The sequence below is a fragment of the Castanea sativa genome, chromosome 6, assembly GCF_040712315.1.
Source record: "Castanea sativa cultivar Marrone di Chiusa Pesio chromosome 6, ASM4071231v1".
In the NCBI taxonomy this organism is placed as follows: domain Eukaryota; kingdom Viridiplantae; phylum Streptophyta; class Magnoliopsida; order Fagales; family Fagaceae; genus Castanea; species Castanea sativa.
In genome coordinates this window covers 37604590-37675187 of record NC_134018.1, presented here as the reverse complement: position 1 = coordinate 37675187, position 70598 = coordinate 37604590, and the positions used below count along the sequence as shown (strand labels likewise).

The following is a 70598-nucleotide window of genomic DNA, read 5'->3' as shown; positions in this document are numbered from 1 at the left end:
CTTAGAATGTTATTCTACATTCCCACACCCAATGTCCGCTTCCGCACAGGGTGTGATGGGCCTGTTGGTTTTGGATTTGATGACAAAGCCAATGACTATAAGGTGGTGAGGTTTGTCACCCATAAGAATGCAGCCTAACATGGAGAGTCTAGACATGAGGTGGAGATTTACTCCCTTGCCACTGGTGAATGGAGAATGCTTACTACTGCTACTATGGCTCCCATTGGTGTTGTGCATGGTTGTGACCTGCTGGCAACTTTTGTCAATGGCGCTCTGCATTGGGTTGCTTTTAGGAAAACTAATAACAATAAATTTCTTTGTTTTGTTATGGTGTTTGATTTGAGGGAAGATGTGTTTCGCGAGATAGGACGGCCTAAAGTTTCAGATAATAATATAGATGGGAATCGGGTTTTTGTGTTTATTCCGGCATATCAGAATTCCCTTGCCCTGTTTTATGAGCCACTTTCAATATATGGGTGATGCAGACTCGTCTTCCTGGAACAAATTCGTAATTTCGGCTGATCAAGGTCCCATAGACTACAATCCAAGGATTAGAGGTTTTAGGAAGAATGGTGAGGTTACATTGGAAATGAATGTAGGACAATTCGTCCCACAAGACCTCAACACCAAAGAGAGTAAAGATCTTGGGATTAATGGAGATGGGTATACTTTTGTTGGTTCTTATGTTGAGAGTCTAGTTTTGCTTGACAAACCCATCTGTGCAATTTCTTACTAAGAAAAATGAAAGTGGAACACCAACAGGCAAGATGCATGGTATTTTCATGCTTATTCTTATGGTTTTTCATTTTCTTCTTCATTTATACTTGACATTAGTTATGAGTTAGATATGAATATAAATTCTTATTCTGATTGATTTCCTTAATTGAGTGGCTTTATATTTAGAATAGATAGCTTATCAATGTTATGGTTATTGTCGGTTATAGATGTACTCATATTCTAGATTAGTCAGCAAAAAAAAAAAGATTTTTATTTTTATTTTTTTAGTGTATTAGTATTGGCATTAGTTTATTATGTCAAATTTGATTGAAGTTGTCATAACGTTAAATGTATGCTCAATGAACTATTGTATAGTCCCTTTGTGGTTACACCATATTATTTTTGGATGATTTGCAGTTTGGTTTTAGTGTGTTTATAGAACCCCACCTTCCGTCTTCCCCCCATTACCTATTTGAAATAAAATTAAGCACTTAATTGTGTTCGCCATGCTTCACGCTTGCATGAGGATGAAGATGTTTGCCAATGCTGTGTGCGTGTGTGCGCGTGTCTTGTCTTTATAACATTTGGTTACTAATATCTATATAAATTTGTGTAAGCACTGAATGTGAGTGATAATTCTTCCTCTATGCAATCATACAAGATGTTTTCCACCCATTGTAGCTCACTGATGAATATATTCCCTTATTTGGAAGGGAAAATTCTGGAAATTCATTGGTAGTTAGCATCTTTCTAGTCTTTTATTTTTTATAATTGAAAGCATGTTGATGGAAAAATCAATCCTTGGTTCGTAAGAGTGATTTGTGACTGTAGCAATGAGATCTATGATAATTATCAGAAGGAAGCAAAGAGAGCTATAATAATTTGTGATTGTTTCTTAGCAAGAGATAGTGGTTCAGTTTGTGGTTTTTGGATATATTTTCTTGTTATGGAAGATTCTAACTTTTGTTTCTAGTTTCTTTCACAGTTTTCCCATTTGGGAGGTTGCTTCTCTACTATATACTTTCTTAGTTTGGAGGCAGCCATAGGTTGTAGGCATGAGAAGCCTTTCCTTATAGACATCCTTCTCATCCCACTCCAACTTGGTGAGGGTGGGGCTCAATCCAAAATCCTAATACAACTACCAAAAAAATCTAACAAGAAGCTAAGCTGACAACTTTTTCTATGCAAGTTATATTGTTGTAAATTATTTCTTTTTATAATGTAATAATTTTCTTAGTTTTTTTTTTTTTTTTGGAGAAGATTTCTTAGTTTGTTCTTTACGTCAAAGTTATCTTTTTTTAGGGAAGGGTTAAATATTTCACTTGAGCAATTTAAGAAAGAGGACATTTGAGTTATGAATGAAAAGAGTGCACCAATGGCCAATTATTGTTGAGCACGGATGGTAGGCCTGCACATAAGACACATTAAACACTAGGGATGTACTTTTTGATAAATGTTGGTTGATTGTATATTTCATTATAGTTTCATGATTCAGGGTGTCATTTCCTATTTGATTCCTTTGAATTGACTAACTGCTAGGGACGTATTTATGAGAGCATGTTGAGAGATGCAAGTCATGCAACAAACCTTGAAACTTTGTGTTCATCATTGTGAACATAAAGTATATTTGATTTTTAATAAATTTCATTACTACTTAAAAAAACAAACCTCCCTAGATTCATAATTGTATTTCGTATATGTCTGGTTGGCTTTATCTTTACTTTGAGTTGTTTTGTTTTGGTTGTAAAGAACCGTAGATGTCATATTGGGAGTGTCCTTTGTTGTATTCTAAATTGTGCAATATTTCTGTTCTCTTATTTTCTTTTGGAGCTGGGTGTCTTCTCTTTTCAATTGCCCTTGGTTAAGTAGCTAGATATCTTCTTATTATATGATTGCTGGCATGAGAACCTACTTAGATCATTTACCCTAGCCCTCATTTCCTTTGGTGCACGTGTTCATGTGGTAAATGCTTAGAGTATGTCTTAATTTGTATATTTCGAAAAACCAGAAATCTCTGTGTAGGGATTTTATTATATTTTTTAATAGTTATTAAATTGATTAATATTACTTTATCTTCTTATGGTATTAGATCATAAACACGAATGTACTTAAAGTTTTTAAATTCTTGCAGGAACTTGTGTGATTATGGTTTCTAATTAAGGATGGCAATGGGGCGGGGCGAGGCCGAAGGATGGGATCTTCGCCCCCGCCCCGTATAGATTTTTCTTGCCCCATCCCCGCCCCGCCCTGCATGACGGGGAAAATTTTTTGCCCCATCCCCGCCCCTTAAGGCCCTGCGAAGACCCGCCATACACTGTAAAACTTTATTTCTTGTTAATTTTCCCTATAACTATTACCATTTTTTAAAATAAAATGACATGTTTCAATATTAAAAATATATTTGAAATTATAAATAAATTTATCCTATCAAATCAAACTAATTTTTAGTAAAAACTAAATAATATTATCTAAATGTTTAACAAGACAATGTCACAACAAAAATCTCATAGTATGACACAAAAATCTCATATTATGTTAATGATGAAAAGTAAGTTGAGAAAGACATATGAATCATGAATGAAAAGACAAAAAAAGAGAGTTAAAATTGGTACCTTATTTCCAACTTTGCTTGAGAGAAAAGAGAGGTAGAACCACGTTAGGTAGAATAAAATAAGCTGGTGATATTTTTATTTAAATAGTAGGATTTTTAAGTATGAAAAAATTACAACTTAATCTTTATTAACGCGGAGTGGGGCGGAGATGGGGCGGGGTGGGTCTAAAAAGTGTAAACCCATCCCTGCCTTGCCCTGTGGTGCAGGTCTAACATCTCGCCTCATCCCCACCCTATCACCTTTGCGAGACGAGAAAAACACGCACGGGGCGAAGCAGGGAGGGGCGGGTTAAGCGGGGTGGGGAAAAATTGCCATCCCTATTTCTAATGAGTTGTACATATGTAAGAGACTTTAACTCCGTGAAAGAAAGATTCTACAAAGTTCTTTTTTTGACGATGTTTAGTTTCTTAGTATTTTCATTAGTTTGCTATGTCAATATGGATTGTAGTTGTTATAATGTTAAGGATTTTATTTTGTTACATTTGGGATACACCACTCTTATGTTATTGTTTATGGATGATTTGCAGTTAAGTTTCAATATGTTTACAAAAATGATTGTGTAAACTAGATAACAATTATATGTATCTAATATGATGTAAGGGTATCTATGGAATATTCCAAAACTTGCTATTAAGTGGGAATGAATCAATTTGGTAGGAGGGAGCATTCCTTCTTCCCTATTCACTCAAAACATCAAAGTTTCATTCCCCCAAAATTATTGGGAGGAATCGGAAGGAATAAAATTAAGTTTAATGAAATTTTTACTAAAACTCTCCAAAAAACTGTATAAATTTAGACATTTATTTTAAAATAAGGATATAATAGTAATGTTGTTAAAAAATAATTTCGCTTTCATTTTCATTTGTGGAATAAAGTAATCTTGTTTGGATGATTTTGCAAAATACAAGTAAATTATGCCCATTAGTATACATTCAAGTTCTTAAGACTCGAAGTTAAGGTAGCTGAAATGGTTAAGGAGGCGTGTGTGTGTGAGAGGAACTATCTGTGCGTGTAATCCTATATTTTTTAAGACTGTACAGGTATAATCCTATATTTTTTAAGACTGTACAGGTATAATCCTATATTTTTTAAGGTGGACAATGGGAGACTAGAAAGCTGCATAAATACTGGGCCTGGGCAAGAGTGCTGTGCTGCACAAGTAAGGAGCCTGAACCTTTTCGGCCCTACAACTATTTAATTTATGTTCTAACACTTACGATGCTCCAATTAAAAAGAAAAAAAAGAAAAAAAGAAAAAAAAGAGGAGGTTAGGATGCAGGTTCTGAATAATTTCACTTTCAAATTTGTTCAAAAAGTCCCTTATTCTGATGAAGCAATATCTAGAATCGTATAGAGGATAGAAAGACTAGAATGCAGCACTCAGAAAAAGTGATACAGAAAACCTTCATAAATTGGTTATTTCAATATATGTTCCATCACGATATTTTTCAGGCAGTGGCAGCTGTGACTTTCAAATATGAATATTTGAAGCTAATGCCATGTAACTTGATGATCACCTCAAGACATTTAACACAATACTTGTCTATCAGTCAATCCCTTCAATCTTAAGAGAACCTTCCTGTCTATGGGCTGCTGAACCTGTCTTTCTCTAGCTCCACTTCAAACAACTAAGAAAACTACATGGAAGGAGGTAGGTCTTTATCATGCGCATCGTCCTCCCTCCCCTTCAAGCTTCTTCGCCAATCTCCACAAAAGCATTTGTCTGCAACTAATTTCTAGAGTAATCTTAATCTTAGCAAACAACGTTGAATAGTCCCATAGATTATTGGTACTACTTCTTATTCATTTGTTTATTATTATTCCTATGACCCAGCAACACAGCCAAGCCATTCCTTCAAACACCAATGTAAACTACAAGAATGGCTTATGAGGCAGATAAGATTATGTTTGGGGCCTTCTGTATCGGTTAACTGTCGCTGTAACGGGTCATTATAACAATTTCTTTGTGTCTTCTTCGACAAAAGAATGAAAGCGTTTCAGTTAGAAATGGACTTGTCCATGATTATACAGAAGACTTGGCATTTCAATTGAAAGGGAAAGAGCTCCTACTTAAACAAACAAGCTCATTACCATAAACTCACAATGCAAAATGGCTTCATCTCTGGTTTCTTCCTTGACCACCCGAGCCTTAGTCCTCTTACTTGTGAACATATCTTTCTCATTCAACAATCTGGCAGCAAAACATAGCAACCATGCCACTCATCACCACCGTTTTCATAGCCACTCCCCTACATCAAACCCAAGACTCCACCAAGCCTATATTGCCCTCCAGGAATGGAAAAAAACAATCTACTCTGACCCAAAGAACTTCACTACCAACTGGGTTGGTCCTTCTGTGTGTAACTACACAGGCGTGTTCTGTGCACCAGCTCTTGATGACCCCAAAATAAGAGTTGTTGCTGGCATTGACCTCAATAATGCTGACATAGCTGGGTTCCTCCCTCATGAAATAGGCCTACTCTCTGACCTTGCACTTATCCATCTAAACAGCAACCGCTTTTGTGGCATCATTCCAGAAACTTTAGCCAACCTTACACTTCTCTATGAGCTTGATCTTAGTAACAACAGATTTGTAGGTCCTTTCCCTTCTGTTGTGCTCCCTCTTCCCACTCTACACTATCTTGATATCCGCTTCAATGATTTTGAAGGGCCACTGCCTCCTGAGCTTTTCAACAAAAAACTTGATGCAATATTTGTTAACAACAACCGTTTCACCAAAATGATTCCACCAAATTTTGGTTCAAGCTCAGCCTCAGTGGTGGTGTTTGCTAACAACCGGTTTGGGGGCTGCATTCCATCGACTATATCCAACTTTGCCAGTACTCTAGAGGAGCTTGTTTTAATCAATACCAGTTTGACAGGGTGTTTGCCACAAGAGCTGGGATATCTTTACAAATTGAGGGTGTTGGATGTGAGCTCTAACAATATAGTTGGTCCTATACCATACAGCCTGGCAGGTTTAGCTCACTTGGAGATACTAAATCTTAGGCATAATATGCTAAGTGGGATTGTATCAGAGGGAGTGTGTCTTCTGCCCAGCTTGAAAAACTTCACATTCTCATATAACTTCTTTTGTGAGGAGCAGGGAATATGCCAGAATTTGACATCAAGAAGAGGCTTAAAGTATGATGATCGTCAAAATTGTTTTCCAGAGAAACCGTTGCAGAGAAGCGCGAAGGAATGCAACGCCACTCTTGAGCACCCTGTTGACTGCTTCGAGCATCCCTGTACTGGTGCTGGAGGAGGTGGTGCTACAACTGCTTTTGGAACTGCTTTTATTCCTGCTGCGGCACCAGCTATAGTGCCAGTGTCCTCACCTTTTATCCCTCCAAGTTACACATAAAGCAACCATATAAGGTGGTAACTTTCAGAAGCAAAATAAGATCCAAATTTGGGTGAGACAATTACCTTGTAAATTACTCGTGTGCAGCTTGTAAATGGATATACCTATGATTAGAAGAAATCACATCTCCCTCAACTTGAAAAACCATGTAAATGTAAACTCTCAAAGATTTGGAAATGGCTACCAGATTTGAGTCCAATACAAATAAAAAATTTGACAGAAACCATTACTGCTTGATCACAGCTATCTTCCTCAGGCAGATGGCGTGTTTATTCATTAGCTTGGATAAGTTGGGCTCGATTACATGGTCCATTACATAACAAAAATAATCAAGGACGTCGCTTATATGATGCATGACTTGTAGCAAGTTGCTTTTGTATGATCAAAGTCCTATTTTACCCAGCTATAAGTAACTGATCAGAAATCTCATGCTAGCACGCCTGTGATCCCTTGAAATACAAATCCATTTAGCTTTATAGTTTATATCCTACAAAGGGATTTTGGAGAGATGTAGATAAAGTTTTTAGCGGGTTCTAACCATCTTCTGAGTTACTTCCTTTTAATCACTGACCTCATTCTTATATTACTTTTTGCAGTAATTATGGAACCTTCAACACATTGAACATACACCCATATGAAGTTTCAAGCAAAAAAAACATTTACTTTAATTGACAGCATCAAATTGAAAGGCCAATTTGGTTTTCATCAGAACAGCCGTCAGCTCTCTCACCCCACTCAGAAAACAAATAAACACAGTGGGAGCCCAAGATTGAATAGAAAAGGATTTACACCTGTTATAAAATTGCTAAATGTACTAAAGTATTACAATTTATATTACAAAGACAAGAATTATCAGCTACGCACTGTTACAGAATCTGTGACAGTTTTGATTATGTTGTATCTCACCTTTTCTTCTGAAGGTGAACTCAAGTGAAAAGCAATTCTATTCCCAACCTGAATAAACAAATAAATAGAAGACATGATTACAACCAAAAGATGGGACAATAACAATTAACACTAACAGTTCATGTCAAAAAAGACAAATTCTACAATTATGAGCAAATATATTGAAAAGCCAGAAAAAGAATGTGCATGGACGAAGAAGATGAATTCAACATGAAGCAATGCAAGTTTAAATAACAAAATTTTGATTAAAATAATTTGGTTTCGATTTTGTACCAATTAGTAAATAATTTCCAAAATTCATGATGTTAATTTTCACAAAAGCACATGAGAAAAATTGAATAAGAAATGCTATGTGAAAAAAAAAAAAAAAGAAGTCCGCAAAAATTCACAAAATAGCTGAGCAGTAACCTAAAAGTTCAAAAATACCAAATGTTTGCATGACAATGGACATCATCATATTACCAGAATTAGCGAGTTGGGTAAAGTCAGTTGGTCCTATATGATATAGAAACAAAGTGAGAAGATGCTCTTATGCTGGTGGTAGTGGACGCCGGCAAGTTGGGCACTCCATCTTTATATCCATCCACCTTTGTAAACAACCAGAGTGGAAAAAATGATCACACGGTGTCACCTGTAACATATTTGAACTCAGTCCACTGTTCAAAGAAAGATCACCTAACTATGCCAACAAATTACAAGAAAGAGTCCCATCTGAATACCATGCAGTCATTAGATCGATGTGTAAAATCGATGGCAGTCATGCAAATGACACAATCTGTTGCATGATTTGTATCTTGATCAAACCTTCTATAGTAGCTATATTTCTCAGGCAGAATCTGCAAACCATAATACCCAAAGTGAGATTTCCATAAAGAATGCAGTCAAGGAAATTTTAGAGTATAATGCACTGTGGGGATACAAGTACACCTCTCCTAACGTCTAGCTGCAATAATGCACACCGCAAAAAAAAAGAAAAAAAAAGAAAGAAAAAGAGTAATTATTATTTGCATAGATATTAAAAGTCTCATTGATCTGTAATCCTTCTCTGCATGAATTGAAGCCCATTAAATGAAGAGAGGATTAAGTAATTCAATGTTCTTGTTGAGTTGAACTACTTAGAATCAGGCAAGTGAAGCCCAAAAACATGGGAAGTCAGGACAACTCTTAATGCTTCAGAAGTACTGAATGGTAAGCACCATTTTATATGTTCACATTTTATATATTCTAATATCAAGATTCAAAGGGCAAGCAAATCAATTAACAGGTAGTCAAGCTCAGGACTAGAGGTACAATAAACACAACTCCTTGCTCAACTAAATTCCTCAAAATTCTTTTACCTAGAGCAATCATCATATCTTTATGATACAACAAATGGATGGTGTGTGGTTTAGAGGATATGGGTGTGCTATGCATGAATGTGCCATCAATTGTCAAAAGAACAAGGAAGAGAGTTGAATCCAACCTGGCGAGGAATGAACCAACGAGAACCAAGGTAGTGCTGGAGAAGAAGAATAGATGCTTGGAGTACAATAAATACACTCAAACAAATACACCAACTCTTGTCAGGTTCAATGCGCATGAAGTTGTGAGGGCAGCCAAACATATATAATGGGATTGCTAGCCGAGTAACAGTCATGCCTAAGATGTAATGAGGATGCAAAGGTTTTCTTGAGTCACGAACAACATTGGTGATTATTTGAGGTATCCAAAAAGAGTACAAAAGGAGAAGAATAGGTCTCAGAAAATTATGGAACTCATACATGACCAGAATGCCTCCCAAAAGGATCCCATCTGCAGATATATGCAACAGTTAGATCAAACTAGCCCAACAATTTCATACAAAAAATTCGATAATAAAAAGATAATGGTCAAATACATAGTTAAAGTAGAATGAGCACTGGTGTATTTGAACAATGTAGCAGAGTGGAAATCATTAAGATTTGAAAGTTAATAAGTATTTATTACATCATCAATGGGACTAAATTACTAAAAGAGAAAAAAAAATTATTATCTTAACATGGCATAAGTAGCACGAGAACTTGACAGGTGCATGGAAACTACATGTCTTAAAGACTGGCTTATTTAGCCCACAATTATTTATTTATTTTCATAAGTTTGTGGTTGGGCCCAAGGGGAGGGGGGAGGGGGGCGGGGGGAGGGGAGATTCACCACCAATTATTAATATTAACATATTGCTATTCTAATAGGCTGTCATAGCAAATATACTAAGAAACTTAGGAAGAGGATACTGTGAAGAAGATACTTCTGGAACTACCATGCAGTTATAAAGTAATGTGACTGAACTGCGTGTAAGAATTTTTCATACAGTAGTAGTCATCACTGATCACACTAACAAGACATGATTCCATATGGCTACAGAAATGAGGATATACAGTGTGCAATTTTTCTCTATGCAACATTCTAGTTCTTGACAAAGCCTGAAATCTCAAAGTTGGGTAGGTTTAATTCCAACATTTTGGTTGACAAGGATTCTTTGGTGTCCACTTCTTTATACTTTCAAAAATAAGACTATTATCTAGTGAGTGTTTGGTTATTACGTTTTCAGCCCCCCCCCCCCCCCCACCAGCACCTATTGCACTGTTCATAGGACATGAACAGTGCAAATAGGCAAATGAACAGTAACCCGCGCATGAACAGTAATTTTTTAAAAATTATTTTCAGTTTTCAACAAAATAAGCGGTATCCAAACGCACCCTAATTCAAAAGAGTTTAATGTAAAATCAAAATAATGAGGATATAAAAGTAGATTGAATAATTCAAAATCACCCCAAACCACGACACCATGTACTACTCTTCCTCTAATTTCACTTCTCCTTATTTTTAGCCTTTACTTGAGAAATGAACCAGTTAAGATTAAGAAAAAGAGGTTCTGAGCACAGTTGCATATGAGAAGGCTAGTAAACATAAAGGGGGCAAATGTGCATGAATATACTTAAGGTGTGCACTATTTCCGAGTGTGCATCACCTCCAATAGATCTTATAAATAGAAGTTCCACCACAATTGGAAGAGTGGCATTGAAAAGATTAACACAAAAGTTCCATAATACTTACAAAAACGACTATATAGAACTGAAAGCTCACGCCTCATAGTTTCCCAACCTTCACCATTATTCATAGGCCTACTTGCCTTCCATATTGCAAGAAGATATCTCATCTCAAAAATTGAGAAGACCACAAACTTGAAAAAGGCAGCAGTTGCAAAAGCATTGAATAAGGATTCTGTATGCAAAAAAGCAAACACACCTGGTTAATGATGATGAGTATGAGGTGATTAATAAACTTAGCCAGGATGGTCATCATACAGGATGCAAGAATAAAAATATGCAGAAGCAGTTGCACAATCAAGGTATGTAAAAAAAATGAATTACACTCTTGTATACAAGTTATAATAAGAACGCCAACGCAGTGTACGCATTTTACACAAAAGTGCTGAGATTTTAGCATCATAATAAATGTCAATACAAAAAGAAAGGCTAGAAAGCCACTTTCCCTGTTGTGTAGCAAACATGCATTTAAACAGTATGTTATTGAGGTGTACAACTTGGATTGTCCAAACCCAGATCTGACAATATTATTTTGTTTTTGATAACTAGATCTGATGATATTATTTTCATCCGAATTCAATTCAATCTTGGTCAGACAAGGCCAGTCAAATTGCATTCCATATAAAAAAATATTTAGCTCATTTGGATGACTTCCAACTGGCATATTCACTAAGTTAAACCGAAGGTATGTGAATAATTATTTTAAAAATCTAAAAATTATACCATAGTTTTCATACAAATGGTCAATTAAATGCCAGTATATCATCACCATCATTTATAAAAATACATGCAATATTCAGGTGTGGCTCACGTATCAGTGTGCTCCATCATCAGTAAGTACAAGATTACATACCTATCGTAAATTTAAATGATGTCATTCTAATTTAGCACTGGATGCAAATTGCAAGTGGACAGCATTATCAGAAGTACATACACAAATCTGCTCAGATATCCCATTGTGTAGGCCAGACATTGAACCCAAAAGTAAAAGGAAACAAGAAGTTGGGGGGGGGGAGGGGGGGGAAGAGGCACTGTGGTCATGTTTTCCATTAGGGTCATTGTTGAGACAGATTTCTTTCCAGAGTTGGTATTTCACTTTGCAAGTGAGACGATGTAACATGTGGAGGGTGCAAACAAACCGAAAATGATAAGTCAAAGGCATTTAACATTCTCCAGCTATACGGAATCCTTAGATAAATTATGTTACCAAAAGCTTGGGTAAAGTAATCAGATAGCAAAAGTTAGTATTTCCTACTGCAGTTCTATAATTGCAAAAGAATTTATTCTAATTTGTACCTACACTACTACACTTTGTCTAAAAGTAAATAGCTGATGAAATGGGTCCTCTAAAAATCCTGTAACTAAGATAATTGTAATAATCTTGTAAAAAAATTTAATACATATACATAGGTTATAAAACTGTACATTAAAAAAAAAATAAAAAAAAACTCTAGTAGTCTCTTTTCAATAATATTATTTTTACCTATCAAAAAAAAAAAAACCCTCTAGTAAGCTAGTATTGGCTATTACTACACTTACCAACTAGTATTCCGGCTGTCAGATGGAGAAGGCAAAGATAAGCATCCATTATAGCTTGTTGGCCAATCATTAAAATTGAAACTTTGGCAGCTCCCTAACAGTGGAAGATCAGAACGATGATTTTTTTGTGAACTCAAAAAAGCTAAAAGAATATTTACAAAAACATATATACAGAAGCTATGACTTTTATAGTTTTATTCTCAAGTACATTTTATAATAGTTCTTACAGATTGAGTGTTGCCATGTTCCATCTGCCGAATTAGTAGAAGAACTTGAAGGAAAGAGACCTGATGAACATGGTTAAGGAGTCCATGCAAAACAGGCTAATAACATTCTGACTAAGCTGGGCAAATAATTATAATTAAAGGATACAAAGGTGACCATCAAGGTGTAGTTCACTGCCTTGTTGTAGTAGACCTCAATGTTGACAGATGTAGCATTTATCAGTAAGGGTGAGAAGCAATCCACACCATCATCCACTGCAGGACTTTCCATTAATCCTTCTATATGATAACGATCACGATCCCCATCTACAAGAATATATGAAATAACTAAGTAAACCAAAAGGTAGCCATTTGCTTTTCAAAAGAATGTTTTCCAAACATTCCTAGAGATAAATAAGGTCAAAGACAAGGGGTAAACAAAAAGAAAGAAAAAAATACACTGAGAACTCAATTACCATTTTGGTTTGATGAAACACGTGAAATTTGAGCTGCAATTTCAATATTACACTGTTTCTCCATTTGATAAATTGGTGCTGCAGTAAGCAAGAATAGATATTACTACAAGATTGAAGCAACAAGGACAAATACATTGAAGCAACATGGACGTAAGTTCAAGGTGAAGAAGACAAGAATACAATGTTTTCTTCTCCATATCTTATCCCGCGGAGATTCTTGGAACACCTGGGATGAGAAAACTCCTAGCTGTACAAAGAAGTTAAAAAGGTAGAAAGCATTCAGGAACCCTTGCAAACAAACTTACATCAATAGATGACAACAGTAGTTTTGTGAGCAATGTCAATCAAACCTAATGCAAACAATTGCCAAAGAAGCTAATTTTGGGAACATGCAAAGACCAGGTGAGATTCAGAATAAAAAACCAGGGCCCACTAACATCCCTAAACAGATCTAACATTCCGGCATCGAGCCAACCCAATATTTATATGTACCAAATTTATGAAGAGGAGATGGAGATATGGGATATGGATACAACGCAATGCAATATGAATGCAGCGATATGTCAATTCTTGAAAATCTAGCATATGTTAACTAATTAATATATTAAGATATCTTAACAATGTATATTATTTTTTGATAAGTAAGATATATTTTATATTTTCACAATATATTATGCAAGTTTTTAGAATGAAATACAAATAACATACATAAAAAAGAATAACTTAAGCATAAATGATTTAATTAACTTAGAAGCTATTAACCAAACAAACAAATTATCCAGATCCATATTTGATATTCATTAAATATAGAGTTTTGAATGTTCCTAACTTTCAAAGATACTAGATTTTATATTTAACATATAAAACTTTTTTCTTAAAAAAAAAAAAACTTTTGCCTCTGAAAAGTATGTGCTGTACTTCAACTGTCCCAGCCATGGTCTACTGTGTCCCACTGTATAAAAACCATCAGTGAAGGAAGTTAATTCCATTACTTAGAAGTATGTATCTGATGCATATCCTGCTGTGTCCTGTGTATCCAGATTGGATACAAATCAGATAAGAGTATGAACAATTTAGGTTATCTTGAAGTATCTTCTTAGTGCCAAGTCCAATCCCTTCCCAATAAAGGCAGGGTGAGTAACAAAATATATACCTGATAAAAATGTAGACATATATTTCATTTCTATGCAAGTGGTATAAAAGGTCGTATTTAGTGCACAAGGATTCCACTTTTGCAAGGATTATATGTAAATGATATGATAACATAATGTTTGTAGGTGAATACACACATGCTCATACAGGATTAATTCTTTGAAGCATGACCTCACTCTCACCCCTTCTTTAGGAGTAAACTAACAAAAGAAATCCCAAATCAAATTTGTAATGCCCAATGAAGACCAAGGTTAAAACTTGATGAATTCAAAACCCAGTAATTAACACACTCCACTACTATCAAATAAAAAAATTTGTCAGGCAAATACAGTGAGATATGACTCAGCATATCATCAGGCAAACAGTGAGACCAATTTCATAATAAAGTCCTAAATCAAAATCATAGATGAGTTGAGTGAGAAGCATTACCAAGTGATATGGATTAGATAAAAGATAATCATCTTCCTGACTCAGCTCTCCCTCTTTTCCACTGCAATATGGTAACACATTAAAGTAGAGCATAGCAATTAAGATGATGAATAACATTGAATTAGAAAAATCAAATTAACCTTAGGAAAAATGAAATATGGAAACAGATAACATGCAAATTGATATTGTTAACAAATCAGTAATGTGTTCTACAATGCAGTTATTACTTCAAACTGCCTATCATTTCATTATGTCACAGAAACAGTCCAAAGAAGAATACAAAAAAAAAAATACATAAGAAATTCCAACAACTGACACAGTGAAGCTTCGGGAAAGTTCTATGACTTTATCACTTTTGTGTGTCATCCAACTTTTTTTAAGTCATTTAGTCTTATTAGCCTTCCAACAGCAAATTGCGAATTTATGCGAAGAAAAATCAACTTAGACATTCTAAGGATTTGCTCTGCTTCTCATTTCAACTGCTATTACCAAATTACGCATGTTAACTGAAGAAATCTAACCTAGAATGATAGAGAAAGGAGAAGGGAGAAGGCATGAGAGTTTTATGTGGTTCAACCACACGGCTTACATCTACTAAACAAGAGCCCAAACGGCTGTATCTTCTTTGTTAACTTAGATGATGATACATGATAATAGAACCCATTTTTGTAATGGGAATGACATACACAAATCAATCGCAATTTTGGATTGATTGCTTCAATCTCACAATTTCTTGATTTAATCCAATCCCACGATTTTCTCCAATAATCAACGATTTTATAATACAAAAAGTATGTACAACCTCTCAAGTTGTGCATGGTATCCTTGATAAAATGCGCTACTTGTAAATATTGAATCTTTCTTTTTTGAAGTACATCTTTCAAATTTGTTTGTAATTCTCTTTTTGAGTACAATAAAGGGGCCAACAATGGATACTATGACCAAAATAATTGGAGGATTCATTAGGATCAAAAACCTAAAAAAATGGGGTCACAAGAACAAGATTTGAGATTCTTTTTTAATGTGAAATAAATGATCAACTAGGATTGGAGGACAAAAAAGAGAGGAGGATTTGAGATTTGTTTTTTAAAATAAAGGATCTACTAGGAGTGGAGAATTTTTTTTTGATTATATATATATATATATATTTATATTGATAAGCAATAAATATTTTTTGATATAAAAAAAGAGACACCCAAGTACACAAGGGCGTATAGATCAAATACAAAAATTACATAAATCAAAAATTGAAGAAAATGATTGGTTTCTCCAAACTGACAACCAGTCCAATAAGGTTCTAAAAAAGAATAACTTGAGATTAGGCAGAGAACTCTCACTATCTTCAAGGCACCTACTATTTATTTCCCTCCAAATACACCACATCAAACAAAATTTGAGAATTTGTGGAGTAGTGTGAGTTTAGTTTGAGTATGAATCTTTGTGATGGCGAGCATGTGGATATTTTGGAGTTTAGGTCCGGTTGGTTGTTGTGACTAAAGATGCGGAAGCGATGACTAGAAGAAAACAAAAGGAAAACGACACATGATCAAACTGACTTGTGTTAGCACTAGTCACTTGGATGATGATACATTATAATAGACCCCGTTTTTATAATGAGAATTACATACACAAATCAATCGCAATTCTGAATTGATTGCTTCGATCACACAATTTCCTTTAGCAATCAATTTCTTGATTTATTCCAGTCTCATGGTTTTCTTCAATAATCAAAGCCTTGATTTGGTCTTCAATAATATTGAAAGTATATACTTTCCAATATTAACCTACACCTCAAACTAGTTGCTAGACATAAGTATAGCATTTTCAAACCAGGGTCAAACACAAGCAAGTGTGGTCATATGAACTTAAGACTATTTAGTACAATTTTTCACCAGCTGCAAAGAAGATCTCCTCATAAGAACAAAGCACCAAGAATAAACATACCGCATAGAATATAAAAATGTGTATACAGCAACTAAAGATGTATGACCATAAAATTCATGAAATTCACCTGTTAGCTACCATTCGAAGTTGTCTAAAAGGCCATATATATACACCTTCCACCCTGATTTGAGCACCCCCAACATTGTGTTCATTGTCAAACACATCATGGAAAATAATTACCCCCTGGGTTAGCACCATGAAAAGCGAAAAAATTTCATTTATATATAAATTATCAAAACATGAAAAGTAAACATTAAAGCAATTATAGTTATTACATATTAACAATTTCAGTAAAAGAGTATTAAATATATGTTCTATGATGAGAAGATAGCGATTGTGAAATTTTTAGTTGTTGATCCTGGTGATTTGGGGTTCTGAAAGTATTCATAGCTCGAATTACATGCATACCCTCAAAATGACATGTATTAGAAATGATGAATAGGGAATCATTGTCTTGGCTTCGGCATCAGGAACAGATTGTGCAAGCTTAAAACACCGAAAATGTTTATAATGATGTTTAGCATATCTCACACTTATACATTACTTTAAAACAGCATGCTATTCATAAATGCTGACTTTAATATGAACTTCTTTACCAACAATTCCACCTACTCACCTGAACATAATGTACACCGGTTATTTTTGTTGGTGTACTAACTAATTCAATCATTGAATTGCCTGTGGCTTTCCTCAAATCTGGAAACCTGGAAGAGCCATTTGTGGAATCCAGAAATTTCCAACTCCCTGCAACTCAGATGCCCAGTTTCTAGGTAATCAGATCAAGATATAAATACTCACCAATTAGGATGATTAACTTCATAATGTGTTCAAAATGATCAACTGATAATATTGTGCGTGCATTAAAAATGACAAAAAAATTTAGTAAATTGTACAATAAATTTATTTCTATATATGTACAGAACTCCACCAGAAATGCACATAAAGTCCACATGCCAAGCAATTATTAATTGGTCTACATCTCAATACATGCGACAAATATTAAGCATTTCATTACTTCTAATATCAAGAAATATTACAAAAAAATTATTCAGGTGTATTACTGCTATATTTATTTATCAAAGTATGGGGTGTAGGGAAATAGTTACTCATGTGGGTCATATGGCATGAGAGAAACGGGGAATTTTGAAGGTGTTAACTTTCCTATTGATGGGCTCAACCGCTCAAGTTTTTGCTTTTGAGATTGCTCTTACACATTGGATATCTATTGATGGCAATAGTCCATCTTCTTTGTTGGATGGTTCTTTTAGTACACAGCCTTTGTGCTTTAGTTATCTTTTTCTTTCTATTTTTTATTATAATACGTTTCAATAAAAAAATTCAAGTGGGTCAACTAAAATATTATGGGGAGATATGAAATTACTTTCCTCTTTCATTTTTTATAACAGGAGATGCAACTTGAATCAAACAGAGGTGATTTGAAAAAAAAAAAAAAAAAACTGAAGTCACCAATTTGATGACATGTATGGTTGATGTGAACAATCAAAACCAACAAGAGGCAGGTCAAGCTCAACAAGTGGTTTGTCAAACCCAACAACCAACAGAGGCACCTCTTCCAGCATTTTTGGGAAGTATACTATACCCCAAATGACACCACCACCACCTGTGATGCCAATTCCCTAGAGGGAGAAAAGATAAAAGATTAAAAAAAAAAAAAAAAGTAATGAACTTTGGGTGCGTGCCTATCAAGCTCTATATCCAATTTAATGAGCGAACCAATAAGTTGTAAATAAGTCCATTACATAATTATTGATAAATCCTAATGACTGCATGCCATCAATTACAGCAATGGCTCAAGTTTTCTAATCATAGTCAGATCATACCTTCAAATTTTACAACAATTAATGCAATTAGTTGGTGAGTGCAAAAATTTAATAATGAAGAGAACTTGGCTGATAAAACCTAAGTTGACCAAGCCAACCCAATCAACAGCACGTTATTTTGTTTGAGAATATTTTGGCTTCATAATAACACTAGAATCATGAGAACTGCTGTCCACCCCTCTTCTTCAACGACATTCTACTTTCATTATTAAAGCCATCAGAATCTACAAGATTTTTCCAACTTGGGTTCCTTCATCTGCTCCATAAAGCATGGTTATATAATTGTATTATCAGGTTTTTCCACCTATTGGGGAGGGCGTGAGGGGGGTGATTTGATGTGTACATTTGGTTACATCACTCTATCAAAGACAATTGAAGCATATTTCCACTGAATGACTTAAGAAGTAAGCACAAACTTTACAGGTCACGAGCTCCTAAATTTTCTAAATAGAAAAATAGCCATTATGAGGTATATGACAATAATCAGCTCAAGTTAATGGCTAAACAAGATATCAGCTGGCAAAAGATAATATTTTTTTTTTTGATAAGTAATAAGACTTTTATTGAAAATAATTGAACATCATGTTCACGATGGTGAACACTTTGAACAATGAACCAAATACAAGAAAATCAAGAACTAAAGGAAATAGAAACTAAAAAATCAGATAAAGCAGTACAGTTGAAGCCCAGTGGATACTATACACAACTCAGACTTGCCAACAATCTTCCTGATATTATACAGTTCTCTCTCAATGTCTCACTGATCAGTTTTAGCCAAAAAAATCATCCCTTCACAATATCCTCAACTATTGCCAAGTATATCATTTCATATAACTCTAAACATTAGTGTTCAAACCCTTCCCTCTATTTATACACACACATGCGCAAATATATACATCTACTTTACACCTTCCACGTATCAAATGAAATATGGAAATCCTAACCAAATAGTTTCACTCATCATATTCCTACTATAGCTCTAGGCTATAGAGCTTGTGAGGAGGTGTTGGAGATGAATTCAAGTTTCATTTGGCTAAGTGGAGGCATGTTTATGATCCAATTCAGAAAGGTGGTTTGGGTGTCAGAGATTTAGTTGAGTTCAACAAGGCCTTATTGGGAAAGTGGCTCTGGCGATATGCTCAAGAGAGGGAGGCATTATGGCGGAGGGTGGTGCATAATAAATATGGTAGCATCTGGGGCAATTGGAGTTCTAAACGGGTTAGAGGAGCATATGGGGTGAGACTTTGGAAGAATATAAGGGTGGGATGGGATCAATTGCTCATTTCATTAGCTTCAAGGTGGGGGATGGAACTCAAATAGAGTTTTGGCATGATTCTTGGTGTGGAGGGCAGCCGCTGTGTGAGAGGTTTCTTTTACATCATGCTGTCTTTTTTTAACATTAGGAAACCCAATTTCTCACTTAGTTTTCTTCACCATCATGCTGTCTTTCACTCTAAACTCTCTGTCCAATGGCACTCAACTAGCCATAATAAGCAAGAGATGGAAGTCATAATGTCAATGTAAACAACAGGTTTGAAAATTCAAGCAGACCACGCAATCAAGCCATGTTTTCAATTGTAAATGAATGATTGGAAGCATGAACATCATCAATTTGTTCATTATCATGAACTAAAAATTTGCTTGTAGTTGAATGGTCAGCTAAAAATAAAAAACAAACCAAAGCTATACCAAGCTCCTCATATTCCAAAGAGACAATGAGGAACACATAATGGTATCATATGAAAATACATTCAATTTGTAGCAGACAACTCTTGCAAACAGCATGAGTATAATGAAGAGATGATTGATTCACAGTATATAAGTTGCAAACCTCTGTAAGTTCCTGTTATGTTCCATGCAGAAAATGGACCCAACTCACTTTCATCTTTTCTTATAAATAGCCACTGCAAAAAAATAACAATATCAACAACATGCAAAAGCTATCACATCCATTCAGAACACTTTGAAAAAAAAAAAAAATTAATTCAATTTTAAACAAATAGTTGACATGAAAAATTGTGAAAGTACTGAAATTCCAAATTTTGAAATGCTTTTAGGTTAACAAACAACTGAATAAGTTATAGTGGATGGAGTTTTTTCTTTCTTAAAAAAAATAAAAAATAAAAAATAAAAATAGAAATAAAACTTTTTTCATGTGATTAGATTTAAAAAAAGAATGTGCATCACAAATGGCATTCCCTATAATAATTTTTTTTTTTGATAAGTAGCATTCCCTATAATAAATTAAAATATCATAAGGTCCAATATGTTGTAAAAGTTTTGATGACAATTTACTTGAGATTTTTCTCTGCTAATCCAGGTCCTGCACATTAGGACAACTTGTAAAGCTAGGAATTCCTCATTTATGAAGCATTTTCATCGGTCACCATGAAAAATGATCATTATCAGTAACTATTCAAGATATGGATTCCCCCACTGCCCCCACACCCCCCCCCCCCCCCCCAAAACAAAAGTTCTGTATTCCATTTACTAAAGTCTTGTTCTTTTTACTTTCATTCCTCATTTGCTCATTCAAAGAAACATTAACCTCCTGTTAAACAATTGAAGGGCTAAGATAAGCATTTGAAGCACAAAACTGCATCAATGTAAGATTATTCTTCTTCATAGCAAGCATTGGAGGGTTATAATTAGGCAGAAAAGAAGTCTTTTACTTACATCACTACTAAACTCTGCTCTTCTAATTTCACTCAAACGATATGATCTAAATTCTTTATTGCGTCTATAACCCAATGATATTCCTTAATCTGCTCTGTCAATCTCACTTTACCAACATCACTCAGCTCTAAGTACAAACACAACACAGTACAATCCATCACAGATTCACAGTTTCCTAAACCATCAAAGATGCCGAAATGCAAAACAATTATCAAGTTACAGCAAACGTAACATTACATGATCAAACCATTAGTCAACCAATCGAACTTACACTACTACATTCAAATTCACAATCTTTATCCTAAATTGCCATTGAATAAACAAGTAAATACAATACACAAGAACAAAATTAAACACAGATTTTCGGAAACCAACCTCATCTCCCCATGAACGAGCTCTCTCCCGCAATGGTCTCAGACCCGCCACCGGCTGCGAAAGCACCAAACAAAGCCACAATCCAAATACAATCCGAAACACAAACCCCGACCCCCTCCTCTCAAACCGCCAAAAACTTGAACTTTGGCCAAAACCCATTTCAAAACCCAACAAAACCATCCCAAAAAATTCAACTCCAATTCTTCACTTCTTCTTCTTCTTCTTCTGCCTCAAACTGATTTTGTAAAATCCAAGAAAACAATCCAATACCCATTACAGCATATAGAGCTTAAAGAAAAGACTTGGGCTTTGCTTCAAATGGAGTCAAACATAGGAACCACCAGCCGAAAATATCAGATAAAAGAAAATGAAAGCTTAACAACTAATAGACCAGAACCAAAAAAAATAACCCACAATTTTTAGCAAGCAAGGAACCCTCCTTAACTACCAAAACCATTACCAAAAAAAAAAAAAAAACAATATATCTTAATAATTACCAAAAACCAAACACTTAAGTACAACCTCGTAGAATACACTCATTTAATATAAACAAAACATGCACTGTACGCTAATAGATTTAGGAGATGAAAACTAATAAAGCCTGGGTTAAGCTGGTTGGAGTAGTTGGTTGTTGATGTGTCTCTTGGTCTTGGGTCTTTGCTGTTTTGTTTTGTTTTGTTGTGTTCATGTGTGTGCGCGAGTGTTTTTGTTTGTGAGAGAGAGAGAGAAAAAAGAGTTCTGGGTTTTTGAGGAGAGGAGTGGAGGCCACGCGCTGGAGGAAGGTGGATGACACGCGCCAATGGGGGGGGTGGTGGTGGAGTGGAGTCAGTCGGTTCTTGGCGTCACCAAATGGTTCGATTGGTAAGGTATTGTCCCTTTTTGGGTGGTGACTGGTGACGCTTCTTTTTGCTACGTTTTCTTTTTTGTTTTTATTAATTAATTAATGTCTTTTGAGAAGAAATATTATATTTATTTTTATTTTTTGTCCAACCAGATTTATTAAAGGGCCACAAATATTTGACATTTAGAATAATGTCATTTATTATTGAATTTGGTACTTTACATTGAACAATTCCTACGCTAATAAAAACTATACTTTTTTATATTAAATGCTAACAACTGCATGATTAATCTCTACTTAACATTAAACACTCCAAAAAATTGTATGTGTAAAGCAATAAGCAATAAGTAACAAAAAAAAAAAAAAAAAAATTGTATGTGTAACAATGTTATAACATTTTTCATCAAAATGTAGAGCATCCCACTACTACATTAAAAGTTGGCTTTGTCCAATGTTGACAATGTGGTACACTTGGTACATGTTATTCAAGAACATTGTTGTATCTTAATTTAATGTCATGATGGGTCAATTGCACATGTCTTTTTTTAAATAGTTATTCTCGTCTTTTCCTTTTCCAATTTACTTAAGGAACTGAATTATTGCTTATTATCCTACCTCTAATACCTTTAAAACTAATTTATTGGGTAGTGTATTCCATACAACAAGCTCTGCCCTAGTAATGAGTTCACTAACGATTTATATGTTCTTTTCTTTCTTTCTTTTTTCCTTTTTTATTGTGTCCTGGTTCATGAAAAAAAAGTGTATACTCTTCAAATTTTTATTTTCAAAATATTAAATAAATAAGGAATACATTAAGAACTTTGTTGTTTTTTAGTACTTCTATGAAAAACATCCAGAGTTCATATTCCCTTTTCACCATTGTAATTATTGAACTTATCAACAAAAATAAAAGAGTAAATAGGGAAGACTTATGTTATGGCTATTATAAATTTTATTTACAAAAACTTTTATGTTAATTTGTAAATAAAGTTATAATTAAGAAACTGCCCTTAGGGCATTAATTAACATTTTCCTATCATTATCATTATTATTATTATGGCATAAACAACATATATTTAAAATCCATTATTTTTACTTTTTGAGATGCAAAATTAATAATTATGCGTGTTTGTATTTAGATTTCATTAATATCTACTTTTCAAAAACTTTATCCATTTTGATTTTGAAAAACTTCTTTTAAAAAACAACTATAACAAGGCATAAACAACACATACTTAAAATCCATAATTTTTACTTTTTGAGATGCAAAATCAATAATTATGCGTGTTTGTATTTAAATTTCACTAATATCTACTTTTCAAAAACTTTATCCATTCTGATTTTGAAAAACTTCTTTTAAAAAACAACTATAACAAGGCATAAACAACATATATTTAAAATCCATAATTTTTACTTTTTGAGATGCAAAATCAATAATTATACGTGTTTGTATTTAAATTTCACTAATATCTACTTTTCAAAAACTTTATCCATTCTAATTTTGAAAAACTTTTTTTAAAAACAACTATAACAAGGCATAAACAACATATATTTAAAAGAGAAATGATATGTCAACAACATTTTTACAACAAATCTTAAGTAGCAGGTTGTTATTGGTTGTTATTGTTAGGTTAAAAAAGTAATCACAATGCTAAATTTAAATCTGAACCAATAACAACTAATCACCTGTGATTTGTTATGAAAATGTTGTGGACGTAGCACTTCTCATATTTAAAATCCATAATTTTTACTTTTTGAGATGCAAAATCAATAATTATGCGTGTTTGTATTTAAATCACTAATATCTACTTTTCAAAAACTTTATCCATTCTGATTTTGAAAAACTTTTTTTAAAAAGCAATTATAACGAATTTTATCAGTTAAATTACGCAAAAGATCCAAGCATCTAGAAAATAATTTAGGCTTTTTATAAAATCTATAGTTTTTATTATTTTTTGAAGATAATTATGATTATTTTTCTGATTATCCTTTTGTTATCATATTTCATTATCGTCTAAGTCTTTTGTTATCCTATTTCATTATCTTCTAGGTGTTTTGGATGAAGTTCTATTTGATCTATGAGTTTTCATATAAATTTTATATTTTATTATATTATATTTTATTTTGTTATTATTATAGCATTATCAAGAGATATAATAACAACTGTGCAATTGGGGTAAGGCACCACCCTAGCCTAGCATCAACTCACCCTTTCGGATTATGATCAATGCCGTAGCTTCAAGCAGGAAAGAAATATTTTTTTAAAAAAGTAGCTAGCTTTTTACGATTTAATTTTCTATTCTTCTTTCATTTTTTTTCTTAAGTTTTCATATTCATATCGATCGCTTTAGTAAGTATTTATAATTAAAAAATATTTACAAATAGAAGGAATACTATTGACAATATAAAATTATAGTAAAATAAAATTTAAAGTACAATATATTTAAATCTAATTTATCATAGTCACTATTGTAACTTCACTTAATCTATATTACATATAAGAGAATTTCCTCTTTCAACCAGACTTTTTTGTGGTTTAAAAATGTCTTCATTAATGAAGAGTAACTTCATTTAAAAATAGAATCCAAAATGTCAAATAACAAATTTCATTTTGAATTCAAAAAGAAAACTTCTAAAATTTAGGATTTTTTTCCCTTCATCTTAAAAAAAACACATTTACTGTTTATTTCTAAACTTTATCATTTTTATTTGTTTGAAAAAAAAAAATATATATATATATATCTAAATTATAATAGATACAAATTATTAACCTTTACCATAAAAAATAAAAGTGCCTTTGAGTACGTGCGTGAGCGCATGCTCAGAGGCTAATAATAGAATAAAACAATAGTGCGTAATGAACTAAATAAAGACAAATTTAATACATAACTTGATGAATCAATACTAACCAAACTAATATGGTGTTTGGTACGGGGGAATCCACATTACTCCTGGCATCCAGATTCCTAGGAATGTGATTCCTACATTCCTAGGAATGTAGCTATTTCTATGTTTTGTTTCATTGGGAATGTGAGATGATAATGTTTGGTTTATTCCCAAGAATCTTAAATGAATTATTTATTTTTTCTATTCTATCCTTAGATTTGAATGTGAACTACCAAGTCATTTAAAAAAAAAACTTCATCTAAATAAATAATGAAAAACCAAATATAAACTATTAATTATGATAAATTTATTAAAATTATAGTCTAACATTTCAAAATGACAAGTGATAAGGGTAATTTTGTAATTAACCCATAACGAAACAAAAGGGTAACATACGTAACAAGGCCGTTGGCACTGTTCATGACAGACAATAGTGTAAGGTCTACAGCTTTATCCTGTAGCTGACGACTGTACTTTGAGCAACAAAATGATAAGCTGAAGACAGCAAGCCGAAGGGGACAAGCTGAAAGGGATAAGCTGAAGGCAGCAAGCTGAAAGGGACAAGCTGAAGGGGACAAGCTGAAGGCAATAAGCTGAAAGTGGATATATGAATCTCCGACGAACCTGACGTGGCCTTGCTTGATCTCCACGCATGCGTTTATAAGGTAATATCTTGCACCCCACGTTTAACCCTAATCAAGAAGACTCCTACAAGAAAAGAACTCTAGGAGATATGCAAATTCAAGATGTTCTCTTCTATAAGGAAAGAACTTCTTGACCAAGACATGAATTTCGGCCCTACGCTATTATAAATACCCCAAACCCTCACAAATCAAGGTACACATTATTCACCCCAGTTCTAGCATTCTAGAGTTGTCAACAAGAGATTTCTCTAACTTGACCGTCGGAGGGTATTTGGCCGATACCACATCAGTACTCCTCTTAAGGTCTTTAGCTTTTGTGTTGTGCAGGTTCTCCATCGGGAGCACGTAAGGACCGTGTGATTTACTGACGATTTTCGGCATCATCAACAAGTACAATACAAAAATAACTATTTATATTTTCAAATGTTTTTTATTCTTAATAATAATTTTTAAAAGAGTTTAATCCATAACAAAACAACTTGACAACTTTTTTTTTTCTTCACACGTGAAACCTAAATAAAACTTTGTTAAAGAATATATCAATAGAGTTGTTTATCCTGTTTATATTATTTTGGCGGGAAAATATATTGATGATTTGTTTTATATTTTATCTTAATTGCTTAATTGATAATGAAAAATGGTTAAAATTATCAATTTATAAAAAATACAATTTCCTTTAAGCTTAGAAATCTGGATTCCCACTTGTTTTAAAGGAATCTGCATTCCTACTGAGAGGGATTTACGGGAGGAATCCATATTCCCCTGGTATCTGATTCCCTAGAGTAATTTGCAACTAAACATGAGAATCTTTAAACATTCTTGAGAATCCTAAAATATTACCTCGTACCAAACGCCACATAATATTAGTTTTATACAAAAAATAAAAAACAAATATCCTAGTTCAAGCATTTTTTTAAAGATGAAATTTTATTATTTTTTAAAAAAAGTTTTAATTTTTGGGTACGGCAATGCATGATGAATGAAAATGAAAATCTAATTTCCAATTTTGATTTAGGTGCTTAGAGAAAGAAAAATTAGATTGTTTGGTATGTAGTCAAATAGGGGGTTGCATGACTAAAATTGACAATCTATTGTGTGAAAGACTTGTTTACAAAAATTAATATGCTTAGTTGCTGTGGGAAATTGATCGTCAAGGATGATTCAACCACCTTACTGGAATTTCTTCTTTTGTAGAAAAAAAAAAATCAAGATTTTCAACTGGGCTGAATTTTTGTTGACGCATAATTTTGTGGCTTTATTGGGGGTGGAAAAGAGACCAAACAACCCATTTTTGATATTTTTTAATTTTTTTTTTTTTTTTGTTTCCATGAAAGGAATACAAAACAAAAGATGCCTACTCTAATTCTTTTTTTTTTAGGAATCTAGTCTAATTCTTGAAGGTACATATTGTCCTAAGTCAAAGAAAATTATTAGTTTACAACAAATCTCTATCTAAGACTATGCCATCTTCTTTGAACTTGCGTAAGTTTTCCGAAATGATTGAATTTTGCTAGTTTGGTGACCTGCTTCCCTTTAGACTATCCTGCATAAGTATGGATTTTGTTAACAGGACCATACAAGTACAGCCTCTCCTTTTTGCCAGAGGAGCAGCCTTTAAACACAACCGTTCCTTGCCTACCCTTCCCAAAAATGGTAGCCCTCCTCTCTTTTTCTTCTTGTTTATGTGCCCTTTTAGAAAGTTGATTAACTAGTGAAGTCTCATATTAGATACTAATGAAAAAAAAAAATGGTTAATTTAACATAGTTAAACTTATACACTCATTGGGTTAAGCATTTTGTCGAGTTAAGTGTGTTTTCATATGTTATATTAATTATTCAAGAAACCCTACTACCATAATTAGGATCTTGCCAATATGGATCTTCTGTTCTGTGATAGTCTTCCTACTGCGTTTTTGTTGTTCCATGATTGTATCCTTTCATGGCAATGGCCTAAGTGGCCTAAATTGGCATACTAATTTTTAAAGTAAAATTTTGGGACATTTTTCTAATAAGAATTTTGTAGTAACAAATAAAATTGTGTGTTGCATTTTTCATTAGGGGCAGTGTTAGCTTTGGTCCAGGGAGTTAAAATGAACCCTTGAGCTGGCAATATATATAATTTTATTCTATTTTTTTTTACCCCTAAAATAAAAAGTTAAACACCCTAATCTTAAATCATTATTAAGTCTAACTGAAATAAGCTCAAATATGATTCTTTTAACAATCTATTCTTGAAATAAGCTCAAATATGATTCTTTTAACAATCTATTCTTGTAAATAAAGTTACACTTAATTTATACATTTTATTGAATTTGTGAGTATAGTGGCTGAATTTCAATATGTTTTTTAACTTGTTATTTGTTAAGTAGGGATTGAGGCATGGATCTATCGGTAGTTAGCAAATGTTAATACTAAAGGACACTTAAGCAATAAGTGATTCTTAAAAAAATATAAAAAATTAGACAAGGAATGTGGGACAGGAGAGTAATTGAGTGAAGACAAAAATAAATATTAAAAAAACAAAAAATTCTTAATACAATTACAAAGACCAATATAGTTTAAAATCTTTGGTGGACTTTCCAAATCAAATAATTTCTATTACATTAATTCTTAGTCATTCACTATTACTCTAAGGTTGCATCTTTGAATACTTGAATTTGGATTTGGATTTTAAAACGATTTGAAATGCATTTATTCCAAATCTATAAATATTGAAGTATATCTTATGAATTTCTAAAATTCTATGGATTTTGAAATTATTTCAAATTCAAAGATTCTAAAGTTTAAAATCTTTGGTGAATTTGTCAAATTCAAATATTTGACTATTTTTAAACTATTAAAACAAAGTATTTGAATTTTAATTACTCGAATTCAAATTCATGTGCCTAAATCCTATTATCCAAACACATCATAAGTGATCCAACCATCTTGCTTGGAGAAGGTTGCATACTTGCCTTGATTCAGGTACGTCATAGATATCACCCTTAAGAATTAAGATATTAAAATTAAAATGTCAAGGTCATGCGTGACAAATTCCTTTTTTTTTTTCTTATAGTTTCAATTTTTAATGAAAAGGTAGTGTATTTTAATTGAGAATCGAAAAGGTAGTGTTTTGTAGTATTTCATTTAGGAACCGAAAGTGGGCTTACATCAGGTTGCTTTAATACCTCCTCTATGATATGGGCCATCTCCTCCAACTCCAACCACATACTGACATAAATTCATTCTCATTTTTGCAATAAGTGTGTAATAGAGTGTGTCCTTTACCCATTTGCCTATATTGTGTGCTTTACCTCTCTCGTTGAACATGGAAAAAGTTCCTGCCTCGAAAGCTGAGGACCTTGAGATTGGTCTCTTCCATTCTCTTTACAGTTTAATTATGTACACTTTTTAAATTTGTTTTTTCAAGAGTCCTAACATATGATGCTAAGTTTTCTTTATGGCTGCAGAAAACCAATATTATGGACTTCCTTTGTTCCAGGCCACATCTGAATTTAGCTGCAGCGTGGTGTCAGAAGATGTTAAGATAGATGTAGTGCCAACACAAACAAGAATGGAGAGAAGACTGATCAGGATGGAACAATTAACCAAAAGATTCACTTCAAATCCAAATCCCAGCAGTCTGTCGGCTACAAGTAGTAGTAGTTCATCGAAATCGACCAAAGAGCAGTTCTTGGATCACACTAATTCGGAAGAAGAGAATATAATTGGCGCACATAGATTCATGGATATTGATTTTTACAATGCTGTCATAAAAGATGATGTTGATGGTTTCATTGATACCCTTGAACGAGTTTCAACAGAGAAGGAACTATCTCTACGTGCTATTTTTGAACAAGTAAGCCCCTCTGGGAACTCATTGCTCCATATAGCCGCTAGCTTTGATAATTGTGACACAGTGAGGCTGATAGCTAAACACTCCCCATGGCTTCTTTCCAAGAAAAACTTCAAAGGCGATTCGCCACTCCATATTGCTGCCAGAGCTGGATACCTAAACACTGTCATGAAGTTATTGGTTCCCAATTCTTCTGAGCCTGAGCCTGAGAGTGAAAGCACAACTTTTTTATTGTGTTTGAGGGCTCAAAATGAGGAGGGAAACACTGCCTTGCACGAAGCTCTGATAAATGGACATGAAATGTTGGCCTTTTCTCTAATATACATGCTCACGCAAGAACCTGAACCGCTGTATTATTTGAATAACAAGGAAGGGAAGTCACCATTGTATCTGGCGACCGAGGCTTGTTTCTATGGTTGTGTCAGTACTATGTTGGATCAAATAATTAAGTTTGACAACCAATATGGAAAGCTACTAGGAAAGTCACCTGTTCAAGCTGCCATTATGAAGCAGAATACAGGTAAAATTATTGCTGCTATTAACTTTCAACATGGTTTAATTTCTATTTCTGTTGCTGATAAAGGCCTATTCAATTAATGTAGCTATGGAATAGGGTATAAACAACCTTGCCAATGGAGTTCTTGACATCAAGGGTCAAATTTCCCCATCTCTATCTATATATTGATGTATAAAAAAAAAATACTGTATATAAAAGTCACCTCATTGGTAATAGCAAAATATTTTCAACTTATTCTTAAGATTGTAATTGATCAAGACATTTATAAATAACTTGGACTAATTAGTTCGATAAAAAGCTTGTTTATGTTTATTTATTTATAATCAAGCCAAATTTAAGCCTCAGTTTTATGCTTGTTTGATAAACAAGCAAAAATAAAATAAAATTCATGAAGATGCTCGTGAACATTAGAGTTTGATATAAAATAGAGGAAGTCAAGACTCCTTTATAAGCTTTATAATGATGAGCATTGACATTTAAACCCATATATTACTAAGAGTAAGTAATTAACTGGAAGCTGAGATTACTCATCTAAACTAAATAAGCTTGATATGGGCTTGATAACGTTAATTGTGTTTGATCTTAAGCTCAAAACCTTGATATTGAGCTTAAGTTCAGCTTGACTAATAAATCAAGTCAAATTGAGTTCAAGCAGCTTTTATACTTTTTGACTGACTTGAACTTGAAAATCATTTATAGGTCTTGATTCAAGATGTTCGTGCTCAAGCCAAGCTTGAACATGTTACATTCATTATCGAGTCAAACTTAAACACTCACTACTTGACAAAACTCAGCTCATTTAGAGTCTTACACATCTTGTCCTAAACTTGCTCCACTTCCACTATATGGAAGTTTTCTTAGACGAGACCAAACCATTTAAAATAATTTTAATTTTGGATAATTTTTTCAGTAAACATAGTTAGCTATTATAAATTTATTTATAGTAATAGATTATTATTATTATTAACTAAATTATTTATGACGTGACCGAACCATAAAATTGAGAATCATTTCCTTTTCTAATTTTCTATCTGGTCCAATTTTGCAAAGAAAAATTCACACTAAGAAGTTTTTTAAATGGCAGGTATTTTAGATTTGATACTCAAGAAGAAGCCAGATTGGATCCATTTACGGGATGAAGAGGGAAGGACACCTCTCCATTGGGCAGCATCTATGGGATACCTTGAAGGTGTTCGTTTCATGCTTGGTAGAAATGCTTCCATTGCCACTGAAAGGGATAAAAATGGTCTCTTCCCAATTCACATAGCCTCCGCCAAGGGTCATGTTCATCTCATTCAAGAGTTGCTTCAGTATTGGCCCAATTCAAGAGAGTTGCTGAACCATAATGGTCAAAATATTCTTCACGTTGCAGCTACAACTGGAGAACTTAATGTAGTGAACTACATCCTTAAAACTCCTGGACTAGAGTCGCTTATAAACGATACGGATAAGGATGGAAATACACCCTTGCATTTGGCCACCATGCATTGGCATCCCAAACTTGTTAGTGCTTTTACGTGGGACAAGAAGGTGGACCTAACATCGATTAACAGTAAAGGATTAACAGCTCTTGATATTGCTGAATGCTCTATTGGAAACACGTTGACCTATCGACAGGTATATGATTAATTAGGATTAATTTTCTCTTCATCAAAAGGTTTAGGACTTGTTTGGATGTTTTTTTTTTCATTACTCAATTTTCATCAGTCATCGCTCATTACTTATCACTCGTTACTTTAAAATACCACACACATTTGACACAATCACTCAACTTGTCATCATTCAATATTTTTCAACTATTTGTGGGTCGGCCCCACACACTGACCCAATGTCAGATGACTTTTTTCTTTTTCTTTTTCCCTTGCCTCTCCCCTTCGTTTTTCTCTGCTTTTCTCTTTGTTTTTCCCTGTTTTTCTCTGCTTTTCTCTTCATCCATGTTAACACAGTGACAAATCCACAGTGACAAACCGTCACAACAACCATCACCGTAGCCGCCGCTACAACCCACCATAGCCATAACAGCAATATCAACATCAACAGTGGCGACAACCTCGACGAACTCGAGAAGAAAAAAAAGGAATGGAAACCCAGTGAAAAGGAAAGAAAAGAAGAAAAAAAAAACCCAAGCCCAAAAACCCAGTGAAAAGAAATGGAAAAAAAGAAAAAAGAATGAATCAGAAAAAACCCACACCACCACCGCTTACCACCACCACTCACCAAACCCAGAAAAAAAAACTCACACCTCAATCGGCAAACAACCCACTGATTCAAGACCGAAATTCAAACCATCCTTCAACACCGAACTCAGACCAATTCGAAACTGATTCAACCCGAAACTCAAACAACACCACTAGCAACGAGCCAATACGAGGAGACGATATGAGCAGGCATCAGGATGTGGCGGATTGGATCCAAAAGGTGGTGGATGAGGACCCGACCCACTGCAAGATCTTCATCCATGGTCTCGGCTGGGACACCACTGCCGAAGCCCTAACCGTCGTGTTCAAGGAATGGGTATTTTGAAACCCCAAATCCAAATCCAAACCCATCCTTACCCGGTCATGGAGTGCGGCGAAAACCAAAATACCTTCTATGATGAAGAACAAAAAAAAAAAAAGAGAAAAAAGAAAAAGAAAAAGAAAGCAAGAACTGCATAGCTGAGACAACCAAAAAAAAAAAGCTTACAACGAAGGAAAAAAATTTCGTGATGATCTGAGATGGTCTAAAGGATGGGCGGCAGATGGGTATGGAGAGAAGAGAGTTGCTTGGGAAGAGAAGAGGAAGAGGAAAAAAGAAAAAGGTAAAAAGAAAAAGAAAAAAAGAGATGGTCTGATGAAGGATGAAACAGGACACAGATAATGGGGGCCACCGTGTGAATATATTTATGGAAATGTCATTGAAAATAGAGTTATGAAAACTGAAAACACCTAAAATATGTTTTCAGTTTCTATAACTCATAACTCAAAAATTAGAGAATTGAATGATGGAAACAAAAAACTGGAAACAGAGTTATGGGGTGCCAAACAGAATTCTCAGCTATGGGTCTCACTATTTTTGAGTTATGAGTTATGGAAACAGAGTTATGAGTTATGGAAATCATCAATCCAAACAGCCTCTTAGGGTCCGTTCGTTTGGGTGGAAAATAGGGAGGATGGAAAATAGAGAAAGGAAAATAGGATAGAAAATACTGTTTTTCACTATTTGTTTGGGGAAGAAAAATAGGAAAGAAAGAAAATTGGGGAGAAAGTCTTCTCTCCGGGTCCACATTTTTTTTTTCCTTCCAAATCAGAAGGAAAATCTGGAGAGAAAAGTATTATGGTAGCACTTTTATAAAAATGCCCTCTTCCCACCTATTTTTTTTTTACGTTCTCCTCTTTTCTTTTCTTTTTTTCATCATGACCTGAAATGTTCTCTATCTTTTTTTTTTCAACGTTACTTGAGCTTCAATGACCTTTTTTTCTTTTTTTTTCACGTTACCTGACTGTTCTTTTTTTTTTTTTTTTTCAACGTGAGCTAATCTAATTTTTACATAATAATAATAATAATAATAATATAAATATATATATATATAATATAATAAATTTTATATTATGTAATGAGTACAAATAAATCTATTTTTTACATATTATATAATAAGGGTATAATAGTCAATTTATATAAATTACATCCCTTTTTATAGTCAATTTATAATAGTCAATCTATTTTTACCCTCCCACCTTTTCACCCCTCCAACTGAACATACAAAAGAGAAAACTAAATATTTTCCATCATTCTACTTTTTCCCTCCTCCCACCGAACGGACCCTTAGTCACCAAATCAATCATTAAAACAAAATTTATTGACCTTTTTCAATAAAGATTTCCACACATGCATGAAACATTTACAAAAAGAATTCATTTACAGGATATGGTCAGTCTTTTAACAAAAGCTATATATACATACATACATACATACACACACATATATATATATATATATATATATATATATATATATATATATATATATATATATATATATGGATTCATTTCAATATTGGTGTTGTTTACATTAATAAAAGCCTCGAACATGATTTGACTAATTAATAAATCCGCTTAAAATTGATTAATTTGCATAATCGAGGTTTAAACAAAATATTCTACGTTGTTGCTGCAGCGACTGACAATGATTCCATTAAGAGCTGCTGGTGTGCCAAGAAATCCTAGTGCCAATGCTCGAAGACAATTTTCTATTAGATTGGAGGCACAGAAGTCGGACATCTGTAAAGACAAAGTCAACACACTTCTGTTGGTGTCCACCGTTGTTGCCACAGTGACCTTTGCTGCTGGATTTTCAATTCCTGGTGGCTATAACTCCTCTGGCGAAGATTTAGGCACAGCCACTTTGATAACACACAACTTTTTTCACGTTTTCATTTTTTGTGACACTATAGCAATGTATAGCTCCGTTGTTGTTTCTGTCACTCTGATCTGGGCTCAATTAGGGGATGTCCATTTAGTGCTTATGGCGCTTAAAACAGCTTCACCACTTCTTGGAGTTGCACTTGTCACAATGTCTTTGGCTTTCTTGGCTGCAGTATACCTTGTTGTGAGCACACTCAATTGGCTTGCCAATGTTATTATGATCATGGGTTTGGTCTTCTTGGTGGCTCTTATAGCACTCTACTTCTTTCTTTGGTTCCCGATGTCTTCAAGTTGCCTAATATTGCGTTACGTATCTTACTATCCCTTTTGTCTTCTGGTACTGGTGGCTGGAAGTGATGAATTGGTAGTGTGATATGCTTAATACTTTGAGTGGCTGCACTCTGTTGTCTACATATTTTCCTATAATGCTTATATCGTGTACTCTTTGCTATCATTATATATGACTTTGATATGTATTACGACAGTATTTTGTTTTTGTTTTGAGTGATGATGGTGATATCTACCTATCATATATCATTTATATATACTATATTTGGGTTTAGAAGTTGTAGCAATATTTTAGTTAAAAACAACCTGCATATTTGTTATTCTCTTCGTTTTTTATGATTTCTAAATTGATAAAAATCCTAATTTGATTACAATTTAAATTCTTCATCTTATTAATTTATTTTTTACAAGAAGTATCTTAATACACTAAATATAATTACTAGGTTCAGGTTTTTTTTTAAGATGACTATGTGCAAGTATATCCGCATATTCACAAAAACTATATTTAGGTTAGATAGCAAGATATACATTATAATAAAGTTTAGATTTTAATAACAATAAAAATTAGCTCAAATTACATAAAAAATAACCCAAACAAATATATGACTAGACTAAACAACAAGTAAACAAATTATTCAACAAAAAGAATATTAAAAAAAAAAAAGTCCCTAATTATTCAAATTTGTAACTCATTCAATCCATTACATAAAAATAATCTTTAATTTCATTTTTCCTTCAAAATGTACTAAGAGAAATATTGTGGTCATGAGTTCTACTTGGCGATGCCGGTAATTATGTTCTCTTTGGCTTTCTAGTTGCAATAATTTTGCTTTGATTTGACTCGCAATTATACCAAATTTCATCTCTCTCTCTCTCTCTCTCATAGTTTATTACTCTCATCTCAACATTTTCAATTCCCACTTTGTCTCTTATTAGTCTTTTTTTTTTTTTTTTTTTTTTTCTTTCTTTGTTAGTGAAAAGTAATTGTAATACTCCATATATTTGCATTTTTTTTTGTGCGTTGATATATTTCAGTTAACTCTTTATTAAATTTTGAATAATTTAAATTTCTTAATGATCACCTTAAAAGAAATTCCTAAAGCCACCATTGGAAGAAAGGGATATGGATGGTGACTTCACTTGCGATGTTGTTCCTAGCAGAGAACGCCTAGAAAGCTATGAAGCGAGTATAGGAAAAGCTTGTGAAGAAGCATAGCAAGCTCGACCATGGTAGAATTGTGTGAAATAATGCACACATAATGCGATATTGTCAATGAAGAAACCGCAATCTCCTCGAACATTTGTCAGTGTGTAAATTCTCTGAAAAATATGTACGTCGATTGTACAGAATTGCGTGCATTATTTCACCATTTGTGCATGTTAAATACACAAAATTGTAAGCCGTATAAAATTATGCCACATTATTTAAAAATTTGTTTATGTTGAATACAAATTTGTGTACATTCTTCCAAAACTGGTATGTTCAAATATAAATAATTGTGTACAATTTTTGAATAATAAAATAATTAAGCACTAAAAAAAATTTGAATTTTATAAAAAAAAAATACAAATTTTAATTAAACTAGTTAAATATAAAATTCTTTTATACATATTATGTAATTCGACTTTTTTTTTTTTTTTTTTGGGTTGTAAAATCCAGCTTTATATATGTAATTCCGAAACTGTGCCTGAGTCCTGAGCAATCAAACCCACCTTCACGGCGACCTTAAATTTGCGTTAAATCAAACTTCAATTCACACAAAGAAAAAAAAAAGCAAGCGAAAATGGAAGGGTCAGCGAAGAAAGGGACGGGGACAGTGACTTCACTAGCGGAGATGTTCCCAGCAGAGGATGCCCAGAAGGCCGTGAAGCGCGTGCAGGAAAAGGTCGCGGAGATACAAAACGAACTCCACCGCGTACGAGGTTTCATCTCCGACAACTCTAATCTCATCAACCTTGTCCAGAAACTCCCCGAACAACTCCACCACAACATCATCGTAAAACACACTACTTTTTACCTTTTCTCTTCTTCTTCGTTTTTTTCACCAATGGTTAATATTTTTGAGACTTTGCCCGTATTTTTATGTATATGTATATGTATATGCATAGGTCCCGTTTGGGAAAGCTGCGTTTTTTCCAGGGCGTTTGATACACACGAATGAACTTATGGTGCTTTTAGGAGAAGGGTACTATGCTGAAAGAACATCGAAACAGACTGTGGAGATTTTGAAAAGGAGAGGGAAGGTTTTGGAGTCCCAAGTTGAGTCCCTTAAGGCAATCATGCGGGACCTTAAAGCCGAGACTTCCTTTTTCGATTCTACGGCTTCCGAAGCTGCGGTACGCCTGTCTGTCTGTCTGTCTGTCTCTCACTGTTTATAAGTTATTGGAAATATGAATGATTTTTATGAGGCATGAAAATTGAATTCATTTTGAGTAGTCAGTGACCGTGTAGTGTGAACTATTTCTGTTTAAGTGGTTTGAATTAGTTTACAAGATAGGACCTTGCAATGCGGCAAAGATGTTTTGTGGGATTTTTTAAGTTTACAGTGCTCAGAATGCGTGTTGATTTTGCTTATCATGTTGCAATTTGTGAAAGTGTAAGTTGCCTTCAAGGATATATAATAATGTGGATATTAGACATATGGGAATGGTGAATGCGATTGTTTTTGAATTCGGCATGTATATAATGATGAGCTACTTAAGGTTAAGATACACAATAACAAAAAAGTCAATTTTTTTTAGATTCGATAAAGCTCTGGCTTATGTGCTTTCTTGATATCCAAGGCGATCACTAGATTTCTGGTCCTTTCAATTTCAAAAAAGTTGTTGGAAGACTGAAGTTGGGTAACTTGGGTTTGGTCCTTAGGGAGTGTGTTTTAACTTCCAACATACTCAATTGTCCTAAATGGAAGTTTTTTAGGTTAATTTAAAGGTGTGAAAGGGCCGAGACAGGGAGACCCCCTGTCTCCATATCTCTTTTTTATGTCAATGGAAATTTTCTATAGATTGTTGCAAAGAGCTTCTGTGGAGAGCAAGGAGTTCAAGTTTCATCCAAGATGTCCCTATATCCACCCTACTCATTGTTTTTCGCCAATGATCTTATGATTTTTTTGAAACTATCAGTTAGGACTTATCTGGGTTGTCTGCTAACACTAGTATGAGTGAAGTGTTCTTTGCTGGAACAGCTGAGTTTATTAAAGATCAGACCTTCTCTATTCTTAGCTTCAAGGAAGGAAGGCTTCTGGGTAGATATTTTAGGTTGCCACAGATTTCTGGGTGGTTGAATGCTAGAGACTGTCAGCCTTTGGTGGAGAGAATTACTGCCATAATTTAATCTTGGACATCTTAGAAGCTATCATTTGAGGGAGTTTGGGGCCTAGAAGGATTTATGATAGGAATAGGACTGCTGTTTTTAAACATATTTTTGAAATTTGTTTCCCCAAATTGGTACATTATCTGCTGAGGGGTAGGAGCTTATGGTCAATTAAAATACAGCAGGGGAGTTCATGGGGTTGGAGAATGATGATGAAGCTAAAGGATCATGCTTGAACCTTGATAAAACATGGAGTAGGGAAGCGAGAAAATATTTTTCTTTGGGGGGACAACTGGCATCCAGATGTGGTGTTGCTGTTGAAATATGGTCGTAGAGTAGTTTGTGATGCTGGGAGTTCATTGTGGCAAGGGTTTCTGATGTCTGGAAAGATGGTCAATGGAATTCGGCACCTTCAAGGTTCGGAGACCTGGTTGCCATTCTAGCCAGAATGCAATTAGGGACAAGCCGCAGGAAGTGGATTGGTACAAGTTGGTGTGGTTTCTGCTACAATTCCAAACATTACTTAATATATTATGGTTAACAATTGACGAAGACTCTCTACTCATGAGAACCCAAGATTTTGAGTTGGGGGGGGGGGGGGGGCGGATTATAAGTGTAAAAAAAAATTATAAATTTCAAATAAGTATCTATTTAACATTAACAAACTATCAACAAAGATAGATACGCAAAATCATTGTTTCGTAATACATTATAATGCAATCATCTACTAACAAAGACAAAGACATAAAACACCATTGTTTATTATTATATTAGAGCATCTGTATCAGCTCATGCAAATAAATCAGTCTATTTTAGCATAATAACCTTTTTTACTTTATTTTATGTACTTACTTTTCAAAATACCTCATATCAAATTATTTATTTTATACTACATTACATTTCATCAGAATACTATTTCCTTATCAATTTTTTATTATTATCTCAAATCATCTCTCTTTCCTCAACTAAAAACCATTGCCCTCAATCTAAATAATTTCTAAAACATTCATTTGCATAATTACGGAAATTTTGTAAAATTTTCCAATCAACCCCAAAGTACACCCACATTAGTCTATGTATCATTGTACAAAAATACATGTGCTACAAAATTGTGTAAATTTACATAGTTAATGTAGCACAAATGTATGTTTGCACAATGATACATAGATTGATATAGGTATATTTTGGGGTTGATTGGACAAATTTGGGGCCTTATATTATTTTACAACTGATGCAAATGCTATTTCATTGAAATTAATGTAAAATTGTAGAGGAGGGGGCCCAAATATAAAATTGTAGAGGAGGGGGCCCAAATATAAAATTGTAAAGAAAATATCTCTCTCTCTCTCTCTATATATATATATATATATATGTTAAAAAAAATTTCTTGGGACTAGGGTGGGCCCAGGCCCCCTTGGGTCCCCACCTAGTTCCGTCCCTGCTCACGAGAGATTAGTGAAGTGAGATTATAAGAATGATATAATATGAGTATACTGTAGAGGTTCCTTGGAGAGTAGAGACCCCTTGTTTTTCAAGCATCCTTCCACCGAAAGAATTTGGTAGCAGATTCTCAAGCTATGTCTGGCAGGCAAGCAGATTTGTTCATGGTCCAGTATCGGGTTCCAATATCTGAGGGGCAGTAGCATAATAGTCCAGCAAAATTATGTTGCATCACATGTGATGGAGATGATAAGGTGATAGACGGCAATGGATGGAAGTACCAACTTGATAGAAATGCTAAAGTTTAAGTACTAAAATGATAAAAGAAAAAAACTTTGGGGACAAGAATGACAATTCACCAAAACTTAAAAGGGTGGAATTTGGGTTTTGGCCTCTTTTATGACACTTTGTGATTGAATGTTAATAAATAAATTATGCCTTGTCTCTGACAATATAGAGACTTATGCTGTCATGTTTGCTTCCTTTAAAGAACGTTTTCTATCATTTCCTGATGTGATATTTGTATTCATAATCTATTATTTGGCTCTGCATACATTAACATTTATCTGTTTGTATTCTCATTCATACTTACAACAGGAAGGTCTGCTAGAGATAACGGAAGATTATGTGGAGGAAAATTCTACTGAAAGGGAATCTGAATCAGGCAGGTTCTTGCCTCTTGTTGTTTTCTGTCAGTAGCTTGGTTCTGAAACTTGAAATGCAGTTGAGTTATAATTATAGAAGTACTGGATGGTATAATTACAACTTTGGTAATTTCAAATTTATTGTTTTTTTTTTTTGTTTCATTTTTGGGTTTGTGCGTGTCTGGCAATCACTTTGTATCAATATTCATCAAAGCACTAATATTAGTTTGTGAGAGTAGAAGAGGTGGCATATGCTACTAAGGGAGACAGAACTAAGCCATTTCTCCTTCTCCTATGAGTAAAAATAATTATATTTAACAATTAACAAGCTTCTTTTCTAGAAAATTGCTGAATGTCACAGTTAATCTTTTCCAGGCCCTCCAGAGATCTTAGTTGCCAACAATTATAAATGCATGTAATATTGTATATGCTCTAGAATTTAGTTTTTTCATTGAATGTATATTATTTACATGAGCTAGTATAGAATTGAGCCAGTCAATAAGTTTCTGGCCCAACTCTGTTTATAATTTTATTGGAATGATTACCATCCTGATGCGGATCAGTGCTTGAGACATAAATGTCATATTCAGGTCCACCAAGGGAAGATACTCCTAGCTTTTCTGAGGCAGACAAAGCAAAAGTTTCAGTTGAAGATGAAGAATATGCTCGTATTATGTCAAGGTTGGATGAACTTGAGAAAGAAGAACTTGAAGCTGAATGTGGCAATGAGACTGTTGAAGAAAATGAACAAGTTGCAGTTGATGATGAAGATTATGCTCGTTTGATGTCCAGGTTGGATGAACTTGAAAAGGAAGAACTTGAAGCTGAAGATGAGAAAAATAAAGATGATTTTAATAAGTTATCAGATCAGAAATGTTTTGACACCAATCTCAGATATTCAGAGGTAATGCTTTGGATTACATTGTAAGATTTTGGCTAGAAATATTTTAAAATGATTTCCAATAAAATTGGATTTTGTAATAAACAATTTGTTGCAATCACTTTTCAAATAGGGGTATCAGTCAAGAGAACTGTTGGAGAAGACGAAAGATAAAAAGGCAGCCACTGAAGAGTTTCTAAGTAAGTGTGATCCTCAACAAGATTTGAACAATCAGCTAAATGTGAGTAGCATCTTCATACTCTTCTTTCTTGGTGTTATTGTTTATTAAACTCATATCGGCTACTGAAATTATATATTTTTTGAGTCATTGATTTTTTAACAATTAATGCAGTGTATGGGTTTGATGGTGCAATCTGTACCCGAAGGTTAGTCTTTAACCATTTCTTTTTTATGGTTTCTTTTTCTTTTCTTAAATATCATATTAGCTTCTAGATCTTTGAGACACTACTAATCATCCCTTACAACTTCATCCTGGTTTTATATGCCAGAGACTGATGATCCACCTTTCCTACCCACCCCCACCCACACCCCCACCCCCACCCCCATTTCTTCTTATGGTGTCATAATTTGACAGGAGAGTTCTGACTAATTGTGATACCAAGTCTCTATTATACCTTTTGTAGTCATAGCACACTCATAAGACGCTGTATAGTGTTGAGTAAAATTGATGAGCTGGTCACTTTGGCCAATTGCTCTAATTTCATATTCACAATTTCTGCTGAGATTGATTTTTCTATTCAGATGAAAAATCACATGGTAAAAGTTTGGCACACAATGTGATAAAATTCAGTCCTCCTGAGAAGGCCTTGATGCTCCCTGAAGTGAAGGAGAATGTTCAACCAGTGCCTTTATCAAGAAATGAGGTATCTATAGCTTGTTTCTAAACTCTGCAGCACTCTGGCTGCTTTCTTCTCTGGTGTTGTTGCCATATTTTATTATCTTTCCAAACAACATGTAAGTAAAGATTATATTTGGAGAATGTAAAGCATGTGGACTGCCGTCTAAGGAGACTTAGTGGTAGAATGAGGAGGTTTAAGTAGCAGTTAATTTACAAAGATAATATACAAGCCTACCTAGATGTAAAGACAATGCTGCTTATGAAAATTATAAAGTGGTGAATAGGGAAGCAAAAAGGTCTGTTTAAGAGGCTAAATTTAAGGCTTATAATGAGGAGAAAAGAATATTTATAATCTTGCTAGGAAAAGAGAAATGAAAACAAGAGAGGTACCAAACAGATTGCAAGACAAGAGAAATGAAAAACAAAAAAGATACCAAACAAAAAAAAATTATAAAGTTGCTAAAATTTCTGAATGTTTCTCTAAACTCTAAATTTTTTTTCTAGTGAAAGCTATTTATCACAAAAGCTCTAAAGAGTCTAAACTGATGCTCTACAGCTAAAGCTTTACTTTTTCTGGCAATAACAAATGGACACATACTTTTACTGGATGAAACTAGACATGGAGTCTACATCAGGTTGGAATCATGGAGGGAGGCTTTAGAATCTAAAGGCTTTAGGTTAAGTGGGTCTAAAACACAGTAATGGAATGTAAGTTTAGTAACAGGAGAAATAAAGATAGAGTTGTATATCTTGATGGTTAAGAGAGATCAAAGAGTGAGTGCTTTTGATATCTTGGATCAATAATTCTTAAGGATGGTAAAATGGAAGAGAAATTATAATAGAAGAAATGGGTGGTTGAAGTGGAGAAGCGCATTAGGAGTGTTGTGTGATCATAGAATATCTATAATGTTAAAGGGAAAGTTTTCCAAGACTGTTATAAGGCCAACTATGTTATATAGTACTTTGAATGGTGAGCTCTTAAGAAATAACATGTTCTAAAATGAGCGAAGCTGAAATGAGAATATTGAAATGGATAAGTGGAAATATGATACAAAATCCAGGTTTCTTTTTTGTTACGAATGACAATTATATTGAGCTTGATATTCACTACTAAGAAACCTGATTGAAAATTAATATCTTTTGGGAAGAATGTTAGTTTGTATGGATAAACCAGAAAAAAGTACATGTTATTGTGTAAAATATTTTAATGAATTCCTATTGGATACCCTCAAAAGCCAGTAGATGTGGAATGATGTCAATTTTAGTACATAAATACTAATTTTCAATAATTATTCTTAAAAGGAACCAGTTGCACTTCTTTTGGTTTCTTTGTTTTTATGTTTTTTTTTTATAATAATTCTTCCCATGTTGCAGACTTGCAGCTGTGAAAAAGAAATAAAACTGGTGCTAGGATTTGAGTTTTGAAACCATAATTCTGGATTTTTGCTCTGTAATTTTAGTCACTTCTTTTTGGAGAAAAACTTCTTTTCCCAATCTCAAATACCACAACTAATTTGGCAGTGGCATTTGTGAAAGTCATGAGATGTAATGATTGTTTACAATTCTTATTGAAATCATTTAAGCAGCCTTTGTTTTACAGGTTCCAACCCAGTCTTCAAAACAAGGATTTGATGCTCAGAAGGTATGTCTCTTGTCAATTGGGTGAAATGAACATTAGCTACTAACTATGTCATCCTTTACCAATTATTAAGTAGCATATATTGTTCACAGGCTTTTACAGGCTCCATTATAGAGCGCACTCACAATACACAAATTAATTCAAGTCAAGAATCTGCAACTTCATCACAGGTATACTTATTATTTGTAGTAGATTTTATGAACTGTGTGGCTTAGTAACTTGTCCATTGATGTCAAATTTGATGGTTTGGGCTCTGCAGTCTCCCAGTTCCCAACCTTCAAAGCCAGTTTCCAGGTTCAAGATGCAGAGAAGATAGCTGCCAATATTGTCAGAATATCCAGAAACACTTTTGGCAGATTAGGTAATTATAAATCTGTTGGAGGCAGATACAAAAATTCTCTAAATACGTGTTGTGACTGCTGTCTCTACCAGCATCTTGTATATGCTGAGGTCAAACATTGCCTTCCAATTCCCTTGAAATAGAGGGGACCATCACTTTATCCTTCAGTTCTTTCAGTGGAAACAAAAGGAAGAAGAAAAGAAGTATGAGCCTATCTGTCGACAGTAGGGAAGAGATCTATTGATTCTCCACCCCATATGATGAATACTCCTCTTCCTCTTGTATACTTTTTTGCTTTTGTCAAGGTAAAGGGAGTTTAATAGCAGGAGTTATGATAATTGCCTTCTCTCTGAGTCTTTTCCTACGATTAGGTTAGCTCTCTACTGGTCACACACTGAAAGGGATAAATTTCTTGTTTCTATGGAGGGTTAAAAATTTTGTTTTAAAACCATTGGAACAACTTACCAAGAAAAAAAAAAAAAAAAAGCCTTGTTAAAAATATTGATTGATGAGGTTTTAATGTCAATATGTACGACAGGTTTGAAGTTTTGATTGAAGAGATTATATTGCCAATATGTGCATGATATTACCCTATCTGACACATGTATTTGTTATAATGAGAAACTAAGAGAGATGCTACGTCCACAATATTTTCATAACAAATCATAAGTGGTTAGTTGTTATTAGTTCAAATTTGAACTTAACGCTAAGATTACTTTTTGGCCCCAATAATAACAATCAGTAACAACCTGCCACTTAAGATTTGTTGTAAAAATGTTGTGAAAATGTTGCGAAAATGTTGTAGAAGGCATACTTGCAATAACATCTGCCATTGGGTGAATCAGTGTACGCATAACAGGCCATTTAGGCATGCATTGTTTAATACTTGTTTGGATGTTCTATGGTTGTTCCCAAATCAAGCAACATGGTCATCTAAGCTTCAAGCCTTCAACTGAGTAGCTGCATTGCACTTCCCCTCCTTCAGTCACAATCTTTTCAAAAGCATAAAATCACTTTTGACAAAAAGATAAGGTAAATTGCAAGTACAACATCGTTTAAAGGGTGTGTGCCTGTGCAAGTCTATATTATGTGTCACTAGATTTTTGGTAATCAAAGATGATCCATGATATTATTTCTCCTTCTAATTGCAATTTTTTCCCCTCCTAATATGCAAGTCAGGAATACTAGAATCATTTAGGCATTTAAAAAAGCTTAAGATCCGCCAGAATACTCAAACTAACCACGAAAACGATCTAGACTACCCTCAACATAATGGAATCAGTATGTAGCGTGGCTAATCTCCTCAGGCTTCACCAAATGGTAACCATCTCGCAGCTTTTCTAGCCTATAAATCCCTTGACACTTTTAAGACCGCAGACAAGGTGTAGTAATTCTTTCGGCAAAGTGGTTAGCTTTGCATGAATATGCTTTCCACTAAAGGCTCACCAAACTCTTGTACAATAAGTGAAGCAAGCTATTGCGTGCTTTCAGGATTTTATCTGAGCTAGAGGATTTTGCATTCACTCGCAATTGCAATCAATTCCACTTTTAAACTCACTGGTTCATGAGCAACTTCCCCTCATGTGTCATGTATTTTAGTGCAATCAAATGAATCGATGTGTAAAGAGCAATCCTAGGACCACAATTTATTGCACAATTTTTGTTACAACTCACCACATGATGATTTGTGTGTAGTGGAAACATGGATCCACCACTTTTTCTTCATCACTCACAACTTGTCATGTAGCGAGTTGTGGCAAAAGTTGTACAATAAATTGTCTTAAACATTTCTCATTCTCATGAAGATGTAACGCCTTTCATCATGTTTATTTCCTGATGGGTTGCTCTCTATGCTTGCAACCAACACTGTACAACTTCACTGCTTAGACATGACACGAATTGAATTAGACAACTATTTTAATTTATGTAAAAAATTGTTAAGATAGTAGAAGCATTGATACCAATTCATTGCGAGAGTAGTTAATTATGGTATATTTATGTGAAATAATAATAGAAAAATCAAACGTCACATGAAAGACAGATTTACATGATGACAAAGATTTACATGATTCACCTTTGTCATGCCCACTAGAGGCACCGAGAAGAAAGTTTTACTAAAAATAAAGAATTTACAAAGGTAGCACAAAGAACTCACAAACCCAAATCTCAAGTACACCTAAAACATTATCACTTGCAGCTAACGCAAATTCTCTAAACAAAAGCGTGCAAAACCCAAAAGAAGTGCAAAAACTAAATACTGCACTTGGTGCAGTTTATTCAAGCCAACAATAAAACAAAAGTAATCAGGATTATGGACAGCCAGTTTGCTCTGGCCACTGTTGCAAAGGAACACTGGTATGAAATACTTGAACAGTGTCTCACTCCGTAATGTACAAAAGTCAGAGTCTGGATAAATCAGTATTGTCCAGTGCAACGCAATTTTCAGAAAAGCTGAATAGCTGGAAAACAGCTAAATGAGAGTAGTTACTAATCTTTCTGAGGTATAACATTCAAATATTACAAGCATGGAATGCTATACAAAATTTAAAAAAAAAAAATGATAATGATCTTTATGATACAACAATGTACATTAAAACAGTTACAGCTATTTGTTATACATCTGATGGGGAAAAAAATGTTTCTGCACTAGGAAGTGCCTCAACCATTAGGTAACTTCTCCTTCCTCTTTTTATAGTCTCGAAGCACTTTCTCCCTCTCCAAAGGAGTTGCAGAAAGTAACCACTTGCTAAATTCAAATTCTCCCATACCCGTGAACTGAGCAATGAGACTGTATTGGCTTCTCTTCCGATCTTTGATTGAAGGAACGTTTTCTTTCTCACTTATGCCATCTGGTTTGCTCCTCCTTGCTGCAGGCATATGGCTATCATTCTGAGGGATGCTTATATCCAACTTCCCTTGAATCCCAGGTCCAGCATTGACAATGTCTTCATTACGATGAGCATATACAATGCCTAAACACAAAAACATCGAATGATTTAATAGTATGTGAAATCCTTTAAAAAAACCCTACCAAAACTGTCTATTGTAATCCCTATTAATGCAAAATCCTTAGGCCAATGGCCTATAGATCCAATATTTTCCACTAGTATCCCAAGTACCCAACTATCTGGGATAGGCTAGAGTTTTTCTAAACAATAACCAACAATTAGATCTATCTCAAACAAAAACCTACCCAATTGCCACTAAGGGAAAATTCATATAAGAGGCTAAAATCTTTCTGAAATTCAAAGCCAATAATTCTATTTGTACAGCAATTGCCCAAGGTCTTTTTGACTTGCCTCTTCTCATAGTAGCACCTGCACAACTACACAAGCAGCTCTCATCTTAACACGTGCCATCTGTATTTATAATGCATTCAACGAGGCAAAAAATCACAGCAGAGCAGGTAATGACTGCCTATAGGGGTCCTAAAAGGTGGGAAACAAGATGTCATCAACACTACTAACTTCCTACATCTATTGTTTATAATGTTCACTAGTGCTTCTTGTTTATATAGATGGACAATGAATATCTTCCTCAAAATGCTTAGGAGGAAGGGGGGGACGTATAAAAAGGGGATGTGAATGCAGGGTAATAGTAAGAGAAGAAATTGAATTACAAAGAACAAGATAAACCTACCCATGTCTTCAAGCACTGGTTTACTTGTTTTAACCCTCTGAGAGTCACTAGGCACTCTGGTTTCAGACTCAGATGAAAATGTAACACCCACTTCCTCGGATGAAACAAAATTGTTTCCAAGTTCAATTAATCCTTTTTTCGTACTAAGATGATCCCCATGTTTGTGTCCCTGATTTTCATGTAATTCAATGATTTCACTGGTAAAGAGCTTATCAGATAGATCACGAAATAAATTGCTGATTCCAAAAAGCTCGCCTTGAAATTCCTTGCAATCCTGATATGGAGCTAATAAAGTGAAACACAAGAAATCTAATATTTGAAAACAAACAAAAAAATCAAGAACACCGCCACTCACAAAAGTGAATGTACCTGAACACCTTCAAAGTATCGCTTTTCCAATTTTCCAGAAACAGCTATATTTGATAGCTGCTGTTTATACACTTGACGGGAATAAACAAGTTCCTCGAGGGAACCAGCTGCAAGAAGGCGAAAAACCACTACATGCCGCTTCTGTCCAAATCGAAAGGACCTGTCCTGGGCCTGTAAGTCTTGGGCGGGATTCCAGTTTGGATCGAATATTACCACGCGATTTGCACTGACAAGATTTAATCCAAGCCCACCAGCTCGGGTTGATATGAGAAACACCTAAAACAAGAATTTAGAGCCCATTAGCAATTTGGATCACAAACTGAACATTTAATTTTTTGTTTGAAAATTTACTAGTTTGCTTGGACTTGAATTGAAGTCATCAACTAGAGACTGGCGCAAGTTGGTTGGGGTGGAACCATCAAGCCTTGAGAAGCAGTAGCCTTTGCGTATAAGAAATTTTTCCAGTATGTCCAGCATCCTAAGAATAGTAGATCAATTTCATGAGCAGGTAACGTCACACCAAACAAAAGAAGGCAAATGGAGAGAATTCACTGACAAAGAACATTAGTCATCTTAAATGTCAAATATATAACCATCAGAAATAATAGAGAAGTCAATCACAAAAAAATCCTCAAAAATATTTTTTCTAAAGAACATATTTGCTTATCTTCACATCCACAGAGTGAAAGATCTGTAACCCAAAATGGCTCCTACCCTGCAAGTTGAGAAGAATTAGAGATTGGACAGGAACCCAACATTTTTACAACTTCATTAAATAGGAATCGCCAACTACCCTATAGTAGTTTTTCTAGCGTTCCCCTTCATCATCCATTTTTTGCTTCCCTTCACATTCTAACAGCCCTTTAGCTACTAGTAGCCTCATCAATAATTGAAGGTAACAGAAGATACTTAGCTCCTGGCCCTTGCATTCTCAGAACATATAGTAAATTAGCAGCTTTTACACAGAGGTGAACATCAAATGACTGCAGCTTAGGACTCTCTCTCTCTCTCTCTCTCTCTCTCTCTCTCATGCCTAATTCTCATGGAACTAGCACAACTTTTTGTTTCTTGCTAATACTCACAGAAGAATCTTTCCTTTTCTAGTTTTAGGTTTGTTTAATTTTTTTTAGAGAGTTTTAACCTATGACGTTCGCTCCTGATGATAACACTTTATCATCAAACCAAGACACCAATTAGTTTTTGATGTAGGCGGAGATTGAATCCCAGATCTCTTATTCAACCATTAAAGACTTTACTAGTTGAGCTAACTAGAACCCACTGCTATTTTTAATCTTTATAAAGTGAAAGATTTGACTCCAATATAGCACGATGAGAAAGCAAACCACGTTGTCAGGATGGAAGACCGGGAAAGGTAAACGGTGGACCGCTTAGTGGTGGCCTAGCTCTGAACCTATGTTCCTATGACTTTGTTTCTCAGAAATTCATTAATGTGGAGTTTAGTAGATGTCTAAGGATTTCATAATTTTCCAAACTTGATAAAAATTGTTGATTTAATATAAGGAATGGCCCTAATGGTTGATTTGTTATCCAAATCAGTCAATGAGCTACTCTACTTTATTATTAGTTAAAATTCTTTTATACTGAGTTTAGAATGACCAGACAGAAAACAGAAAAACCAGATAATAGAATGATATATTGGAACTGGAAAACCATATTGTCAGACCTTAGCAGAGCGAATAATATTAAAATACCTTAAAAATAGAAAATAAAAGAACCTTGAACTAAAGGCTCTACATTGTAAAATAATGGCACATTACCTGACAGAGTAACTGAACAAAAGAACTTTATCGCCGTGCGAAACCCATGAGAGCATTAGCTTTTCCAGTGCTCGCATTTTGCCACAATGTTTGACATCACTTAGGCCCATGAAACTCTCACTTTGGGTGTTCCCTCCTGCCAAATCAATATCAGGGCCAAAGACAGCAGAGGCAAACTCTGCATCTTTTCTTTGTTTATCTGGATCATCCTTATGGTTAGGCTTAATCAACTCCAGGTGATTGCTTATCTGTTTCCCAAAGGTAAATATGCACAAAGCGAAACATAATTTTTTGAAATAAGTTAAAAATTTTATTGAATAAATATAATGATATAACACAGGATCCAGAAGATAGGAAAGAAGAAACAAGATCACAGTAGTATATATAATTATTTAAAACAGCTGGGAACACCATTTAGTTCAAGCATTGAAATATCCAACCTAAATCGAACTGTTAGCAGAAGCATCTCTGCATTAAAAATCAAAGGGTAATCTAGGTTTCAATTGGCTAAGCAATAAAAAGGTTGCCCTTTATAAGCAAGGGAGAGTCATATGAAAAGTTCTACTAATAATAAGAAGGTAAAAATCACAATTCACTGCCTCAACATAACTTATTAAACATTGACTATGAACATCATTTTCAGAGGATTCAAGTTTTGGGGCTTCCTTGTAAGGCAGGCTTCAAGCACTGATGCACATGTTAATGGAGGCAAATGTACTAAAATGCAAGGCACTTCAGAAACACAAGCTTGGTGTCTTAAGATTTTCTATTAAAAATTTATATGCCTCTTATGTAAACCAAACATACCAGGATCTTATCATCAGTAAGAGAGAAAAATGAAAACAAGTTTCACATCCTCTTCTTTTTCAGTACAGTTTAACTTTATTTTGACTCACACTTTAGATTGATTATGGCTTAACGAAAGCCTAAAAAGTTCTTGATGACTTAGGATCAATACAAATAAATCAATTGTGCTGACTGTTGAACAAGATTGGATGAATTTCAAAGCATCAAAATGCAATTGTAATTATTTTGTAAACTCTCAATGGTCCACAAGTTTTCTTTAATTTTCATGGTAGGTAATACCATTCTACTATGTTTAAATTTCATTTTTTTAATTACAATTTTTGTTTCATCTATTGTTGATTAATCTTGAAAAGATTTTGAAAATTTTAAAGCACTTATACTTCAATCTCAAAGTCAAGCTTCAGCTAATGTGAAGACACACACACACTCACACACACACACACACACACACACACACACACATACAAAATTGCTCTAGCTCTCACTTCTGAATTTATTAAAAATAATATAACTACAAAGGTTTGACTGGTCTAGGAAACTGCAGCAACAAGTCCTTCAGAAAATATAATAAAAAATAAAGTTGTGATAGACTCCTTATATTTTGGGAAGCACGGGTGCAGTGTTCGCGGCCTGACGTGGGGACGCGCAGGCGACGCCACTGCCTGCGCGTCCATGCCGCGTCGGGCATTAAAAAAAATAATTTTTTCGGTGCGATACGTGCCGATACGGCGCTGATTCAGGCTGACGCGCGCGAAATCGGGCCGATTCGGGCTGACGCGCGTGAAATCGGGCCGATTCGGGCTGACGCGCGTGAAATCGGGCTGATTCGGCCAGATTCGGTCCGTATCGGGCGCAACACCGATACCGGCGAAATCGGCCGATGCGGCCGAAATTCAAAAAAAAAAAAAAAAAAAGTGCAAACGGTGCGTTTGGAAAAAAAACAAAAACCCTATAGCTCTCACTCTTAGCCAAAACTCTCATTTCTCTTCAATTTTCAGAGTCCGCTTCTGCTCTCAGCCGACCCAACCCCTGCCTCTTCAATCTTCATTTTTCTTGCGCCTCTCTCCCACTCTCTGCCTTCACTCTTCAGCTAGGCTCTCTCCCTTTCTCTGCCTTCACTCTTCAGCTGTGCTAGTCTCATTTTTCAGCGCTCCACTTCGTCTCCCTTGCTCTCCGTCTCCTCTCACTGTCAGGTATCATAGCTCTCACACTCACACTTTTAGTTAATTGTTAATAGATGATTTTTTATTTAGTTAATAGTTATTATTAATGGAGTTGTATTCTAGTTATTATTTACTATAGTTCTTAAATTTGATATATGTTTATATAATGTGAAAAAAGTATGTTTAGCAATATATTAAAAATATAAATAAAAATATTTTTAATAATTTTTTAATCGCCGCACCCCGCCGCATCCGCACCCTACTTTTTTAGAAATTGCCGAGTCCCGCACCCGCTCCCGCACCTGCACCCGAATCCCGAAACGTACCCGTGCTTCATAGCTCATATTATGACTTAATGCCTATTTATTTTTCAGCAATGATTGTAATAATAAGAAAACAGAGCAACAATTTTCAAGAGCTTGCTAACCTGTTGCAACTTAACAAGGCAGGGAAGGACAAGGCAAAAGGGGCATGAATCACAACCATCAGGATTGTCCCTGTGAAGATAAGGCCAAATTACTCCATTTGGTACAGTCCTTTTGCAACATTCAACTTGAGTAAGAGGGCTTCCGCAGCTACATGGAAGGTCCTTATTTATAAGGCACTGGATGTCTGGTAGTTGTAACATTCTACTATAAACCCGTTTTTGCAATTCACTCATGGCACAGAACACAACATTATCTTCCTTTCCCATCATAAGATGGCCAATAGTCTCCTCCTTTGTCCTTCTCAACATATATTTCTGAAGAACTGCCACTAGGTGCTGTTTTCGCTTGTCAGCAACCTGAACAAATCTCTCAGGAGCAGTTGACCTCTGACCATGCTTGAGGGGTTCATCATAAAACTCCCGGAAATGTTCCCTTGTTCCCAAGGATCCTGGTGCGACCCAGTCAAAGAGGTTAAATAATTCCATTATTTTATTCTGCATTACAGTTCCTGTCAGACCAAAACGTTTTGGGGTTTTAATTTCTAAACATGCTCCGTAAAGCTTTGACTTTTCATTCTTAAGCCGGTGTGCCTCATCAACAATTACAATCTCCCACTTAACCTCAGACAAGATGCTGCCATAAATTCTGTATGTGTCAAAACTGGTAATAAGTATCTCAACTGCGTGTGCTTCTAACTTGTCATATATCAGATCGCGGTTTGCACCATGGTAAATAGAAACACTAAAGGTTGCCCACTTAGAGAACTCATCCTCCCAATTATGGATAACAGAAGTGGGGCAAATTATTAGTACAGGGCCCTTTTTGCCTACCTGATCCAGTATTGTTGAATCAGCACCTTCTCTATCTTTACCATATACAGCAGCCAGGAAGGCAATTGTTTGAATGGTCTTGCCAAGTCCCCTGTTCAAATTTAAAATAGGGAGAAGAACTTAATTACCCACAAGAAAGTTTAATGCAGTAATCAGAAGCAGCAAAGCCAAATACATATGCCCATGTTCACATACAAGCAGAGATGCACACATACGCCCCTACCATCTAACATATCCAAAATTTACAGTGCACACAATATCAGAAGCATCATTACAAAGTGCTGATCCCACTGAAGAGTGATCCTGGGAGGTATGGCTTGGATAATGTCATACCCTTCAGCATTTTTGCCATAAAGTTGCCACTCTCAAAACTTGAACCTGCACACATAGTTGGTAAAAAATATGCGTACTATACCATGTATTACACGTATGTATGTAGTTTTTGGAAAAAAAAAATCTTGTTTATTGTAGGAAACAAAAATACATGTGTTCTATAATTAGAAGTATAAAACACATCTGTGAAACACAGATAGGGACACAACCCTTCTTGAAAAATTAGGAAATGACACTGAGGATTTGACATTTAATTAATTGATCAATTAATATCTTAAGGTACATTTTATTTATTTTGAGGCATATTTTATGTTTATTTTCAAAATAGGTAACAACTATCAAAATATATAAAAACATATCTTAAATTAAGGAATCTTTTAAATAGTTTTTACTCATCTCGACACACTAAGGACCCATATGCAGGAGTGTCCCCAGCATGTCTGTGTCCAACATGTGTCTGACATGGATATGCCAAGGATTTTGGAATGTTCCTGCTTCTCATTAACATGTATTAAATGTTTCCTGCATTATACATGTACAAAAATACTTCATCTTGACTGAAATTTTATATTTTTATTAGCAATATAATTGTTTTCCTTGCTAAGGTGTGTCATTATATACAAAAACAAAATTATTAGTCATTTTTTTAGTTCCATGTTTTACTATTTATATTAAACATCAAAACTTTCATATTTTTATTAAATCTTGAATTTTTTTTTGATCGATTGAGATTTTTCTATAATTTGAATGATTAAATCTTATTATAAGATATAATAAGATCTAATTATTTTGTGTTGGGCAGTACCCAAGAGCATTTTCTTCTTTAATTTCAGGGAAACCCATTTTCTGAAATGACTCATTCAGAAACAAAACATGAACTATATTGAGCAACTCAAAAAATCCTGTGTACTTACATGTCATCTCCAAGAATGCCTCCATGGTTGTTCTTGTATAAACTATATAAAAACTTCACGCCTACTCTTTGATGTTCAAGCAACCTACAGTTGATAGACGCAGGAACCTGAAAAGCATTGATTCCTATGAACAGAATTCCAAAAACATCTATAGCTTCACCAAGGAAAAAAAATTTGACACTGTAGGGTCTTCATTGTTCTAATGAACATTCCCCCCCCCCCCCCAACCCCCAACAAAGAAAGAAAGAAAAAAGTAATACCAAAGATATCTGCTAAGAAGAGCAATTTACAGTAATGGTGAAAATTTCATGGAGATGACTATCATTAGTTTGTGCTTTCCCCACAGTAGAGAATTTTTTTCACTCATTTTTCTGTTCCCCTCCATCCAAACTGGCCATAATTGATGAGAAGCTGGCAGGAAAGAGAAAAGAAAAGAAAACTAAAAAACCTTTAACAACCACTGTAACATTAGCCTATTATAGAATTTCAACTTTCCAGTTCTTCTCATATGTCTTTTGGGAATATAAAATGTATAAGTTTAGTGTTCTCTCTAAGATGATTCAGTATCCAAAACAGTCTGGTAGACCCATACTAATTAATGCTTTCCCTGTGGAGTAATGTTATGATACATATCATGTGACAATTTGGCTGCCACATTAGTTTGCAAAATTAATTATGTAAAACTCTTTGCATGTTTAGCATTTCCCAAAATCATATATGTAATATTTACTGTTTATGGAAAGCACTCCTATGATCCACTTAAACAAAATCCATATTTCAATATGCATTTATGCACATATCCAATTGAATTTGAAAACTGAGAGTTAAAACCTCTCTCTCTCTCTCTCTCTCTCACACACACACAGTTCACAATTTACTATCCAAAGGGAAATTCATGAATAACCAAATTAATCAATCTTTCCCAATTCGTTTCTCTCTAATCCCAAGGAATAATACAGAACAAGCAAATAGCAAGTATTGAAAATATTTCAAAAGAAAACTATGCACAAAGCAAGACCAAAAATTTAAATCCAGCAATATGAATTTACACAACATGTACACAAATCACAAATGGGTTCTTAAAGACAGAAACTTGGTAAGCATAAAATCACCTGTACAACTGGAACTTCACCCTGTGAGGACAGAACCAATGGCTCAAAGGGTCCTGTATGCTCAAACTGAAACTGACCCAATTTGGTGGGTCTACCAAACCCATCTGGTTCTTCTGCCTCTTCCTTTTCTTCTTCATCACTATGACGTTGAGGTTGTTGGTTAGGTAAGCAATGTGGTTTTTGGGGTTGGGGCAGATACTCTGGGTCTTGGAGGCGCAGAAGCTGTTGAGAGAGAGAAGACTTTGGGGGTTTTCTAGGGCTTATGGGGTCAAAGCTTTGGGTTTTGGATGTGGAATTCAATGATGAAGATGGGTTTTTGGTGCAGGGCTTGAGGGTTTCTTTGAAGATGTGCAGTGACATGTGGGAAAAGGTGAGGAATTTCTGGTAACAGTTTTCAAAGAAAAGTGTTTTTTGGGACTTGTGATTTTGTGGTGGGGAGTGTGTTTTTGTTGTTCCAGAAAACAAAAAACAGACTTAACCGCCCAAGGGCAAGAGGGTTTGATTTTTGAGTCTTGTCGAGTTCTGATTCAGTCACCTCTGGTGATGGGGGAAAGAGTTCACCAAGCCCTGTCGTGAGGCCACCTGGCATGACTGAAATATATGACAGGATTTTTTTAAGAAAAAAATATAATAAAAAATGGATGACAAGATTGGTAAGATCAACATTCTATAATTTCTTTTGTCTAATTACAATTTTAGTCTATAAATATGATTCAATTTCGTTTCTAAATTCAATTTTGTTTCTAAATTTACATGTTGAGTAAGGCTTGGATTTAGTGTTCTTGTACGCTAAACCCAACATAATGCAAACATGTGATAAGTGTTAAATATGTTTTCGTTAATTTGGAGAGTTCTTGTTACTATTGTTTAAAGATAGTTTTTAGTATTTAAAAAACATTACACGTATTTTTATATTTTTTTTCACTTACACGTATTTCCATAAAACAACAACAACGTTAATAAAAATTTCTTATTAAATAGGCCTTTGGTTTCAATGCATAAGAATGCCATCTCGAGTCATGTCTTTAACTCATCAATTTAATTCATAAAGTTTTTAAAAAATAATTTCACTTACCAAGTGTATTTTTCAAGCATCAATTGGGAAAGAAAAGTATAAACATGCAACTTAACATAGTGGACTTTGAGGGGAAATAAAGAAGAAGAAGAGAGGGAGATAATGAGTATATAAACTATAAAGAGAAAAGGAAATTGTCACGCATGATTTTAGATAGATTTTTGGGTAAAATACTATTTACATTCCTAAATTTTACTAAAAATTTGTTTTTCGTCTTTAAACTTTGAAAAGTTCTTTTTTCATCCCTAAACTATAGGGATAAAAAGAAACTTTTTGTAAAGTTTAAGGGCATAAGTAAAACATTTTCAATAATTTAGGTATGAAAGATGAACTTTTCAATAGTTTAGGGACAAAAAATGAACTTTGTAAGTTTTAGAGATGAAAAACAAACATTTGGTGAAGTTTAGGAACCAAAATAGTATTTTACCCTTGATTTTTTTTTTTTTTGTTGTTGAGAAACATAGATTTTCTATTTTAATAACTTAAAAGTGTAATTTATGTTGGGATAAATTAGTGCCCGATTGCACCAATTAACTAGTTTTAAGCCAAGTTTAATTTATTTTCTAATTATGCTCAAGGTTTAATGCTATATCAAAACATGCACGCCATATCACAATAATCAAAGTAGAAGAAAATAACATAAGCGATAATGCGATATGGTGATGAAAAGAAAACCTGAATCAAGAAAAACTCTTTGACGACTTAACCACCAACCCTACAAGCAAAATAAATCCAATATAAAGAATGGAAGTTTTATAGCAGTTTTAACCCTAAATCTATTAAGGTTTAGTTTGGTTCAGCTTTAAGTTTCTATACGTTTTAAAATTTTGGAAGAAAATACACTCTATCACCCTAATCTATACTTCAAATTACACATTGCATCTTAAATTTTCAGAATGCATGGTTAGCACCTTAAACTATAACTCGTGCTACACTTTGCACCATGTTGTCAATTCTACCATTATCTTAGAAGTAATAAACCATTAGTGAAATCATTCCTATGGGAGAAATTAATTTGGACAATTTAATAATCAAAGCTCCACATATTTTAAGTTCTTGGGCAGTTAATCGGTTAATCCTCCTTGAGGTAAAAGACTTTGTGAGTATGGTTTGGCTTCTTCTTTGGTTTTGCACCACACACCGTTAACCTAATAAAAAAATTAAAAAAAGAGAGGTGGAATTACACTTTTCCATCATAAACTATCACCCTGATTACGCTTCACCCCTAAACTATAGAAATACAGGATCAACCCCTCAATTTCAAAAGTAGGTTACACTCAATCCCCTACCATTTATATTGCTATTAACTATAACATAATTTGTAAAGAGGGGTAAATTGGTCTTTTAATGTTAAGTACATTAGATTTAGTGGTAGTGCTACATGCAAGGTGCAATTATGAACACTCAGACTTGCAACTATAACCTGTTTTGTCTACCTTACAAAAAGTTATTGACTATTCTAACTTGAAGATCTTCAAGAATTTGGGTTCAATAAAAATAGAGTAATACTATATCCACGACAATTTTGGGTTCAATAAAAATAGAGTAATACTATATCCACGACAATTTTATAACAACAAGTTATAGGTTTACAAAAGTACCCAATACATACCACTTTGAGTTGGTTATAGCCTTTTTGTTTTGTCCGCCTCCCCCACCTGATTTTTATGAGTTATAAGTTAGAAAGTAACTTTTCAAACCTTAGTCTTATCCCCCACCTTTCCATTAGGCCACTTGACCAAGTCTTCTCCCCTTCCCCATGTGTGTGTTAAAAAAAAACTTAGTATTCTTCAAAAAAAAATAAAAAAACCATACTTTATTTTATTTTTCAAGGAAAGCATTCAATGTCCTTTTTTTTAAGGTTTTTTTTAAACATGAACAATGCAATTTTTTATTTTTAATTAAAAAAATAGAAACAATGCATTTAATCTGCAGTATTTTTTTTTAATCTATAGCATTTGTTTATATATATATATATATATATATATATATATATATATATATATATATATATATATTCTTCTATAGTATTTGGTAACTTATTTGGTTAGCGTTATACTCCTTGTAAAATAAATATAAATTATGTCAAAAGATATTTTATACATTAATATATACCTAAAAATATATAATTATTAATTAATTAATTTTCATACCCCAAATGTGTCGAATTCTAGTTTTTCATTCATTCACCTTCGTGCAAGTGTGTCTGACCCAATTTCTCCTTCATTACATTTAAGCCCAAAAAATCATCACACATATAAATAAATAAAGAGTCTCTTTCCTTATTAATGTGGTATTCCAAATTTAATATATTACATTAACTTCTCATCTACCACATTAACTCACTTATCTTTACATTTAATTTACCAACTTATTAAGCATTAAAATATTAAAATTAACTACTCCCTCCGTCCCAGTTTGTTGTCCTCTATTTTATTTTGAAATGTTCTAAAATATTATCCTGTTTCTAAAAATGAAAGTCATTAATTTACTAATGTTCCTCTTATACCCTTACGTACTTTATTTTCAAAACTATTTGAAAAAAAAACTAACAAATATTTAAAAAATCAATATAATTGGGGGCACCTTTTTAGCTGCCTCATTAAGAATAACTCTTTAAAAAAAAGTTAATAAATTTATTTGAGGTTAGTTTTGTAAATATATACATTTTTATAAGGCAAACAAGACAATAAATGATATTCTTTTAAAAAGTTTGTCTTTTTACATAGGACAAATACATTGGGCCGGAGAGAGTATTTAATATTAAAATGCTACAACAAACACCAAAATAGACAAAAGATGAGACATTCAAATTTGAAACAAAATTATAACTTTAGAGGGTTAATCATGTATTTTGATAGTTAAGGGGGTTAAGTATAATTAGGATGAAATATTTTGGTGAAAAAGTATAATTCATCCCAATTTCCACGTCAAAGTTTACAGATTCTTTTACTTACTTGAACTGTGAGGATGTTTGGCTACTGCTGGTCTTTCATCAGCTACACACTTCGAGATATGGGTGCTGAATAATTGTGAGAACAACCAGTGGGCTAAAGAATACAGAAATTATAATATGGTTAAAAAAATGGTGCGTGTAAATTATGTGATAGGTTTATTGAGAATAGTGCGAATAAGTTCAACCAGTTAAGAATATTAAAAAAATTCAAAGATGGCGAGAAAAGTTCCATAACTTAAGAACAAAACTAAAAGAGTAACTGCTCTAAATTTCTTCGGAGGAATTCTATAAATTAAATATTCAAGACAAAGCCCTTGGGAGGGAGGAGCTCTCACTCTTCAGAAAAATTATCTATTATGTATCATAGCACAAGAATTTAAGAGTACAATAAATTATGATATTGTTTATTAGTAGCAACTAGTGTTAGTTTTGGAGTGAGGACATTTATGGATTTATATAATATTGATAATTCCTATCAAATATAAGTAAAATCTTATCTTTATAATGGGCTCAGTTAGTTCAACTAGAGAAGTTTTTTGTTCAAATAAGAGGTCTAGAGTTTGAGTTTTCGTCTACACTGAAATTGATAATATATTAGTTTGATGATAATAAAGAATAATAATCATAAAGTGGATGACAAAAGTTGAAATTCTATTGTATCTATAAAAAATGTTTAAGATTTTTTACTTATTATTTAAGTTTGAGATTTTGAGTAGAATTGTGGTGTGCCTTTGTGTTAGAATCATTTTTCCTCTCTCTTTTGTGTGTGCGTTTGTTTCTCAAAAAAAAAAAAGGTTTGATTATTTAACTTCACATTCAAGTGATAACTTAGTGGTAATAATATTCTTTGTAGTGTTCTATGTCTCTAATTTGAACTATACCGCACCCTCTCCCACTATCTATGTATCTAAAAAAATTCATTATTTAAGTCTTTTTAAACAAAATATATAAAACCAAAAATATTATTTCATATTCTTTGTTGTACACTATGTACACATAACCACCATAATTTAATGTGTAATGTATAAATTTTTTTGTAGATGTTCACATTTAAAATGTGAAATAGGTGATGTATACAAAGTAAAACTAAGAGTGTGAAAGAATCAATACCCTAAACTTGATGTTTTATGCGTGGAAAATTAAGCAATTTTTGACCTAATTGTTAGTGCTATTAGCAAACCAAATTTAAACAACCTACTGCTTGGCTCAAATCATTTGTAAATCACTAAATTGTACTCTCACTACTAAATTGTACTCTCATTTGTAAGATCTTATATATCCTCGTTCCAGAAATAACAAAAAAGTACAATTTATTTTTTGGACTCTCAAATTCATCCGAGGTAATAGTCATAAGTTTCACCCTAATAAATTTTTAAGGTCAAATTTAATTATCATCTACCAAATTAATTTCATATTCAATTCAGCATCAACAGACGACGGAATTTAATGTATTATTTAAAGTTATTATAGCCGTTATTAATTAAGCAACCAAAAGAAAAATTCTATGTTCTATTTAATTAGAACGATTAATTAATTTCTGCAACCATAAAATAATGAAAATGAACTTATTTTTCGTAAAAGGAAAATATACTTTTTTCAGTTTGAGAGTACAGCAAGTAGCAACCGGAATCTTATAGAAAGCAATTAATTTAATTTAATTTTTCATTTTGGTCGGTGGCCAATGAAAGATTTCCAACCTATAAAGCTAATGAAACACCACAATTACAGCCTAAACGGCCCTTATCTTATTCTGTCGCATAAAACAAAATTAGCAGAACAAAACCTCAAATTCCAAAGCCTTTCATGACCGTTAAGTCTCTCACATGGCGCGACGTGTGAAAAAAAAACCCTTCAGTCCCTCACTGTCATTAGCTGAAATGAAACGCCTATCAAAATTTATTACAGCTACCCAAATGCCAGCAAAGATTGCCATAGTATTTTTCACCACCACTGTGCCATTTGCATGCTCTACAACGGTCATTTTCTCTCCAATCCCTCTATATATTCCTCACTGGCCTGGCTCACATTTCTCATCACCCTCTCTATTAAGACTTTCTAGCAAACATAGTTGTCTGATATACACTTAGGAGTACTACTACTACTACTCTTGTTTGTGCAATGGGGTCTCTCTCATTTCTTGGCTTTCTATTTGGGGTATTAATTATGCGGTCTCTTAGCTCATCCCAAGCTCACAAATTCTTGGTTGGTGGAAAAGATGGTTGGGAATCAAACCCTTCTGAGAATTACAATCACTGGGCTGAAAGAAATAGATTTCAAGTCAATGATACTCTCGGTAAGATATAAGCCTCTCTCCCTCTCAATTTATGATACACACAATCAACGTTTTCTGTTTGTTTCTGACGATGATTCTTTAAGTTGTTTGAGTTCTGGGTATATTGAATGTTTCTTCATGTTTTCAGTTTTCAAATACAAGAAAGGGTCAGATTCAGTGTTGGTGGTAACAAAGGACCAGTACAATTCATGCAACACCACAAGTCCCAAACAGTCCTTGACAGACGGAGAGTCAGTCTTCAAGTTCAATCGTTCAGGTCCATTTTACTTCATCAGTGGAACTGGTGATAACTGCAAAAAGGGACAGAAGCTCATCATAATTGTCTTGACCGTGCGAAACAAAACTCACCACGCTCCTCCGCCTTCTACTGCTCCGGTGCCCAAACCACCCGTGTCGCCATCCCCGACTGCTGAAACCCCGGCATCACCTCCTACAACGCAGCCTCCAGTAGCCAAGAGCCCGAAAGGAGAGTCACCTCAGCCTGCAGGCGTGAACCCATCGGATTTGGATCCTCCGGCTCCAGCTCCAGCTCCAGCTCCATCTAAATCAAGTGCACCAGGTTTTACTGGTTCAGTTGGGTTGGATTTGGGTATTAGTATTGGAGTGAGTTTGGTTTTAGGCAGCTTTGTTGGGATGGTTTAGAATTTAGAGCCTTGGTGGGGGAGGATGGTATAAGACCAGATTGTTGTTTGCAAGTATAATATGGAAATAGGGGTTGAAATTTTACAAATTCTTTGTTTGGAAATTTAATGTGTTATATAAATTTCGATGTTCTTTTACCAAATGTCATCATTTTTTAGCATTTTAAAGAAAAGATCGAAGTTTTATTTATTTATTTATGAACGAAAAATGTGTAGAGGGATCAAAATCAAAACGTTTGATTCTTATTTCGTTTTTCTCCATTGATGAATTCTCTTCCTGCTTATCACGTTATAGAGTTTACTATCGGTTTGAGTATTTAGTAATTTCTAGTATGTATATATCAAAATATATAATTGTTGGTAGATTTTGTACTAAATGTGTCATAAAAAATTAAAAGCTAACTCATTCTTAAAAAAGTTAAAATTTAGTTTATTTTCAAAAAACGTTGAGATAAAAAGCAAAACCAAAAGGCCTTTTTACCAAACGCATTCTTCATTTGAGAATTTTTGAAAAAAGTATTGTTTTTTTAATTTTTGCCTTAGTTTTTTATGGTAAATAATTTAACTTTTTATTTTTTAGCTTTTAAAAACATATTTAATATGAAAGTTACCAAATATTTTAATTGGCAGATAAATTACTGGAAATAAATAATTCCTAAATGGATAATATTTGCAAAAAAAAAAAAAATTAAGACAAAAAGCAAAAAGCTTTTCCCAAACACTCCTAGAGTTTAGACCCTATCATCATTTCTTTCTACAAAAGTAAGAGAGAGAAGGAAAAAGAGCCTCAAATTTTGGGGTTGTATTTATTCATATATACATTCATTTATAAACGTTGTCATGATTCTTTACATAAGAGCATTCCCATGTGAAAACACAAAAAAAAGGGCATTTTTCACCACCAAATTAAAAGGCCACATATTTATTTTTTAGCATTAATTATTCGTACATCTGAAAATACATGCATTTTGGCATCACCAAAAAATATTTAATTTATTTTACATTTTCACTTTAAAAACATACCCTACGTCACATTCTTTATTTTACCATTCATCTCTTTACAATATTCTATTAAACTCACAGTACAACACAAAGGCAACTAAACCTAAAACCAATAGTAGCCAATGCTCTCATTGCCACCCAAATGCACACTGTCGACTCACCTTAGCCATGACAACCACCAAAACCACAATGAGAACAACAAATGATCTGCCAGCAGTGATCCACAACAACATACATCCCACTCTTACAGAGTACAAACTTATCAAACTTAAAGATCAACTTAAAATCATTGTTGCTCAATAGTGAGCTAGATACAAGAGAGCATATGCTCAGCACATGCTCGGCACATGCAACAAATCATTCAAAGTAAGTTCTTTACCTGAAGTCATCTTCTCTTTCCTTTCAAGCTTAGAGGCTGAGGAGTTATCCACCAATATGCACTTAGAACCTACCCAAATTTACTCAAAGCACAAACTACAACAGACTCGTACAATAGTAAAATAGTTTCCGCTAATATAAACTTATGTGATGCAATTGTTGTTGCTAATATCTTATCACAACTTCCCAGCATGGAGAAAAAAAGTCTCTCATCGTATGAATGACTATTCATAATTTCAACACTAATATTAATTTGTTTTGTGTATATAAGAGATGGCACAGGTTGTCATTAATATAAGAATCATAAATATTATATTTCTTTTGACAACATATTAGCCCTGCAAATATTGCTTGTTGTCACTAATACTAAATAAAAATATTTATGTTTATATTTATTTTGGCTACATTTCAATGATGGCATTGTTTTGTTTTAGTTTCCTTTGGAGTATTATTGAGGATTTTTACAAAAAAAATGTTTATATAACAAATATATGTATTTCGAAATTCTAAAATTTTAGACAATGATCTACTTAATTCGCCAACCATATAAGCTGTAGCACTAATTGATAATACATGTATAAGATGTGAATATAAATATGAATTTATTTAAATTATTTATTATCATCGCAAAGCTATTTGTAGTATACAATAAAAATGTATAACAACAAAAATAAACATATAATGAAACATATGTATTGGGGATGAAGACTTACTAACGGTCTGTTCTAGATAATTAGAGACTTAACGCATATTAGGGATTTTGGCTTAGTAGTCCTTTGGACACTTAAAGACTTGAAAAAATTGTTCAAGGAATCTGCATTTGCATGGAATTTAAGGGCTAAGAATATTCAAAGTTTAATCAAGTAAGGAAGATATAGCAAATGACTTATAAATAGGAAATATGACAAATTTAAGAATTACCAAGAAATTGAAGATAGCAGATGGGCCAAAATCATCTCTCCTCTCTTTGGCCAAAAGTCCAAATAATGAAAAGAGATATTTGTATTGAAACATTAGCAGAATTACATTCAACAATAAATTCTAATTGATGCTTATAAAAGAAAATTCCCAACGTACAAAACCTTTTAACAACTTTAAGTCTTTAAACCCAGTTGGGTTTATTGATTGTCATTCAATATTCAATATTTTACTAAAAATTGAAATCATTTCAATTCATCTATAATCATTATACTAAAATAATGAAGAAGGAATCTTCATGCTTAAAATAACTAATCAAAATTCATATAAAAATGGGTTTAGATGTCAAAAGTTAGGACATTGAGTTTAATAGCTTTGAAATTTAAAGAATATTATACATTTTTCTCTTCGTGTAGCTCTTAACACATTTTTCATACGAATATTGGACCAGCAATTCCACGGACTTAGTACACTTAAAGGCTACTGTTAATTTAACATATTTGTGCCTATCTAATAGTTAGGTTCATAATTTTTTTTGACTATTGGTTTTAAGTAACATTTATATTTCCAATTTTAATTAATAGTTTTCAAATTATTGGATAATTTTATAATTTTTTTGTGTCATTTTGCTTTGGATTGTTATTAAGGTTTTTGATGAAATCTTGTTTATTTGACAAACTTTCATATATCAAAATTCTAGAATTTTTTGCAATGATGCATATGATTTGCTATCATTTAAATCCTATTAGTAATGATGTAGTGTAATATACAACACAATATGTATAATCATAAAGATAAACATATAACGAAAGAAATATTTATTGAGTGTAAAGATGTGTTGATGGTCTGATCCAGATAATTAGGGGATTAGCGCCTATTAGACGTTTTGGGTAAGTGAACCTTTAACCATGTGAAGACATGAGATTTTTTTTTTTTTGAGAAACATAAATTGGCAGGTCATTTGAGGGGTGGGAACACTCATAATATAAGGGTTTAAAAACTCAAACTCCAGTAAAAAAGGTAGATAAGAGAATGACCTATCGATATTGTATTTTTTTCGATCTCGATTAATGTGCTAAGAATTTCGATTTAAACCCTAAAAAAAGGTGAAAATCACGTTTTTTAAAACCAAGAACTATATATATATATATATATATATATATATATATATATATATATATATATATATATATAAAATCATATTTATCCTGATTGGACGTCGGAACAAACCATTTTATCCAAGATTCCAAAATCTCAAACTTACCATTTTTGGCTAAGTTTGACCATCCCTGACTAACCATAATCGAGATTGGAAAAAAAGTATACTTTTTGATTCGATCGTTGTAGACACCTCATTTTGTACCCCTTACGACTCGAGTCTCCGTTCCCTAATTATGACATTACTTGAAGACCTAGGGTTGATTTAAGGCCCAATCTTGTGAATATTTAGCTTGAAGAATGTTTTGGTGAAGAAAAACCTGCAAGAAACCCTAAGTATGTGTGCGCATATTTCATGCATGTGCATGCATACTAAAAACATGCATACGCATACCTTGTGTATGTGCATGCATGTAGGGTTCTAGAAACACCTGTATGAAAAATTTTGATGAAAAATTGTGTAGAGTGAATCCCACATCTGTTGGGAGCCACCCTACACTCCTCTATGAACACTATAAAAAGGTCTCAAAGACCCTTTTCCCAAAACACGCTGAATTCCCTAAAAATAGTGAATTAAAGAGGAAGTTTTTATTCTAAAACATCATCAAGTTAAAGTTTTGCTTGATTGAAACCTTATTTTGTCTTGACCTTGAGTTTTAAGTTTACTAACCTTCTTGGCTTTGCCTTGATTAGATTGACTGAGGGGAATGGTCAAGTTAAAAGCTTAAATGAGTTCTTGTGTTTGAAGTAAGGGTCTAACCTTGTCTCTCTCATTTTTGTTGTTCTTTTTGTTTTATTGCTTTATTATTTGCTTTGATATCTCTATTGTTAGTTTAGGTTGTTATTTAATGCCCCTAAATCATAAATAATAAGGGTCTATTCAACCTAAATAATCCATAAAAATATTAAATAAATGTAACTAGCAACCTAAAATCTCATCATAATTTTCAAAGCTCTAATCCCATCAAAGATAAAACGTTCTCAAAATAATTCTCCAGTACAATATTTAATACCATAAAAATAATAATAAAATCTTCAGTTCCACAAAATAATATTTAACTGTTGTCTTTCAAGAATCTCTACTCCAATGATCTCTTTAATGTATCTATAAGAGGGAATAAAATGAGGAGGGGGGGGGGGGGAGGGTGAGATAACTCAAGAAGTGGAATTCACTAACATAAGGGTGTAGGAACAAACCTTTTAAATAAATAATTCATACAACAACGTTATAACTTGCAACCCATCAATAATTTAACATCAAACATTTCATATAAAAATATCATTGTATTGTAAGCCATTACGATATACCAACACCATTGTACAAACAATTTCCTAGGTTTTTCATGTGTTCAACGTTTATGCTTCGTTGATAGGGTTGTGTTGTCTCTCTTTTAGGACTGGAACCCCCCCTTTTCATTCCCTTTCTTAAGGGTGGTTCCTTTGAAACCTATAGGTGCAATCCCTTGCTAAGTAGCTCACTTTTCGGATCCTTAATGGTATATTCCCTTGTTAAGGAGGTACCAAATGTGCATTGTCCCATTCTTTAGGACCATCCCTTGCTAAGGACTAGCTGCAGTATGATTGTCCTTTACTAAGGACTAAATACAACACTGAGCATATAATCACGACTTGCCATAGGATTCAAAACAAATTTCAAGATACATACAACAAATAATCCAGTCATAATACTAAAAAATACAAGAATTTATCCACAGATACAAGTTTAAATAAGTTTAGGTTGTCCCACAAGTTTTTCATATAAGAAATAGTCAACATTTCCATACAATGTGCACATCAAACATTTACTGAATATCAATATATTTATAGAATATCAACATATTTCTTGATATAAGAATAGTTTAATAATAAAAAATGTTTTGGGAAAACCCCAAAATTAGTAAATACCACTTACCTTATATTTGTAAACATAAAATCAACCACCCTTGAGTCAAAATAAATCAGTAGAATTAGAATTTAGTAACACCAAAATAGATCCATCAATAAAAGAATTTCCCACTAAAAACCTATTTTCATACTTAACAATATAATCTTGGACAACAATGATATTTCCAAAATATTCCATTTGTTTACTTAATTGTCTAGTTCACTTTCAACTTTGATCCAATTGTTTTATTTCACATATTTTTACTATCTATTAATTGGCATAATTGTACTGCAACACTATAAAACTCTAGCATTTCATTATATGTCTAGCCATCATATGATCTACTATTCCTTAGAAGCCACATGTTATATTCATATCTGATCAATTTAATATTCATAACTATTAACCAAATAGTAGAAGTCACATATTATATTTTTATCTAATCAATCTTAAAGCCTATGGAGGACCATACAACTATATGTGCTATTTTTATCTAATCCATCTTTAAGCCTATGGAGGACCATATGGCTATATGTACCATGTCTATTTCAATATTGTAACAATCATAGGTCAGCTTTCCCATTAATATAGTGATAGGTTTAGATTCATGAAACCCAACGCCAATTATTTTACTAGGTACCAAAATAATAGATGCACAAACCCATGTCTTCCTATAAGAGTGAGGTCAATTGCTAGCCATATAATAATTCCAACTTTCTAAAATTACAACAAGACAAAACCATACTTGCAATTCTCACGCATAGCTGTAGAGTAGAAAAAAAAAGGTTCAATTGTGTGTTGCGGCTAAAACAAAAGAAAACCTCTTATATATATATATATATGTAGGGCTGTCCACGAGTCGGGCTGGGTTGGTTTTCGACCAAGCCCAAACCTGACCTGCTGGCGTCAGATGGAAAGAAGAGTGACTTGAAATCGACCGCCAATGTCAATCGGTCAGTTCGATTTTAGGTTCGGGTGGAGATCAGGTTTGCTAGGTCGGTTTCAAGTTGTCAACGGAGCTTTAAATGTCACTAACATATGAAAAAAAAAAAAAAAGCGCCGGAATTTGCAAAATCATCGTCGGAAAATGTAAAAACTCACAAGATTTGCATCAAAATCGGATTGCCGAGCCTCTTCTCAAAATCGCTGAAATCTGCTGGGAATGGCCGGATCTGGCTAAATCTCACCAAATATGGTTGAGAACTTACTGGATCTCCTCGAATTTGAGCTTGATTTCATCGGATTTGTATATAATGCATGTCGGGTCGGGTGGCTCAGGTTTTGGAGAAGAAAACCCGCCACTCGACTTGCTGGCGTCGAGCCTTGGGTGCAGAAACCTGAAACCGACTAATGGGAGTGTCAGTTTGGGCTGAAATCGGGTAGAGATCGAGCAGGTTGGCCGGTCTGGCGGGTCACGGTCGGGTCTGGACACCCCTATATATATGTATAGTTTAAGAGGTAAAAGGCTAGGGTTTTTTAAAACTTATCAAGACCCATATATTTACTTATACCATTTCACTTGAGCCTCTTATATTATAATAATTATCTGATTAAATATCTTAGGCCCAAATTAATCAAATCCATTTAATTGTGGGTCTCATATTTAATTTATGTATATAAAATAAATTAGTAATAAAATTATAGGGTGTTACATGTTTAGTTTTTGTATTTGAAGCATAATAATAGGTTGCTTTTAGTTGTTGTTTTTTGTGTTGTTTCTAGAATTGAGTTTCTAGGCATGTATGTGTTTGCATGCTTCATGCATGCGTATGCATATTCGTGCCCAAAAACCCGTAGTTAGGGTTCTTGATGTTTTGTTTGTTTTTGTCTTGTTTTTCTTAACTACCTTTCTGCCTTCTTTTTCTCATTCACACACACTCTTTCTCATGCTTATTTTTTTTAAACTCCTCAATTTTAGCTAAATTTAAAAAAGTTTTCCTAACGACTTTCTGCCTCCTCCACATAAAAAAAAAAAGCTTTTTTTTTCTCTAACTCTCTCTTGCATTTTTTTGTTGTTGAAAAACTCACTCTCTCTCTCTCTCTCTCTCTCTCTCTCGTTAGTCATCCAGGGAAGAAAAAATAATTGTAGTAAATAGAGACATGGAGGTTTAACTTAATCTATTACCAAGTAGTTATCTAATTTTTTTCCAAAAAATAAAATGCAGTTATCCAAATTTAAAATTCCACCAAAACCCGTTATGAAACGCTAAAAATCCATATTCAAAACTCAAAAATTCATCTCCAAACCCACTGCTACAGTTATATGTACTTTTTTTTCTTATTTATTTTTCATTCTACATGTCTCTCCATCTCTATCATCTTCTCTTTCTTCTTCAAATTCTAAAAAATAAATCCAATCTTGCACATCTATTCTTATATTCCCACTAATTTTAAAGGAAGAAAATCACTCAAAACTCAATTAGGAAGGTATGAACATGCCATTTGTTTTTAATAAATTTCATTATATAGCTTTCTCTTTTCCCTTGTCTTTCTTTTTCTCTAATTGCTCCATAAAAAAAGAAGAGCCCTATATGTGAAGCTCATGTGATCATACCCTTATTTTAAAATGAAGGGTTAAATGTGTTAGAGAAATTTTAGGAGTTTTAGTTAATGTTTCATTAAATTAAGACAATCATTCCCATAGCTAATTTCATAAGTTGTTAACTTATATAATTATGAGTGGTCATTGTAAAATAATGGGTTGCACAAGGCAAAAAATATCTACTATTCATAGAGTCACAATCACACAGATTAGCAAGTTGTGATTTGAGTGTATGATTGATTATGTCTTTAAAATTACAGTTTCTAAAAAATAAAAGTCTTTAAAATTACCAAACCACCATTACCATATGACATCATACCACTAGTTATCAGATTATTATCATTACTATTATCATCGGTATAAAAAATATCATAATATTTTAATTTCTTAAGTTTTAAATTTTTAACTGTACCCAACTGAAAAATGTAAATTTTAATCTCATCAATTTAATTCATACCGTTATGAAAGTTTTAACAAGCTCACAAATTCTATGTTGAAATAATATTAATGATAATCAAGAAATTAAGAAAATAGGAGAACCAAAAAACCT

At 33.7% G+C, this 70598-nt stretch overlaps 6 protein-coding genes across 9 annotated transcripts; 4 read left to right on the top strand and 2 right to left on the bottom strand.

Annotated features, from left to right (window-relative positions):
• The first annotated feature begins 5302 nt into the window (after positions 1 to 5302).
• LOC142640800 (pollen-specific leucine-rich repeat extensin-like protein 3) lies at positions 5303 to 6915 on the top strand. The gene has a single exon (XM_075815065.1). It carries the CDS (start codon positions 5439 to 5441, stop codon positions 6690 to 6692), a length of 1254 nt encoding a protein of 417 aa, XP_075671180.1. The 5' UTR covers positions 5303 to 5438; the 3' UTR covers positions 6693 to 6915.
• A 412-nt stretch (positions 6916 to 7327) lies between these two features.
• LOC142640799 (transmembrane E3 ubiquitin-protein ligase FLY2) lies at positions 7328 to 21968 on the bottom strand. 2 transcript variants are annotated; one of them, XM_075815063.1, is made up of 15 exons: positions 21299 to 21968; positions 20079 to 20151; positions 17023 to 17150; positions 16474 to 16589; positions 14463 to 14523; positions 13062 to 13128; positions 12882 to 12959; positions 12575 to 12732; positions 12430 to 12489; positions 12203 to 12296; positions 10671 to 10838; positions 9061 to 9389; positions 8318 to 8434; positions 8061 to 8229; positions 7328 to 7646 (listed from the first exon to the last, which is right to left on the bottom strand). In XM_075815063.1, the coding sequence occupies exons 1-14, from the start codon at positions 21476 to 21478 to the stop codon at positions 8128 to 8130; spliced, it is 1731 nt and encodes a 576-aa protein (XP_075671178.1). In that variant the 5' UTR covers positions 21479 to 21968; the 3' UTR covers positions 7328 to 7646; positions 8061 to 8127. The 2 variants fall into 2 exon arrangements, with proteins under 2 accessions (XP_075671178.1, XP_075671179.1); XM_075815064.1 differs by lacking the exon at positions 21299 to 21968 and having other exon boundaries at positions 16474 to 16527; positions 20079 to 20100.
• Positions 21969 to 28976: 7008 nt separating this feature from the next.
• On the top strand, positions 28977 to 34797 carry LOC142638945 (protein ACCELERATED CELL DEATH 6-like). The gene is made up of 4 exons (XM_075813022.1): positions 28977 to 29019; positions 29119 to 30024; positions 31106 to 31638; positions 34177 to 34797. The coding sequence occupies exons 1-4, from the start codon at positions 28977 to 28979 to the stop codon at positions 34795 to 34797; spliced, it is 2103 nt and encodes a 700-aa protein (XP_075669137.1).
• A 1590-nt stretch (positions 34798 to 36387) lies between these two features.
• Positions 36388 to 44173, top strand: LOC142638112 (uncharacterized). The gene is made up of 10 exons (XM_075812106.1): positions 36388 to 36709; positions 36822 to 37049; positions 40063 to 40129; positions 40700 to 41013; positions 41123 to 41230; positions 41342 to 41375; positions 41752 to 41873; positions 43449 to 43490; positions 43580 to 43657; positions 43747 to 44173. Exons 1-10 carry the CDS (start codon positions 36497 to 36499, stop codon positions 43801 to 43803), a joined length of 1263 nt encoding a protein of 420 aa, XP_075668221.1. The 5' UTR covers positions 36388 to 36496; the 3' UTR covers positions 43804 to 44173.
• A 2061-nt stretch (positions 44174 to 46234) lies between these two features.
• LOC142641566 (switch 2) lies at positions 46235 to 55650 on the bottom strand. 3 transcript variants are annotated; one of them, XR_012845423.1, is made up of 9 exons: positions 55201 to 55650; positions 54089 to 54195; positions 52011 to 52932; positions 49614 to 49861; positions 48187 to 48313; positions 47836 to 48111; positions 47467 to 47740; positions 47021 to 47152; positions 46663 to 46799 (listed from the first exon to the last, which is right to left on the bottom strand). XR_012845423.1 is itself a non-coding variant. In XM_075816011.1 (8 exons), exons 1-8 carry the CDS (start codon positions 55558 to 55560, stop codon positions 46486 to 46488), a joined length of 2628 nt encoding a protein of 875 aa, XP_075672126.1. In that variant the 5' UTR covers positions 55561 to 55650; the 3' UTR covers positions 46235 to 46485. The 3 variants fall into 3 exon arrangements, 2 of the variants coding, with proteins under 2 accessions (XP_075672126.1, XP_075672127.1); XM_075816011.1 differs by lacking the exon at positions 47021 to 47152 and having other exon boundaries at positions 46235 to 46799; XM_075816012.1 differs by lacking the exons at positions 47021 to 47152; positions 54089 to 54195 and having other exon boundaries at positions 46235 to 46799; positions 55201 to 55483.
• Positions 55651 to 61270: 5620 nt separating this feature from the next.
• Positions 61271 to 62233, top strand: LOC142641790 (early nodulin-like protein 3). Its single transcript, XM_075816266.1, has 2 exons — positions 61271 to 61524; positions 61652 to 62233. The coding sequence occupies exons 1-2, from the start codon at positions 61350 to 61352 to the stop codon at positions 62164 to 62166; spliced, it is 690 nt and encodes a 229-aa protein (XP_075672381.1). The 5' UTR covers positions 61271 to 61349; the 3' UTR covers positions 62167 to 62233.
• Positions 62234 to 70598: the final 8365 nt, after the last annotated feature.

Bases quoted from the DNA above. Each gene is read 5' to 3' on its own strand.
- LOC142640800 (XM_075815065.1), top strand. From the start codon at position 5,439: ATGGCTTCATCTCTGGTTTCTTCCTTGACCACCCGAGCCTTAGTCCTC.
- LOC142641566 (XM_075816011.1), bottom strand. From the start codon at position 55,560: ATGTCACTGCACATCTTCAAAGAAACCCTCAAGCCCTGCACCAAAAAC. The intron at 48,314-49,613 runs GTAATGTGCCAT...TACTATTCTTAG, and splicing joins TTGTTCAGTTACTCTGTCAG to GATGCTGGACATACTGGAAA. The intron at 46,800-47,466 runs GTAGGTTTATCT...TTTTGTGTTTAG, and splicing joins ACCAGTGCTTGAAGACATGG to GCATTGTATATGCTCATCGT.
- LOC142638112 (XM_075812106.1), top strand. From the start codon at position 36,497: ATGGAAGGGTCAGCGAAGAAAGGGACGGGGACAGTGACTTCACTAGCG. The intron at 36,710-36,821 runs GTAAAACACACT...GTATATGCATAG, and splicing joins AACTCCACCACAACATCATC to GTCCCGTTTGGGAAAGCTGC. The intron at 41,376-41,751 runs GTTAGTCTTTAA...TTTTCTATTCAG, and splicing joins GGTGCAATCTGTACCCGAAG to ATGAAAAATCACATGGTAAA.
- LOC142641790 (XM_075816266.1), top strand. From the start codon at position 61,350: ATGGGGTCTCTCTCATTTCTTGGCTTTCTATTTGGGGTATTAATTATG. The intron at 61,525-61,651 runs GTAAGATATAAG...TCATGTTTTCAG, and splicing joins TCAAGTCAATGATACTCTCG to TTTTCAAATACAAGAAAGGG.
- LOC142640799 (XM_075815063.1), bottom strand. From the start codon at position 21,478: ATGGTTTTGTTGGGTTTTGAAATGGGTTTTGGCCAAAGTTCAAGTTTT. The intron at 17,151-20,078 runs GTTTGCAACTTA...TCTGAGTTGCAG, and splicing joins CATAACAGGAACTTACAGAG to GGAGTTGGAAATTTCTGGAT. The intron at 9,390-10,670 runs GTAAGTATTATG...ATATATCTGCAG, and splicing joins AGTTCTATATAGTCGTTTTT to ATGGGATCCTTTTGGGAGGC.
- LOC142638945 (XM_075813022.1), top strand. From the start codon at position 28,977: ATGGAAAAAGTTCCTGCCTCGAAAGCTGAGGACCTTGAGATTG. The intron at 29,020-29,118 runs GTCTCTTCCATT...TTATGGCTGCAG, and splicing joins AGCTGAGGACCTTGAGATTG to AAAACCAATATTATGGACTT. The intron at 31,639-34,176 runs GTATATGATTAA...TTGTTGCTGCAG, and splicing joins ACACGTTGACCTATCGACAG to CGACTGACAATGATTCCATT.